Source organism: Spea bombifrons, chromosome 2 (genome assembly GCF_027358695.1).
Source record: "Spea bombifrons isolate aSpeBom1 chromosome 2, aSpeBom1.2.pri, whole genome shotgun sequence".
NCBI lineage: Eukaryota > Metazoa > Chordata > Amphibia > Anura > Pelobatidae > Spea > Spea bombifrons.
Window position 1 is genome coordinate 107,881,566 of NC_071088.1, and position 64,732 is coordinate 107,946,297.

At 38.6% G+C, this 64,732-nt stretch overlaps 1 protein-coding gene across 1 annotated transcript; it reads right to left on the bottom strand.

Annotated features, from left to right (window-relative positions):
* Positions 1-25,460: 25,460 nt before the first annotated feature.
* Positions 25,461-46,985, bottom strand: EPSTI1 (epithelial stromal interaction 1). Its single transcript, XM_053455470.1, has 10 exons — positions 46,765-46,985; positions 43,981-44,039; positions 40,224-40,307; positions 40,055-40,128; positions 38,033-38,116; positions 33,309-33,382; positions 30,505-30,592; positions 29,334-29,417; positions 26,521-26,594; positions 25,461-25,516 (listed from the first exon to the last, which is right to left on the bottom strand). Exons 1-10 carry the CDS (start codon positions 46,815-46,817, stop codon positions 25,468-25,470), a joined length of 723 nt encoding a protein of 240 aa, XP_053311445.1. The 5' UTR covers positions 46,818-46,985; the 3' UTR covers positions 25,461-25,467.
* Between the last annotated feature and the right edge of the window lie 17,747 nt (positions 46,986-64,732).

Genomic DNA, 64,732 nt, shown 5'->3' on the forward strand with positions numbered 1-64,732 from the left:
CGTCACAAATGATATATGTTTTTCCTTTTTTTTCAAATATGTATGTAACTGGTTTTTTTTGCGGGATTACAAAGGAGCCTAGCCCTCCTCAGAAACTTCCCATTTTTTCTCAGGTATATATCAGAAGCAGAGATGTAATGTTGTTTCTGTTTATTTTTTATTTTTCTTACTACACATTGTAATTTGAATTACCTCACATTTGGATGATGTTTTACATTTCGCTTCCCCTTTTCTTCATTCTGTATCCCAACTTTGCATTCATCCAATTCAATAAAAAATTATCATTTGAAAAAAAAAACCACAATGCATTATTCTGATCCAATTCATTGTACAGGGAACAAAAGAAATGGATAGATGAATATGACTTAATTTGCCCAAGGATTAAGTCAGATCCATTTATCCATATCTGCCATGACGCGGTGTGATAAAATATATTAAGTATATGAAAGGTCTGAATTAAAGTGTAAAGTAGGATATACTATATCTACGCTTTGAAGTAGCTATAAAGTTAATTTAACAGAATAAATATGTACTGTGGAGCTCAGGGAGGTTTCCTCTTCCTGGAAATACCTTCAGAAAGCACGGTAATTTAACATTAGTATTTTGTCCCTACTGCTCATTTGTGTATTAGGCTAATTCACAAAAACATCACAACAGCTTCTGTTAACCTAACTGTCATTGCCAATGTCACACTCCAACCCCATCAGTCTGTAACTGCTACTGATGAGTTAATATGGCGTCAGCACACTTATATAGCTAATGCTTGTCCCTTCCCCTGGTAAATGCTGATTGGCCAGAGTGAAAAAGTTGTTGGACCCATCAATCACAGCCATAACAGTCAATGAGACCATCCCCCATCTTTGGCTACTTCTACCTATCAGTCATTGATATGTACCGTCCTATACGCAGTCTCTCCCACTTTACTTCATGAAGAAGCGCACTTTCGTTTTTGTTAGTTTCATTACAGATCACCCTTGTTTTCCTTAATTCGTATGAACGCATAAAACAGACAATTTACGTAAAAATTTAAGTTTGTAGGAAACGGAATGCACAAGTCCATTGAATAGTCTGCCATCCAAATTACAGAATTTGTAATCAGAGGGCATGTAAACGTTCTACTTTTCTGGGATGGTGGACAACACAATTCAAACAGCATCCACATCAGCCTTGTCAGAAGACACAGCTACTCATATAGAGGAAGTTATAGTAAAATTATTGTAACATTCTGGATGCGAGTAGCTGTGCTTTTTTTGCATGGTTGGTGAATATTAAATGAGGCATGCGTGGGTTTTTATTTAACCAATTAATTTTTGTCTTAAAGCATGTCTTTCAATTTTAATGCTAAGAAAATATGGGTTACCATATATAGGCACTAATTGTGATGTGTGAGAGCTAACATATTGCTTGCTTTGCATGATTTGTTGTCATGCTTGTGTAGGTTCCCCCATGGTAGACCCGTGCCTGTGCATCAGCGCACACTGCATTGACAGTTCCTTTATTTATTCTATCTATTCTCGAAATGTAATTCTAAAGATTTTTACTGCAACATTGTTTCTTAAATTTATACACTGAACTACATGTTAAAGGGAAATATGTAAAATGCCTCTGATACATTCTGTTGTGATGTATGTGAACGCTGGCATCCTGCTGCCTGATTTTGGGTTAAGTGGTTTCACTTTACATAGGATCTGCATGATTGTAAATGTAAAACTGCTGTTTGCCTATACAAGTATGCATACAGATTCATGCTCACATGCACTTACACATTCATGTTAACACACAAACTTCTGCATACATTCTCATTCTAACATAAATTCATAAATTCTGTCGCGTCCCCTTACCTCGCACGCAGGTTTCTCTCATTATCCTCCCCATTAAGGCTGCTCTCCCTGCACACCATGGGCCCACAGCTTACATCTCTGGCACTCGGATACTGTGCAAGCAGCTTCGCTTTTACTGCAATTTTGGACTGGCCCAATGGAATTTTGGACTGGCCCAATGGAACACAGAATTCTGCCAGCCTGTTCTTGTTTTGCGTGTCTGCCAGTCTGGTAAATGTGCAGCTCTGCCAACTAGGATTGACTGTATGGTTCAGATTCAGTACTTTCTAAAGGATGGTGAGAAATTAAGGTGTAATCATTGGGCAAAAACTAGATTTATGCAAATTGACCAAAAATAATTTGGACAATTTTTTGTTTCATTTTTATCACATTGATTTTTGGACAAGGAATTTCCTTTTCTGCCGTCTCGGTCTGGACAAAGAGGCCTTTTTTCATTAGAAACCAAAATTTGTTGTCACATACCCTCATTCATATTACAATCTCTCATACTCTTTCACAGTGTCTCTCTATCTTCTTTGTGTCCCTGTCTTCTTTTCTACAGCTCTGGTTCCTGTCTTCCCTCTTCTTGTTCTAAGCTTCTCCTGTCTCCTGTGTTAAGGTCCTGAACTTTGAAGGCTAGTAGTTCAATTTAAGCTGCTGCTGTCTCTAACTTGATGTGTAATTTTATACTATAGACCAAAAAGATAGTTTTCCAATGTTAGAACATCTACTAAAGCCAGAGTGTTTACTGACTACAGAGATTCTGTGATCAGTAAACATTTATATGCAGATAGCCTCTTTAGCAAAAAGACAGCTTTACTTTAATGTACATTTGAAGGAATATAATAGAAGATGTATAGGATACAGTACATTTACATTTAAATGGATTAATATTGATTTATGTTTTTGTGGTTTCCTGCTAAACATGTTTATGGGTAGAGGTAAACCACATTAGTTTTTTTCACTTACCCTGTATATACAATGCAGGATGCACACGTGATTACACAAGATGTGCACCCAACAAAGGAAATGTGCACAGTTCTGTTCCCATTAGTAATGAGAACGTGTTTTTTCTTCTAATTGTTTTTTATTATACCTCTCATGTACTTGTCTTTAGGGCTCAAATCCCTGTCTTCATTTCCTCCCCTGATGTCCTTCTTTTCTAGGAGTTGTGTCATAGTCTTGAAAGTTAAAAAAAACCGTGTATAGAAGCTAAAGAAAATATGTTTACAGATTATGTTAATTAAATACATTGTTCCTTTTCTAAGAATTGTGTTACATAAGTATCGAAAGGTTGTGAAGTCACATAAAACTTTTAGCCCTACCACCTAGCCACATTCCTAACCCCTAAAATAAAAGTGTCCATCTCTGGCCCTTGGAAATGTTGGGAAATGCACTTTATTGTACTATCAAGAGCAGGCAGGAGAAGCATTGACACTGCCGCATGGGGGAAATGCATTGAGGGATGTGAATGCAGATGGCAAGCACCACTAACTTATAAGTCAGCGAGTATTCACTGGTTGTGTGAATAAGCAGTGTTTATTTGAAATTCTGCATGATTTCTGTCAAATGAAAAATGCTATATTCATGTTCCATGTTCCATAGAAAAGCTTTGACCTTTTACATTTAATGAATTAAATCAGAATCTGTCTCTTTATTTAAAAGGTGCATTGCCCAAATTGGTAAAGGTGTAAAAAAACACCATATCTAGAGACCTACACACATATGTTATTTAGTATAGTGAGCATAGGTTATTATCACCTGGCTTTCATCAGTATTCTTAAAAGCCAACTTCCTGCCATACAGTTCTACCTTTTATCACTTAAAGAATGCATGCTTCCTATTTTCTTAGAAAACTGCATGTATAACGTTTACAGTGTAGGGTATTTGTATGAAGAGTTTTCATATATATATATCAGTTCAACCAACTAAGTGGATGGACCTTCTTGCAGACCCAAATCTTTGTGCCTTTTCTCATTTTCTCCATTTCCTCCAAGGACACAATAGTGACCCCCAAGCCCTATGACACCTTACCATAACCCTTAAAAGTAATGTTGTGTTTTAGTTATTGGTCAGGTACACGTAAAGCTCATATAAGGAATATAGTTTCTTAGTTTTGCAACACATTTATAAGAGTTGTTTTAAATGCGTGCATAGACTGGGGCTCTTCACAGATAGCTCAGAGGAACCTCTGGAGTAACAGCTGGTTTCTGTGATTAGGTTGATTTTGTATAGATCAATAATCAATTAGCCTATTCAAGGCACCACCTTCTGTCCCTCCCATGAGAAGCATGGCTTCTGAATAAGGTAGGGCTGGACAAAGGCGTATTGTAGCCAAAGGAGGCACTATACATTGGGCTTTGAATTTCACATTAGCAGAGTGCCATGGGTTGCCCACAACACTAATTAGGCCCAATTAGCAGCTTAAGGAAATAGCTAAGTGAAAAACATGAAGCATCATATATCTTTAAAAATGGTGAAGTGGAAAAAGTAGGTTTTGAGAGTTCCAGGTAGTGACCATCAAGTCCTCATCGTACTTATTGGCCATTTCTGAGGCTATATAATGAAATTAAATTCTATCTATGCAGCTTTCCTGAAATGAGTAAACTCTGTCTTTAATTGTAAAAGAAAACAAAGAGAGATAAAAAGAAAAGGGAGAGACAGAAAGGAGCGATAAAGACAAAGATTAGGAGAGATAAAGAGAAAGAAAAAGAGAAGGGGGTAGATAAAGAGAAGGGGGGTACTGAGAAATTAGTGGTTTTTCAGTTGATAAATGTGCAATGGTGTGTTTCCATGTGGTGTGTTTTTATCTATACCTGTACTACATGGGGCGGAGAGGTGGAGCACAGGGAAGGAAAGGCCAAAGAACGCCGTCAACGCAAGGGGCGTGTCATGTGTATGATGTGCACACATGAAGGGGCCGTTTTATCCCTCCAACCCTATCATGCAGCCCTTGTATTTATAGTATATTTCTGAGCATACCATTTTTACATATCCCACAGAATCCATTGGCTTTACCAAATTCCCTGTTCCTTGAAAAAGAAAGAAAAAAAATACTACTAACTTCTCTTATAAAAATAAAATCAGCACCAATGTCAAAATGAGAGGGAGCATTATATCATCTTAAATCATGTCTTGTTTATTGGCTCTAGAAATAATGGAAAAATAATATCTTGTGAACATGCTGCACTTTAACCAGAGGAAGTCAATGCTTAATGCTTAAATCTATTGTAAACTACAAAGCATAAGTGCAACTACTTGTTGAATAGATTCACATGGATATATCCAGGAAATATAGATTTGAATGACATACATACATTGGAACTCCATTTAGATAATATTTTGTGCATGTTAAATTGTGAAATGACGGAAAGGGAATAGTTTATATTTTAGGAAGCATTCACCTATGTACTATTTAATGGTAAAACACTTTTGTGTTTGTCATGTGTTGTCAAGGGTCCCTTGTTTGAACTTTTATCCAATAAACTTTCTATATCTGCTGAACATGTAATGTGAGATGGTTGTTTCATTGCTAATTTGACAGCTTCAAATTAAATTATCAGCTGGATACCTGTGAGTGAGGGAGGACATTGAGGTGCAGGGAACTAGGCAGGCAAACACATCAAGCCACAAGACTGATTCACCTTTCCCACATTTGAAAAAAGAACTGATCCTCCAGAGTAAGAAAGGGCATTGAGGTGCAGGAGATTGGGCTTGGGCAGGCAGGCACTGGCAAATGAAAGGCACATGCAGCCCCTTATTTTCCCCAATATTACAGGAATTAAAATAATGAATCCCTCAGAATAAGGAAGGTGAGAGAGGAGCAGCAGCAGTAGGGCACTGGGCCTGGGCAGGCACTGGCAGATGCAGCCCCTTTGTGCAGAACTGCATTTCTCCAGTATGACAGAAATTGAAATGATTGATCCTTCAGAGTGAGGAAGGAGCTGGAGCAGTAGCATTGTTTGTGTATGGAAAGGTGTGTGTAAGAGCAATGCAGGTATTTGTGTGTTTGTCAGCTGGTGTGTGTGTATGTGTATATGTATGTGTATATGTACACACCCCTATAAAGGCAGGGGTGTGTAAGGGCAGTGTATGTGTATATATGTGTGTATGAGCAGTTGTGTGAAAAGGTAGTGTCGAAGGGGCACAATTTTCCATTCTTGCCTCAGGCACAAAAGAAGCTAACTACATCTCTGCTCACAACAACCAGGCAGCTCAAGAGCCTGCCACTCCGTCTCTTATTTGAAAACCATAAAGACAAGCTTTAGAGAGTGTTCTTCTCTTTTCAGGTCTGAAGCAGCATGAAGAGAGGAAAACCTTTGAAAGCTTGTCTTTTCAGTATTATGTTTATCAAATTAAAAGGTGTCATTGCATACTGCAATACTCTGGTATTTTGGTATCTTATTTATATGTATTTCTTTTTTCACTGGCATGATTTAACAATGGTGGAACTTATTAGTTTTGACTGTGGTATCTTATGTGCCCCGCCTATATATTGTTCCCAGACCCACCACTTAGTGGGACTGCCCTTTAAATGTTTGGGCAGCTATATTGACTAGTGGTGCTACATTTGTGAAGTGGATGGTTTGTCCAGCTATCTTGGACAGCTCATCCTTCAAAAATAACACATAAGACTTGTAAAGGGAGAGCACTACAGTCTTGATGAAGACAGGAGAGGTGGCAGCGAGGGCGAGGGCCTCTAGCAGCTGCCTGAAGGGCTCTTGCTCAATCATGGAGAAAGAAGCACCTCTGATAAGCTGATCAAGCAGTCGTGTCAGTTTATTTGACTGCTGCTTTGACATGCTGCTTAAATGGAAAGCCCCAAAGTGTTCTAGGGTAGGCTGGTGGACTGGATATCTTTGTCCCACCTGTCTCTGGGAACCGGTCACATACTTGGAAAAGGCTGAGGGCTCACCACGTCCGTTGCTCTGGCAGCTGCTGCAGTTGGCGGCTGTTGTGGGTTTTCTGTTGTCATCAATGCTGCCAGTTTCCCCCTGAAGCAAAGCTGCACTGTGATGTATATGTAGTTGATTCATTCCAGAATTGGTGAGATGTCATAACACCTTACCCCAGCTCACTACCTTATGACACAACTTGCACCATGCAGTGCGCCCATCTGCCACAACCTGAGAACACTTATATATCTAATGCTTCTCCCTTCTCCTTGCAAATGGTGATTGGCCAGAGTGAAATTAGTAAGGAAAAAACCCCAAAGGTTGTTGAGCCCATAAATCAAAGTCATAACCACCAATGATTTGTTGGCTGTTTCTACCCATCAGTCATTGATACGTACCCTCCCACACACAGTTGATTCCCACTTTATCTCATCAAGGAGCGCCAAAATGGGTTGTAATGGTACCAAAACTGCTTGCAATATTGATGGCTAAAGGTCACAAAACATGACGACTCAAATTGTTGAGCTCTTGCCATTTGTTTTTGGTTGTTTCATCGAGGGCTCACCTCGTTATTGGAGATTCGTAGGATATATAAATATTTATTCCATGCACTGACTAACAGTTTACTTACATTCTGAATATTTACACACACAAAGACTCTATTCCCCCCTTTCCCCTCATACCTCATCTCTCCCATGCTGACGAGCTGTCGCCTCTCTACTTCGTGCCAGGATGCCAGGACATCAAAGCTCCTCACACGTGCACAGAAACATACTTACACACACCAACATTTGTACACACATGCAATAAAATACTTACACATACTAACAACCTAAACCACACAAATAACAAACTAACCCATACTAACACACATACTTACAAATAGTAACACACACACATACCCAGACACATGGTAACATACCCACACACACAGTAACATACTTACACGCATATACTAACATACACATATAGTAAAACACACACACTAACATACTCACTTAACACTTATACACAACCAACCTACCTTTGTTGGCTCAGGAGGGGGTAGGTTCTGCTCCTTTAAGGTCCTTGCACGCTATGTCTGACCACTGGGAACTGACATAATATCAACTCTGCAGCCAAGCAAAGTGCCATCTAAAAGTTTTTGCAGTAGCAAATGTTTTGATTCCATTATGTCGAATCTCTGTAACTAATTTGGGCCTTTTAACATTTTTGGTTTCTGTGATTTTAATACAAATAATGTGCTAAAAATGAATGATTTATTTATGGATGGGAAATAGTGTCACTCAGGTATGTACGAGGGCTGCATGTGGGTACAAAAGCTCGACAATGAGATATAATTTATGGGGCTGGTGTCCAAATGTTTCCAGGGCTGCGTTTCATTCCCAGTCCGGCCCTGCAAATCGGCAGTACAAAAGACGGTATTTTTTTTTTGCAATGGGTTGGGGACTCTGGGAAGCAGGCCAAATATACAAATATATTTCCGGATGCTCCGTGCATATATAAAGACGTAGTAGGTATATTAAAATTACCATTTGTCAAGCGAATTATTCCCAATCCGATATTACTGGGGGCCTCACAGTACCTGTAGCCCAGGGGCCTACAATGTCTTAATTCGGCCCTGTCTGTACTACATGTACACCTAAATACCCTTTCTAGACAAAAAAAGTTTTTTCCTGTTCTTAAAAGTCTTGGAAGTACTTGCAATTATAACTTTCATAAGTACACCATTCCTGGGCTTGTAGCCTTTACTGTGAAGAACATAGTTATCTGTAAAAGAACAGCGGCTCCTCTAATCATAAGTGTTCTATTATTAACTGCTCTGTCCCTGGTGTGACGATTTCACCTAAAAATCTCAAATGTATTTGTAGATTGTTATGTAAACCTTAGGCATCCTTTTCTACAAATTCATAGCTGAAATTTCCCATTCCCCTTATTTAACGATGTAGCTTGTCTTTTGCACTTTTTTCCAGTTCAAGTACATGTTTTTTATGAATTGGTGCCCAAAACTGAGCTGCAAATTATGAGTTGTATAGCAAAAGATTGCACAATGCTAGTCCTCGAGGGCCCCAAAAATGTGTACGTTCTGTGCATCCCTGTCTGAACAACAACTAGTTAATGAATGTTTAATTAAGAAGCCTGTGCATAAAGGGAAAGTCTCATTGAAAAAATATACAAAATATAGTGCTATATACAGTAATGTAAATTAGCATTGGTACAGAACATGGTTTTATCTCATTTTGTTCCAAAGAACTTGGGCTGTTGGGTGGATTGTAGAGTTGTCAACGGTGACAGAGATGTCAGGAATTGTATATAGAGGGGTTGGCGGAATAACCATAAAGTTGAGCTTCAGGTAATTGGACACCATTCATGATGCAAGTCGAGAGAGGCAGTTGTTGAAGCACATTAGAAATAGGGTAATAGGTTAGGAGAGGAAATGTTAAATAGGATGTTGTCCACTAATAGGTGGTACTGGAATTGATGAATACTCTATTTCCTTCAACATAATATAATATTGTATCCAAAGTATTTGAGTATTTTACTCACAATTCATTGCATACTCATCAGTCTAGAATTTTTTACATTGTGCTTTGTATCCCTTTTTAAACAATGAGATCATATTAGCCTTTCTGTAGCACTGTGCTTGCTGAAGGGCTTGACAAAGTCTCTTGGTGAATGGAAACATTGGCAACTTCAAACACCTCCTTTTCACAACTCTTGGAGTACTGAGCCTTTATTTGAAGAGTATAGTCCAGTTTGACGACAAAAAAATGTATTAATTTAAATCTGCCCAATCTTTTATATTCCATCCTTTTATATTTAATAGTTGCATTATCTACTATAGTGCAAAAGAAAAAAAAGTAGGAGTATAGTAGGTATAGTAGAAATCAGCGAAAACCTTCCTACTTAAAATAGTACAGCATTAAAAAAAATATATATATATATACCGTATATATATATATATATATATATATATATAGATGAAACCTTTAAATGCGTAATAACAGGTTTTTTTTATTTATGTATAAGTGGTACAAGAAGCATTTTTATAAGGCTGTCCCTGAAAGATACAGTGGTTTCAATCTGTTCTGACCCTCACTGAAAAGTGTCACACAATATGTACTCAAGCATGCTGTTGTGATGCTCTTGGTGTTCTACTGACATCTAGAGAAACTATCAGTTATTGTTATGCTGTATTACTGGCTGACCTAGAAAAAGATAAAAGCATAACCATATAGATTCTAGTTTAACCTATAAAGAAGTGAATATATATATATATATATATATATATATATATATATATATATTTTATGTAATATTTTGGTTTCAGGGGTACAACGATAATATAAAGGGAAGAGGTAAGAACGCCACTAGCATAGCTGCAGACTCACCATAACTGCTCTTTGTATCTCTTGTTGAGTATATGTGCAAATTCTATAAAGAACATTGCATCCTGACATTTGACTGGACCATTGCAACACCGGCGCTGGTGCACTTGAGATCACTGTCCTGTTGCATGACCCAATTTCGGCCAAAAATTTAGTTGTGGGATAGATAGCTTCACATTTGACTCTACAATACAAAGGAGTTCATGGTTGACTGCAATGACTGCAAGGTTCCCAGGTCATGTGGCTGCAAAACAAGCCAAAATCATTACCCCTCCACTACTGTGCTTGACATTTGGTATAAGGTGTTTGTGCTCATATGCTGTCTTTGATTTTTGCCAAACGGGATGCTGTGTATTATGGCCAAACATCTCCACTTTGGTCTTGTCTGTCCAAAAGACATTGATTCAGAAGCCCTGTGGCTGCAGATGCAACTTTGCAAACCTAAGCTGTGCTCCCATGTTCTTTTTTTTTTTTGGAGAGAGGAAGCTTTCTTGTGGCAACCCTTCCAAACAAACCATACTTGTTCAATCTTTTTCTAATTGTACTGTCATGAACTTTAATATTTAACATGCTAACTAAGGCCTGTAGAGTCTGAGATGTAACTGAGCACAGCACGTCTGACCTTTGGGTGAATTTGCTGGGACATCCACTCCTGGGAAGATTGGCAATGGTCTTCAATGTTTTCCACTTTTGAATAATCTCACTTTATGGACTAATGAACTTTAAATTATTTGGAAATGACCTTCCTAGGTTGATGGGCAGCTACCATTGCTTCTACATTTTGGCTTTATTTGGCTCTATTTTTGTTGAATAACTCATTCAACAAATGTAATATGTCAGTGTAATATGTCATGTGTTGTTTATCTGAGGTTGTATTTACATAATTTCTAGACCTGCTAAGGAACAGATGCCCTGATATGTAAAACCATACATTCACAAAGGGTGTACTTTCTTTTTAACACGACCGTATAAAGGAAAATCAAGAAAAGTCGTTTCCGACAACTTCAGGAGTAACGCCTTCTCAACAAGTATCCAACCCTTTTCAGTTCTTTTTATAGCCCCAGCAAATTTCATCAATTTATGATGTGTTCTGCTTAATAACCAGCAGGTGGCACTGATACATGCTGTCTGAGATTTCTAGACATTTTCTAGTGCACAATAGAACATTTTCAATAGAAAATAAGATGATATACCTCAAAGCTGGGAACATGTGTTCTAGAATCATGATATGATCTGAGAGTTCTACAAGCAATTAGCTTGAATATAATGTCAGCTGGTACATTAACTGTTCTGGATTCTCTTGAAAGTAGAACAGACAAAATAATGGATCCAGTAATCTAACAATAACAGTTTGTAATCAATTCACAACTTAAAATGGAAGAGCAAAACAAACTGGACAAACAAGTTGCTGAATAGGAAGAACAATTATTTAGGGAGATTTTACTGCTGCCTTATAGTTACAATGTTTAAAGGGGAAATGTCGCCATCACAGCTTTTAGTATATCGAAATTAACTTCTTATAAACATCAACATATTGTGCTTTTGTTTTGCAGTCAGCATAATTGCTCTGATTCTGACATTACAGTCCCTTCTCTTCCCACCCTTACAAAGGTATTAAGAGTCAGAAGAGTAATAAAGTATAGATAAAACTTAATTGGTGGAATAATCAGGAACAACAGGATATTAAGATCATTGCCAATAGTAATATTTTGTGTACTGACGTACAAAATGTAATATTTTTGACAAGTTACACCTAATTACATAATATTGCACGTAATTACAAAATAGTGCATACATATTTAGAAGCTAAAGTATACTTTAGCCTCAGAGTCCACAATCAGGGCTATGGGGTGTTTGGGGCCCAAAAAAAGGGAAGCACGTCGGCTATTAATGTGTGTGAGCATGGATGTGTATGTATGAGACTGGATGTTTATGTATAAGGGTGTGAGTACTGGTATGTGTATGTGCAAGTGTATGGATGTGTACATTTTTATGTGTAAGTGCATGTTAGTGAGTATCTATGGATGTGTGTTGGCGTGAGTCTGTGCAAATGTGAGACTGTAAAAATGTGTGCAAGTGCATATGTGAGTTACGGGTAGAGACAAGGGAAAGATGGAGGATGTCAAATATAATAATAAAGTGTAATAAAGTGTTGCACTGTAAATAAATAAATAATAAAATTACATATACTTATTAAATGATGTTTCCAATAATACTCAAGGCAGCAAATTTGACCTCAAATAGAGCTCTGCAGGGGACCTGGATCTTCCTATCGGGCAGCTGGCGAACATCTGGGGCTTCTATAACTGAGCACAGCGTGACATGACCTTGCGGTGATCAGTCATAGAAGCCATGGCGGAAGTGCCGGGTAGCACCAGAGGTTGCCTACGAGCATTGCACAGACGGCCACTGGCTGCCCCCGCTAGAAAGCAGGGAGTCTGGAGAAATTGGAGTATTGTGTACAATACTGGAGAAAGCATCTCCTGAAGGATATCGATATGTTGGAGAAAGTTCCGAGAAGGGCTACTAAAATGGTTTATGGATTACAGGATAAAACTTACCAGGAAAGATAAAAGGATCTTAACATATATAGCCTGGAAGAAAGACATGACAGGAGGGGATATGATAGAAACATTTAAATACTTGATAATATAAGTGATGATAAAGGAAGAGAGTTTATTTAAAAGAAGAAATAGTGCCACAAGAAGAGGACATATTGTTAAGCTAGAGGGGCAAAGGTTAAAAAGTAACATCAAGAAATGCAAGAAAGCAGAAGTAGAAGATGCAAATACAGTTACGGTGTTTAAGCAAGCATGGGATAGGCATAAGGCTAAGCTAGATATAGGATAAGGCCAGGGACTAAGCAAAGTATTCAGAGGTTGGGCAGACTAAATTGGCCGAATGGTTCTTAATTCTTATCTGCCATCACTGTCTATATTTCCATGTTCTATGTTTCCAGTAGCAACATATACTGATCTAGGCCGACTAAGGCCTGAGGGAGCTGCAGCCCCTCTGGTGGAAAAACAAGAGCAGATTGTCCTATCAGGCAATCTCATTCCCTTGTGCACTGCTGCTCAATTGGTCGATTACAAAGGAGATCAAGTACATCTGGATGATTCAAGTAAGCACCACTATAAGAAGTTCTATACATAGTTAAATTAAGCATTGCACCTTTATGTTTAATTGACTGTATAGGGAGGGTGCAGGTAACTTATGTGGCACTATAACAATTGCCATAGATGTTGTCCTTGGCAGGGCTCCTTTAAAAATAGAAAGCTGTTTTTTGAATAATCAACTGTACTATCAACTGTTGCTCAAGAGGTCAAACATTTTTGTCATACTTAAAACTATAACTGTGAGAATTAGCATTCTAAATTAGGAACTATCCTGCATGGGAATATATACAGTGTGTGCTGTGACATCACTTCACTGCCTACATAATGAGGACAGATGTATATGTCACTTTGAGCACTGTTGAGCGTCCCCGCAACAAACCCAGATTCTCTTCAATATGCTTCCACTGACCAACATGGAGTTCAATTATAGCAATTATTCCATCTAAAAGAAAGTACTGTATATAGATAAAAAGTTATAGTGTTCTGGAACATAGATATATATTGTTCTTCAACCTAGAATCATCAGATGCATTGCTGGTTAGAAAACAAAATACCAGTTATATGTTCCATCTGTTTTCTGTTCAATACAGTATAGCTCAAAATGTGTATTTTATACACTGCAAATGTAGAAAACAAGATCAAAATGGAAGTATTTTCTAACCAATCATCTGTAGGTTATTTAAATTATAATAATTATATACATGAATTATTCCCTTGCATATGTAATTCCAATCTTACCTGGGGACTCCCTTTTACAGAGAGGGTCCAGAAATCAGATCAAATAACTGATTTTCTGGTTCAGTTGTTTTAATCTCCTGTGTTAAAACTTTCTGGTATGAATACAACTATGGTTTTTAGCTGTGCAATTTTAGTGAGGCATGGGGACATACTTTATCTTCTAAACAAGGATATCTGTATCTATTTTTTAAAATTTCTCTGTAGTCCTATATTTCCCAAGGTAAGGTAAATAAATACAACAACTAAATGGTATAGTTCTCCTTTAAAGTAAACTTGCGAAATACTCACACAATTATGTTGCTCTAAATTTATCACAGTCTTTGCTTAATAAAAAAAGGTAGCTGTTAATTTCTTCGGTGCTAAAAATCATGGTGCCAGACGCGCCATTTGTTTCACTTCTGCTATTTTTATGTTTCAACACAAGAACGAAATTAGTTCAAGCATCAATATATTTGGTGCTGGTAAACATTTTTCTCTTTAGCGCCCCTTTGGAATTCCCTCTCCATTAAACTTTTAAAAGCACTGTGTTTTTCTTTATTTTTCAGTAATAAAACACTTTAAACCTTATGTTTTAAGGGTACTCGCACTTTCATTTTAACAGTTTCTATTAGCAAAGTTTAGTTCTAGGATTTACAATTTACTAATGTTTCATAATTTAAAATGGACACTACCATAAAAATGTTTTATTATCCTATTTAACATTAAGCACATCTTAACCAGTGGTTGAGTTCTTAGCTTAAGTTAGATTTAACCTTTGTAAAAAAAATGTTATTTGTTTTCTTTCTGCATCCATCAAGCTTACTTCACTTTTATGTCAAGAAAACACAATCCATGTTTTTACGACATTATAATAGATATAATGGTTCTACACAGCAATATATTTACAATAGATTTAGGAGAGTTGGTGCTTTTTTGAGGCAATCTAAGACCAGACCAGGCACGTCAAAGTAAACATGAGCCAATCCAGAATTATGGATCATATACCTAAAGTGCTTGGGTTTGTCCATATGGATATATGAGGACCCAAATAAATATAGTGTGGGGGGGGCATTTAGCTTGTTGGACTCTGCATCAAACCACCCATTTCAGTGCTCACGTTATTGGTTGCCTTTTGATCATACATGGGGAAAGTGACATTTAGCTCCACCGACCCCCAGTTCTGCCCATTACGCTCCCTTCCCACTAATACCTAGCAATGCACCCAAACAGCTAGTCCTAGCTACCCCAACACAGCTGTCTGGTGCCTGTCCCCTACATTAAGAGGGAAGTTCATAGATATCACCCTATGTATGCAAAAGGAAGCTACAAAACTATATCACACTTGTCTAAACAAACATATGACTAGTAGTCGTAGGTAGTTCAGTAGAATAAAATAGACCCCCCCCTCCATAACAAAAGGATTTACTCCTTGATTACTCTGTTTCCTTGCATGACCACCAGAGACCTATAGAAAGCGGTCAGATTGAAAGGCATCCAACTTTGTATTGAGCAACTTTGCTGATTTGTGAATAGTTTTTTTTTTTAATGGACCGTTGCACTTAAACTGGGCTAGCTAACTTTGCCTAGAAACTTTTCTGAGAACTCAAATTTGAGTGAGAAATCCATGTGCACCTACGTAATTGTAAAATAAAATGGGCACTAAAAGGGAAACACCTTGTAAGTTCCTTACTTTTACTTAACAGGAAGTAGTAATGGTTGTCTTCTTACAAACTGTATATCATAGGAGCCATTCAACAACCTGACTAAATAAAAGTTGCAACAATGGTCATAAAAACACCACAGTAAGCAATTCAATGGTCTAAATAAACTACAAACAACTTTACATTTAGCAGCACCAAAGCACAGAAAATCCAATATTCAAACCATTGAAAACCCTTCCATGAAAGCTATTCAACAAGGTAGACACCATACAAGAAATGATAAAAACACACTGCACATGAACAGCCGAGCAAAAATAAACCACAGCGAGGACATTTAGCCACAACATACACTATAATAATGGCTATACCACCAATGAAGTGAAAGGAAAGATACAAAAGGACCTTGATTACAGCAGTTGACTAAGATTCTGGAATCAATGCCAACTTTTTCATTGGCCACTTAGAAGTGATTATACAGCTGGCAGAGTTTCCAGAATAAATGGTTTAGCCTTTCTCATAGCGCCTGTTTTGGTGGTTGTTTCTGGCTTACGTGAATTTTGATTGAGAACATTCATTGTTGTATGACTGCATTTAGTCAGGAACATTCATTCGACTAGGTCAAATGTGCCAAATGTTGACCCAGGAAGTGCAGGCATAAACCACACTGTCTGTCCCATGTTTGCCTTTCACCAGCGGACCAAAATCACAATTCTTCTTTGGATCACACTCAACTACACACCACTGTCTAACATAAATCACACTCAGCCGCATGTACCATTGTCAGTCTGATTCTTAAGATCCAAAGCTCCCGACATTCTAGTCTGGAAAAGTACACCCAGCTCTGTTGATCCCCCAAAGTCTCTCTGCCTCACTGTACTGTGCATCCAGATGTGACATTATCTCACAGACTGTGTGCCAGAAAGTAGAGAACACAGTGGAGGGGAAGACCTGCTGCACTGCAGGACCGGACCACTGCTTTGCCGAACAGAGCCACAAAACCAGGGCTGTCTTGTGTGAATTGCAGCTACCTGAAACATTGGGAATAGCCATCATAACTTCCTGTTTTCAGTATCATTACAGAGAGATAAACGGAGAGAAAGAAATACCGGTAGTGTTTAGGTACATGGGCATGGATGAAATAAAAACCTGAAAGAGTGATGGTATAAAACGGGTAAGAAAAGAAACAGGTATAAAGGGAAGGAAAATGAGGCAAAGGAAGAAAAAAAGGATTAAGTAAATGGGGAGAGACTGAGAAGCGTATGGGCGTGAAACTGAGGAATGAAGTAGAGGGTGTAATTACTTTATTGTAATCTAAGGCTTTTTCTTTTAAAAGATGATCACTTAGGGTACAAAACTTTCATTACTTTAAAACATATCTCTGGTGAATTAAAGTAATCAACTGCTAAAATGCTCACAAAGATTAACCTCTTTACCCAATTTATCTTTATGTAGTAGAACATTAATCTCAGATACACTCGGCCACATTGAACTGAATGTACCATGAGTTTATGAAAGAATAGCAATTGTATGTCAGTGTAACATACTGTACTTTTAGACATGATTTTAATGAATAGAAAGGTTGTTTTGTTGTCCTTCAACTAACTCTAGATTTCTTATCTCAACTGCTTGTAGCTGATTATATCTTATATTTCCTTTGCCCCCTCCTAACACAGATTTCACTGCAATGGATTCAATATACATGATAAAACTTTACATAATTAAAAACATTTGCGTCTAAAGTCAAATGTTCTGTTTACAAAAATGTTCAGTTTTCCAAATCTATTCTGAATTAAACTAGCTAGAATGTAGAATGTATAGCTAAATTAATGTATATATTTGCAGGTTTGAACATGAGCTCTGCTAAGGTTTTCTTTGATTATATATATATATATATATATATATATATATACATATATATATATATATTTCATGTCATTGCTGTCAACAAGTAAATTAGGGCTGCAACTAACGATTATTTTAATAATCGATTAGTTGGCCGATTATTTTTTCGATTAATCGATTAATCGGATAAAAAAAATGAATGTAAATTTTTCATTTATTTAAAATAATTTACTAAACAAATGATGTTAAATACAAACAGCAGAATAAAAAAAAACTTTGATAATACATTTCTTGTCTTTATTTCCCAACCAGCCCCCCAATATATGCACATTTGAGCCCAGGCTTGCTACGCTGCCTCCCAGACATGCCATGCTGCCCCCCCCCACATATGCCACTCCACGCTGCCTACCACAGCACTCCACGCTGCCTCCCACATATACCACACCACGCTGCCTCCCACATCTGCCACTCCACGCTGCCTCCCACATATACCACTCCACGCTGCCTCCCACATCTGCCACTCCACGCTGCCTCCCACATATGCCACGCCATGCTGCCTCCCACATCTGCCACTCCACTCTACCCCCAACATGCCACTGTGCCTGATACGCCTTATACACCCTATTAACATAACTGCCCCTAAATTAACCCTAAACACCCTATTAACATAACTGCCCCTAAATTAACCCTAAACACCCCACTAACCATAACTGCATATATATATATACACACATACACATATATATATATATATATATATATATATATATATATATATATATATATATATATATATATGTACATATACTTACAGTTAGATGAGTGTCACAGCCATGTGGTTCTGGCCTGGAGAAGGAAGGGGCGGGGCCAGTTGTCACAGTGATTACAGGGAGGGGGAGTAAGTAGGAGGTGCTGCTGTGAGACGGTGAGTCAGACTAAACGGATTATATAATGAGGGGGATTTTTCAGAGCGTTTGCTCTGAAAAAACCCTCATTTTATAATCGATAATAATCGATTCAACTAATCGATAATGAAATTCGTTGCCAACGAATTTCATTATCGATTATTATCGATTTTATCGATTAGTTGTTGCAGCCCTAAAGTAAATACATATAAGTCATGTAATAAGGACTTTAGTTATTGTTATTCTCTTTATTTTCCCTTAATATTTCAGTATCTTAAACGTAATCATACAAGTGTTGGCAGTGTGGAGCTAAAGGGTAAATAGCAACTGCAATTTCTGTAAAACAACATTTTTCAGCTTCTTGAATTGTAGAATTTGTATATTGCATTTGGGCAAGGATTCACAAATATTTTTTTTACTATGACATTCCTTTTGGGACTAAAATGCTAAAAAAAAAAAATTATATCAAATTAAATACACAGGGAACGTATGAACATTGTATTTCCATTTGCCCACTCATCAAATCATCAAGTATTCAGGACAACTTGGACTAGCATTTTCACAAAGACTCATGGTTCAAACAATACATTTTCCACATTTTACAAATGCTAGGAAGTGTTTTGGCAGGTAGAATGTTTTTTTGCATGCAAAGTAACTTTGCAAAATAATTATTTCCAATATACTGAAAAAATACACATGCTGTTTTACCACCTAAATATTCTAGATTCTGATTGAATGAGTGTTCTATCAATAAATGAGTATCTTGCCATGGAGGCTCTTCAATATTTTTAAAACTTTATAGAAAAATGCATAATGTTTTTAGCAAAATCATTTTTTCTGTAAAACCAACCATAAAGCTAGGAAATCATTCATATAAGCAATAACACCATAGGCAAGCCTCTGTTTTTTTTGGCTCCCACAAATTCCCCTCACACCTTACTATTCTTCTTGCTCCTTCACCATCTCAGTAACCCAATCTCAATAAGCAACATTCCTAAATCTCTATATTTTGTTGTATTACCCCTGTTTCACCATATATAGAAAAGACAGTAAGCGGGGGCAAGGAAAGCAGGGGCAGGAGGTGGGATATATACTGTATTGGCTAGATTATAGGCAGCGCCCGATTATAGGCCGCACCCTTAAAGCTTGGTGCTATTATAAAGAAACATTTTATTTTTAAAGAAAAAATACACAAGTGGAATAGTAAAACAGTATTTGATCTAATGAACAGGAATACATGTATTTTACCATTTTTTGGTATCTATTATACAGTTAGTCCGCATATGTTACATATAAACAGAAAACCAATAGCCATTTTAAGGTCTTAATCCACAATCCACTTTATTTATAGATATGCCACTCTGCCCCCCAGATATGCCACTCTGCTTCACTGATATGCTTTATGCCCCCCAGATATGACACTCTGACCCCCCCTACTTACCCTTACCAATGCATCCCCAGACTCCCTGGTGTCTAGCGGGACAGGCGGTGGACGTCTGCATGATGCGCATAGATAACCTCTGCTCACTGTCATAGAAGCCCCGACGGAAGTTCTGGCAGCAGCAGAGGTTGTTCGCCAGCTGACAGAGAGGAGGATCCCGATCTTCTGCAGCACTGTGGGGGATACTCCTCTCTGGCAGCTGGTGGACGTCTGCGCCATGCAGACAACCTCCCCTGCTGGCCGGTACTTCCGCTGGGGCTTCTATCATGGAGCACTGGAAGGTCATGTAACGCCGGTGCTCCGTCAGAAGCCCCGGCGGCAGTTGTCTGCATGGCACAGATGTCTACCAGCTGCCAGAGAGGAGGATCCAGTTCCACTGCAGTGCTTCGGGTGACCTGGATCCCAACCCTGCTGCTTGCCCGCACTGCATGTCCCGGGGTCGGGCGATATGAATTGCACATCCCTGCACTAAACCCCGATTATAGACCCCACCCAAGTGGGGGTGTGTGGCCTATAATCACTTGTGTACTTGTGTGTGTGAGAGAGCATGAATGTGTACTTGTATGTGTGAGCGAGCATGAATGCGTACTTGTGTGTGTGAGCGAGCATGAATGTGTACTTGTGTGTGAGAATATGGATGTGTAATTGTGTGTGTGTGTGAGCATGGATGTGTAATTGTGTAAGTGGAGTGAGATGGAGTGTGTGTTAGTGAGTATGAGTACGTATGTGTAATTTGTGTAAGTCTGTTTAAATATGTTGCATGTTGGAAGGGGGCAAGTGGCAATCATGACACAGGCTAGCTGTTGAAGTAAACTGTTTTCACGCCAGGGCCCAGTGGTTTCTAGTTATGCCCCTGAGCCCACTGATTACATGCATATTCTGCCTCAATTCTACATATTATATTATATTGGTCTTATCGTTGACAATTGTTCAATTATCTTTGATGTTGCTTGCGTCTTCATTAATTCTCACAGATACTTCTACATTCTGAAATAGAAAATAAATGTTACATAATTAAATAACATATTGTGTGTGTTTGTATACATACGTTATATATATATATATATATATACATACATACATACATACATACATACACGGACACCTGACCATTACACCAACAGGGACTTTTATGACACTGCATTGTAAATGCATTAATTTGTAATTGGTCCCCCCTTTGCAGCTATAACAGGCTTTCCACAAGATTTTGGAGTGTTTCTATGACAATTGTAGTCCACGCATCCATTAGAGCATTTGTGTAGGTCTGATTTTGTAAGAGAGGGCCTGGCTCGCAATCTCCATTCCAGTTCATCCCAAAGGTGTTTGATGGGGTTGAGGTCAGGGCTCTGTGTGGGCCAGTCAAGCTCTTCCACAGTAAACTCATTCAACCATGTTTTTATGGATTGTGCTTTGTGCGCTGGGGCACAGTTATGCTGGAATAGAAAAGGGCCTTCCTTAAACTGTTCCCACAAAGTTGGAAGCGTAGCATGGCCAAAATGTTGTGGTATGTTCCCTGTTGTTGCACAGTGAAATGAGCATGCCAGGGATTGGCATGATAAGTCTCCAAATGCCCTTAGTTAAAGACCAACTGGGTTGTCTTCTCAAAAAAATATACTTGAGGGTATTCGATCTAATAGGTTGAAACAGTCCCAAATGAGACATATGCTTCACAAAATAAAATGTGTAAAATTCATGTTTGGAAAAGGAAATGTATCATTGTGTGCCCCATAAATTCCAAAAAAAACATAAAAAACCTACACTGTAGTATTGTTCATACCTAGGTTTTTGGGTACAAAATACCATCAATAATTTTTTTTTATAACATACCATGCCATTCCTGCAGCACCTAAATATCCCCAGTAATCACAATTTTATGCTATTCTTTTTCTCAATTTAATTTGAAGAATCTTTTACTCATCTACAAAAGCGAATGAAAAAAACTGCTAAATAGTTTAGCCTCAATTTAGAAATACCCAATGGTTTTTTATGGGTTTTTTTGCTTTTTTTTGCAGTAAGGGCAAAATCCTGTTTCCATTTTCCAACTTGGAATTTTAACATCTGGTCATCCTTCCCCCATGTCATATTTGGAACATTTTGAAGCCGGTCAATCCAATTTACGCCATCAAACCATTTATTTTTGAAATTTTTGAGTGTTTCAAATAGTTGTATTTTATCTATTTCCATGCACTAATTTTACCACCAGCCTTTGTCAAAGTTTGTGGTGGTAATTTTTTTACTAACAGCCCTTGGTATAGGTCACTGGTATCACTGCAATCAGTTGCTGTTTTTTATCACTCATGCATAGATTTGCTGTGCTGCTTGGGGGCTAAAAGACTGCATTTGGGAGGCGCACAATTTTTTTCACTTCTCCTTTTTAACATCTGGTCAGCCTGCATCAATGTCCAATTTGGGATATATTTGAACCCCCACCAATTCAATTTACCATCAAACCATACATTTTTTTAAAACCTAGACACCCCATACGTAGTTGAATTGCTAGTATTTTAACTCATTTGCTAGGATTTTTGGGAAGATACAGCGCCAATTTTAGCTCATCAAATACTGGGCTCCATTGACTTGCATGGTCGAATGGCCAAAGTTATCTACAGACCTTCATGTTTAATTTTTAGTGGGTGCCATCATCTTACGAGAGGCAAAATCTCTCGTAATGATACTTATGGTTGCTCTCTGGAGTAGTCACAGTGTGTCCTGGGTGTCAGGTATCACCCAGACAGCAAGGCATGACTGTACTTTAACAGGCCTGGCTGGGGTTGAACTCAAAACTCTAGCATTTCAGTCAGGCCCTATAGCAAGTGGTCTGCTGGGGTTCTATACTTGCATCTCTGATTCTGCTGTGTTGTCACCTAGTTCCGTTATGGACTGAACTCTGCCTCCCTCAACTGGCCTTGTCAACAGGCTTTAAAGGTCAGCCTCACCTTCACCCAAAGATCTGGTCGTGTGTTTTTCCTGATGAATGTTCTGTAATTCTATGCCTGATTTACTGGAGTTTGACCTCTGCTTTGCTACACCGTTTATGAACCCTGTCTGCCAGCCCTGACCTCTTTATTAGGTTTTATTAGGCGTATATTTGTTGCCCCCATGCACACTCTCACTGCTCAAGTGATTTCTCCATCCTGTCACTCTGAGCAGTGTTATTTTGCAAGGTTGTGCACAATTCTCCTGCAACTGAGCTTCAACTCCTGGTAAGTCCTTACACTGGGCCGGAAATACCGTATTTGCTCGATTATAAGACAAGGTTTTTTTCAGAGCAAATGCTCTGAAAAATACCCCTCGTCTTCTAATCGGGGTCGTCTTCTAATCAGACCTCAAATAGAGGTCCGATTAGGAGACTAAGATCCAGATCCCCCGCACCGCTGCAGGGGACCTGGATCCTCCTGTCTCACCCCCCCCCCATCATACACACACTTACCGGTGCTTCCTGCTGTGTTGCCGGGGCAGCGGGTTGACGTCTACGCGATCCGCGTAGACAACGTCCGCTGCAGCCGGAAGGAGGTGTGGCTAGCAGCGGGGGTTGTCTGCATCCGTCGCGTAGAGCTTCCCCGACTGTCAGAGATCAGAGTTCCCCGTACCGGTGCCGCACCGGTGCGGGGAGCTCTGATCTCTGACAGCCGGGGAAAGTATACGCGACGGACGCATACAAACCCCCGCTGCCAACTCCACCTCCTTCCGGCTGCAACGGAAGGCGACGTCAACCCGCTGCCCCGGCTGGAAGCACCGGTAAGAGAGGGGTGAGAGAGGGGGAAGGGGGGTGAGAGAGGGGGGGGAGAGAGAGTGTGTGTGTGTGTGTTAGTTAAATGGGGGTATAGGGTGTGTGTGTGTTAAATGGGGGCATAGGGCATTTCTGGAGTGGCGTTAAGGGGGCATTTAATAGAGCACTCTGCCTCCTGAAATGCCTTATACCTCCCTATATGCCACTCTGCCCCATAATATGCATTTTAACCCCCTAAATGCCAGAATGGGATATAGGGGTATAAGGCATTTCTGGAGGCAGAGTAGCACATAGGGGGTCAAAAGGCATACCATGGGGCACAGTGGCATATAGAGGGTTAAAAGGCATATCATGGGCCACAGTGCCATATTGGAGTGGCAAGCCTGGGGCAGATGTGCGTAACTGGGGGACAGGTTGGAAAATACAAGAAATAAAAACAAAAAAAATCTTTTTCTCAATCATAGCTTTTATTTAAAAAAATAGTTTACATGAATTAACATTTACTGGTAAAACTTTTTTCCTTTGGGGTCGTCTTATATTCAGGCTTTTTCTTTTTTTCCTAAGTTAATATTCAGATTTTGGGGGGTCGTCTTATAATCGAGCAAATACGGTACATTCAGTGACACCGTTTAAGCTAAGGAGGTGATCGTTGATCGACTCCTACGCTCATATATGACGAACATTGACATCCTGGTGAGGTGCCACATGGGGCCCAACGGCAGTTTTCGGAGATGCTGAATGCCTCCACATTGAGGCATTACAGCAACACCGTTTATAAGAAAAAATGATCTTAGATAATAAGCCTGCATATTTTCCGTTTAAAATAAAGAAAATTAAAAGAATTTTACAATGAGCCATAAATTTATAAGACTAAAAAGTAATACATTTCTACATCCACAGCAATCTCAACATATTATTACATGTTATTACAACTATCGCTACACATTTACTTAAATATATTACTGTACAGACTGATATTTATCTTTGCTCTTATTGGAGGTGCAAGTGGTTTGCTTTCACCCGACACATATTGGTTTGATCTGGGGCTTATGCACACGAGGAACAGACCTTGGTTCCATGCGGTCACGTCCCAGAAGGCATGACTATGCTAATGGAGTGCCAGTTAGCAGAGGTTGCATAGGTGAATGGACAGGTGATCCTTCTGCTTTTGGTCATTCGATGGGTGTGTCACAGGTGAATGGCAATTACCTGCAGCCCTATATAATTCCATCACACCTCCAGTCAATGCTCATTTGTCTGACTGCCTTGCTCCAGTCTATTACCTTACCCTTGCTCTGTTGAAGACTTTGCTGTACGACTTTGATTCCTGGCTTGTCTTGTGTTGCTACTGATTGTCTCCTGCCTTGAACTCTGCTATGTCTTATGGTCCTGAACCTTCCCTGATGGTACCGACCCTTAGATTGTTTACAGATGTTGCGTGTTTGCATATTTACATACTTAGTACTTAGTATTTAGTACTTTGTGCCTTGAGCCGTTCTGTAATTCCAGGGTTTTCTGGCGACTGTCCCACTGTCAAAAACCCTGCCCATGTGTTCCAGAAAATCAAATCCTTAAATAATTGTACCATTTGGTTTTAAAATGGCTACAATCTGTATATAATATCATACACCTCTTAACTATAGCAGACAGACATTTAATCTATACAAAGGTCTTAGAACAGTGGTGATAACTCATACGAAATATGATTTGGGGTGATTCACCAGACAAACTTCAGGATCCAACCAAGTCTAACCTAATATTGTACCCCAGTTCAATGCAGAATGTATGCTTCTGAACAACCTAGGAGGAAGTCAGTGGGACTCAAACGGCGCTCAGAGAATTCATCAGGCACCTAGAGGGTTTGGGTAATTAACAATTTGTGAACCAAATCCATGAATAAAAATATGTTTGTGTTTAATGATAACGTAAAAGACAGGAACTCACCCATGCGTTAGCAGTGTTTTTTTCTTTCAAGTCTGTCCAGAAAAGCACTGTTCACCCTTTAAATATGAAAACATGTGAATATACACAGTTGGATGCCTGCTGAATTATAAACATACAGAAACTTTTTACAGGCACCAATATTTGGCTTGGGCGTTCAAACTGTTTGTGCTGACTGAGGGACAGGGACATGAGGGAAGACAGGAATCCCAGTGACCACAGAGCTTACTGACAGCAAAACCACGGTCTGCCATGCCCAAAGTCGCTGGTTCAAGCCCCATGGTTCCTGAAACTGTTCCTTTTTAAGTCATCAGTTGAGAGTCAGCAAAACTCGCTCCTGTTGAAGGGGATACCCCAAGCTGTCATTAGACAGTCGGATCACTCATGTATTGAAATCTACCAACCAATGCAGAAACCTTAGAACATGATATTTCTGCTGAGTTGTATCTGTGTTTTACAAGACTGTCCTAAGTTTGTCAAAGGGTTGGGTAATCTCTCTTCTATTGTTAATCGGCTTGTTCATGAAGCCTTTGTTAATGATGGGGGCTTAGAAGCCTGGCTCCGGATGTCAGGTGTCTCTCTCTGCCACAGGTTGCAACTGATATCCGCTTTTAAACTAAATCTACAAAAAAATTACATAGCACACGCTATAGGTAGCGTCAATAAATGAATTAAGTTATAGCAAAAACTCTTAAGGAACTATTAGTGTCTAGCACACTTGCACTTCTATTTCCTGAAAGGTACAACCAGGCCTGGACTGGCCATCAGTTAAATGCCAGTGTACCGGATGTTTATATGATACTCCTTACGCCAGAAACAAAGGTATATCCTGTATACTATAGTTACCAACCACAGTTTAAAATATTAAAATCCCTAATGCTTTCAAAATTAAAGCAAAATAAATGTGCCTTTAAAAGAGTCTCTCAAAGTAGTCATCGGGGCAACTAATTGGTTTTATAGATACTCCAGAGGACATAGAGTCGGATAACCAATGCAGTTTGAACCATTGGTGGCATTTAAAGACTGCTTTTTGTGTGCCATGTAAACTGCACCAGATATATACCTTCTCTGGTGATCTCTGTGAGATGCCATCCTTTCTTCTTCTTCCTGTCTTTGTTTAGATTCTTGGAATTCACTCTAGATTTAAAAAAATAAAAATAAATCCATCTTTACAAAGAAAGTAATCTTTCATGCACATTTTTCATTGGCTGTTTAGTTTTTATTGACTCCAGCACTGAAAATATATTAGGGGGAGGGTGATCATTACTAATAAAACAACAAAATAACAACCAAACAATGCTGTTGTGAATATAATGAGGAAAAGGGGCAGGAATGGGGGAATAGGTGGGTTAGGTGGCGATGGGTGGGTTAAATGGTTTTAGCAAAAAAAAAAACTTGAAAATCTCTAATTATACATTGTCTACCACAAATTCAAACAAACATATTCCGACCTTTAACAGTGTGCTGATTTTCTAATCTCTATATTAGCCATGTAAATATTCAGAAAACAAATCAAGAAAAACAGTGTAATAAACAATTTTAAGACAAAAATAAAACGTTCTAATAACTTTTACGCAGGAACAGGAAAAAAGCTTTTAGTCCAACACCTAAAGATCATGATCAAGTGACCAAGAAAAAGTAAATTAGACTTGAAAATAAATACTTTGACTGGTTCTAATTTTGTAATGTAGACACATGATCTGCATTATGTTACACTGGCCATATCATACTGAAAACTATTTAAAATTTTATTTTTTCATAGGAAGTTTCACTATATAAATATGGAGCAATGGGAAACAGCTGGTTTATCTTTCCACATTTCACATATGGCTTAATCCTTAAGCATTATATATACATTCAGTTAATACAACAGCGACATTGAACTATACCTATTGCAGATGAATATAAATGAAGATGATGGTTTTGGTGCATTTAGTAAAATAATACATTATTCAGTGCCCACCTAGCACAATGCACATTTCAAGATATAAATACATCATTTTTCTTTTTTAATTTGAATTACACACATTAGTTCTACACATCTACCTCACACCAACATAGGGAATTGAATGCCATCATTTTCCTGTAGCGCTTAAGAAACAGTATACCGAAATTTTATTTCAAGTTGGACAGATCAAATTAATACAAATTACCATCTGTGTAGTTCAGAAAATTTTGATGTGCCTATAACAGACGTTAAAATCTCAGAATATGAAAAAAGCGCAGAAAGAAATTATATAATTACTCTTTCAAAACAGAAGCTTACAGAAACCAAATGCCATTGTAGAAATAGCCAGAGGATTAACTGAAGTTGATGAAACACCAAGAAGTATAAGAGGTGATTTAACAAATCTGGAAGCAAGTCAGCGGGATGATTAGGGTAATGCATAAAAGAGAAATGGATTCAAGGCAGCATAAAAGATACATCACAGGAGAGGAAGATGATTGATGCAGTAGAGAAAAAAAAGAACACACCGGGAAGAGGCTTTATGCAATATTAAGTAGAAAAAAAAATCACAGCGTCTGTGGAACAACGATGGCAAATGTGAAAGGCTGACAGAAGTTAATGCAATAACAGCTCAGTGACAGATTTATAAATGCTGAGAAAAATAAAGGTTAGCTAACAAAACTAATCAATTTATTTCACCAAACAGAGATGGATTTACACTACAATGACAGTATACAAGTTGGAAAACCCGTGTATTATAGTTTCAATGAATCAAGGGGTTTTAACTTATGGGAGAGTATCACATTTTCTGAAAAAATGCCATCAGTTTTTTTAAAAACTATGAAAGGGTCAGTAATGGCTTATTTAGGGATTAGTGAAGCATTCGCCTTATTGATTGGTGTCTCTGAGCAAACCTGGCAATGTTTGGGTTTTTTTTGCTCATTCATTTACTCAGCAGCTGCCTGCTCATATTACAGGCATCTGCACATTTCTGTATGTGCAGTTATTGGGAACATGCTAACAATGTCATTTCCCTTTTAGTTCTATTTAGGCTGGAAGCCAGTAGTCTCCATAAATATTAGTAGTACTGCAGAAAGGGCTAATGGGCAGTGGGATCACTAGGTGGCCTACTGGGTGTTAAGCAATGAATCTCACATCCATAGCTGCGAATCTGGAGACCCTGGCGCTACAGCAGGGTTCTCCAAATTACAGCTTGCCGGCCACATCCAGCCGTCAGCAACGTGAGCTGCTGCCTGTAGGCCTTCTTACCTGGAGGCCTTCATACCTGGAGCCATTCTTGAGGCCAACCTTCAATTACATGAGAATGAGTATGTGCCAGGTGCCATTGCTAGTTATAAGTTTAATTTTATCAAGTTTTACTTTTCTGGGAGGGTTGTAGATAACTGAAATAACCTATTAACTAATAATAAAGGCTAATACAGCGAGGGGATTTAAACACATATAGGATGAGGGAATTTAAATAAATATAGGATGAGCATAAAGCTATCCTGAATCTAAGACAAGACAAAGAACTGGATAAGGCCATCAGGAAAATGGGCAGACAAGACTAGATGAGCTGTTTGTTTTACTTTCATTCATGTGTTGTTTCTTTACCTTCTTTATGTCCAGTAGCTGATGCACAGTTCTGTCACCAAGTGTAAGCCAGGGGACAATCAAATTGTTTTTCCCTTTTTTAACCACTGGAATCCCAAACAATGATCAGTGGCCCCCTAGTGGACATGATATGTATGTATACATAATTATTTTATTACAACCATGTGTAGAATTCTTAAACAAGGTCTTTGCACAGGGGGGGACTCTTTAAATCTTGTCGTTACATAACTACTGGTTACTATTCACCCCTGAGGAATACAGCATGTTAACACTTGCTAAATATTAAGATACTGTTTATCATTAAGATATCCCACCTTCCTACGCTGTTCTGCTTTCATTTCCTGTAGTCTTCTTTCCTCGTCTTGTTTTTGTTGTTGTTTGTAGGTCTCTCTCCTTGCCTGTAATAGACACTTTGATCATAAATTTAACAGGAAATCTATCATTGTTCACTGAAACACAGAAACATAGGCAAATATGTAAATCACTTTTTACAAATCACGGACCTGAAATGGCCGAGGCCCTTTTTATACCAAATCAGAGATGCCATTGAGGGTACAGTTAGTACAGCTTTAAGGGGCCCAGTCTTTGGGAGCCTGGATTCCTCATGGGGGCGCGCTCTGGCCCTATCTCTCGGTGCCTACATTTTTTGCTTGCTGTGCAGCAGTGCATAAGCCATGCCGGCAGAAGGAAGCATTAACTTGTATTTGCTGCTGCTGGTCCCTGCACTATACGCTGGGCCTACAAAAATAAAGAAATGTAGGCACTGAGGCATATACACACACGGATGGATAACTTGGGGGTAGGGAAGCAGAGGGGTATGTACAGGAAGGGCAGAGGACCTCCCATCATTGTAAACCCTTAATTAATTGTCAATGTAGATAAAGACTTCTGCCGGAAAAAGAGGGGTATGGATGCAAGAGGCAGAGGGGTATGGATGCAAGAGGCAGAGGGGCATGGAAACTGGGCAGGGGCACTGTGGAGACAAGAAAATAGAAATAGAGGACTGTGAAGGAGACGTGGTCTCAGAGAACATGGGAAGTGGTTGCGATGTTGAGGCACAGGCACATACATTATACTGGGCCCCAGAATTCCTGATGTAACAAACCTTAAGGTAACAATTAGTATGCCCCTTCCCGATGAATGTGAACTAAGATTTAAGAGTATATATTTTTTTTAAATTCACAATTTTATAATGAGGCTTGAGTAAACCTTTTTATAATAAAGCACACCTTCATGTGCTCTGCTAACTCTGGTGTACACGCATTACCACATCTTTTGTTTTAACATTTCCACGGTGGTTATAGAATATGAAATTCTCATGTAGCCTTATCGACATATTCTGACCTAAGCCGAAGCAGTCTCCTTCCACAAAAATGGACAACCAAGCCCCCTGCTGCACAATCGGCTCTTTACAAGATTGGTTATTCTGCTGCTTTGACAGATTTGATAAACACAGTTATCATCACCAGTCTGTGACACACTTACCCACGCATTTTGCTTGTCCCCAACACTATTGTCAGTTTGATAGTTGTCCACTGGCTGGGATATACGATTCAGAAATGCATTATTCCTTCTGCGCACAAAAAATGCAGAACAGCCTATTTGTTAATGTTTTGAACCAGTCAATATTTTTACCAAAACAGTCAAAAAGCCTAGCCTGGTGTACAGCAATAGAAAAAAAAAAAAACACCACAGCTCACTAAATGATACAACCAAGAGCATCAATCATTTCAATTGTCAATAGAGTCATTTTAATACCTATATACTGTAGCTTCAAGATTCTTTAGAATCAATCACATTTTTCTATTTCTATATGGATTCAGTGCAGATATTTTATTGGCTTTTCTTTGTCAAGGCATTCCCTTTCTCTTGACACACCATATGCTGCCCCGCTGGACATTCTAAGAGCTTAATGTTTGACATGCCTGCTAGAATGGTTAAACATTCTTAGAAATATTTCTTTAACTTTTTAAGTAAGAGATTTAGGAGGGACAGCACCTCTGTGGGATCCATGTCCTTCTATCCCTCTTTTCTACATACACACTAAGTTCATATGCACCTTACAACCATTTTGCATCATTATGTGTGTAGTAAGACATGTCAAGTACGCATAATTAAATGCTTAAATCTTCATCAATATTGCAAACTAAATATATTCATAATTGTTTAGATAAAAGTTTATTTTACAAAGCAAAAAGGTATCAGCACCGTGGAAATTTTGAAAACTTATTTTAATGTGCTAGTTTCATGGTATTTCCCCAATTATCTTCAGAGGTTAATGTCAGCAGAATTGCGTCAATCTTCATTGCAGGAAACCACATGAAGGGAACTCAATTTGTCAACTTTCAACTGGGTTGCAAAGTTAAATAGGCGGCGTTGTCAGGCACTTGCCTGGGCTCCAGGTCCGCATAATTGTGTCAATGCTTTTGGGGTAACAATCTCTAATCTTATCTCTGCAACATTGCAAGCTGAGTAACCGAATCCCCTTCATGTGGTTTTCACAATGACTGACTGACACAATTGTGCTGGCATGAAGCCCAAAGACGATTACTCAGTTTGTTTTACCTGTTAGGTGCGTTAATTAATTTGAGAGCAGTCTACAAATTTCTAGATATGGGTTTTGATTATGCACAAAATCTGACAAAAGTGTAATCAAACATTAATTTAAGAAGAGCTGATTTCCTACGTCCCCTATGAAATTAAGTGCAGATGTTCCCATTAGCTTTATTGTAGCATATGTTAACGGTTGCTGTCCAGTTTCTACACTTGAAGATTTGACTTTCAATGGATCATCAAATTGCAAACCATACATTAATAACAACTGTTAGAACCAATTTAAGGTCACTAAATACATCCCACTGTGTCCAGAAACAGCAGAAAATGTGTTTGCATATAAAGCTGTGTGCTTTACAATATGTTCTAAACAAAATATGGACCTTGATTTTTGTATTCCCGAGTTCATGACCTATATTTTTGTGAAAGCTTTGCTCGTCTTTGATCTCTATTAGAATATGCAATCTGTTTGCAATCTTTAAAGCAAAAAGCACACAGATTAATGTTCACAACTTGGAAAGCAACCTCACAGGCATTCAATAAATTGCTTTCATTATAACACTCTGGAGAGCCTCTTCAAATGCCTATAAAAGCCTAGTTTTCTGCCTGTTAGCTAAATAATTGACCTGCCTTCAGATAATCAAGAGGGAATGATTTCGCTAAATATCCTGTAACAGTAAAACAGTCAAATATGTGTTAATGTTTTGAAATAATGTCATGATGGAAGGTACATGTTCATGTTAACACCAGCCTCGAGGCTTGTGGAGTGGCTGTGACAAAGCGGCGCAGTCGCTTTAAGGTGAATGGCTGACAGCTGAATATGCGTGGCTGGATGCTACGTTTTATGGTCACATAGGGTGCGGCCTGGCATATCCAGTGGCTGGACACACGTTGCAGCCCCCGATCTGATATAACAGAGGCAGATCGGGTGAGTAATGTGGTGCTATCGGCCTGTGGCCCATCAGGCGTTTGCACGTGTGCCAGCCCAGAGCCTGTTCATGAACAATTAAATTGGGGGTATTTACTAAAACGAGTCCGATTTAGCTATCGCTACATTTGATAGGAGATAAATATTTTTTTTCAATTAACTAACCTTTATTTCAAGCAGGGCTTTCAAATGAGTTTCTACCAATGAGAAGGACACAAACTGGGATGCTTAGATATCATTAATAGAACGTAGAATATGTCAGTACAGAATATATTAACACAAGAAAGTGAGAGTGTAGATGTTTTCAACCTTGCTTTAAACTCCATTAACACTCAGTACTACTTTTACAAGGAACGGTTATTTAATAGAATAAAAAATGGAATGGAATAAAAATTTATATAAAACATACAATATTAAAAGTTAATTCTGAACATCCTAGTAATGTTACCATGATATCATATGGGGTTTCATCTGCATACAAGAGAAATCTTCCCTTCTTGCAAAATGTTTTTATTCTTGTTTTTCTCTATTTAATATACTGTATATTATTAATTCTAAAATATATCAAAAGAAAACTCGATCTGCCTTTGAAAAAAAAGACTACATAATTTGTGAGTAAACATGAAAAAGAGGGGAATCATAATTCAACAACCAAACGGTAAAAAAAAAAGCTCTGTTCACTAGGGTGTAAAAAACCCATAACCGTGAAAGTGTTAAAGCGATTTAAAAGACAGAGGGCTCTCCTCTCTTATTAATGTGCATATTTGTCAACAAAAGTGGTAATCATTAATAAATGCGCACAACTTACAAACACATGTCTTCTTGCCATTGTAGTTGCCTTGCCATGTATTCATCTCTCTTCTTTTGTTCTAGTTTTTCAGCCTGCATACATCAACAGTTAACACAATGATTCAGTGACAGTAAATTATACCGGAATAATACAATTAGTGTTGCAGTCAAGGTCATCAGTCATCAACCTTGCAAAATGTCAAGTGCCTATCACCTTTTCATACTCTTACTTTTATTATAACACCATTGGACATAGGAATTACTTCATGACAGACCAAGCCAAGTGACTTCATGCATGGAGAGGTAAATTTATGGAATTCCATCTGAACAACTAATCTATGCATTATGCAGGGCCAACCTAAACCTTAATTCAAGATAACAGGGGCTGGCCCTTCATAGTGCAAAACTGAAGTGCTCACCCAAACTCACCTAAAGTTTTAGCAATTAAATTCAGCACAGTGACTGCAGAGTACACTTTCTTAGCGGTATGTGCTTGGTTTTAATGCCCATACTCAACACAGACAATGAAGCCACAATGAAAAAGATATGTTAATACTGAATGGAATAATGACATGAACTTTGTATTGAGAATCTCATAAAGATGGCCTTTTTAAATTTATTTCCTGAGCGAGACCTGGCTTTATGTTCTGTGGTGTCGCTGGGCAAGGGAGGACTAGCAAGTGCTGGGGGAGTTCAGAGCTGGTGTTACCGGCCTCAAGCCTAGGAGAACTTGGGTCCGGTACAAGAAATCTCTAACTGTGTGCAGAAGACAGCACACGGTAAGGAGTTCCATTTATATTATATTTTATATATATAAGGTCACTTCTCCATTCTAATACTTTTGGATCCCTCTGCTGCTTTTGATACTGTTGATCACCACCTTCTCCTTGATTCAATTAATTCTACAGGCATTCAAAATACAGCTCTCTCCTGGATCTCCTCAGACAGGGGCGTAACTAGAAACCTCAGGGCCCCGGTGCGAGAATCTCCATTACACTGCTCCTCCATCCATTCCCTCATAAACAAATACTCCCCTACTCAATCTTTATGTTTTTCCCATGTCCTCCTCACTCTTCCTTTACCCATCTACAAGATTTCACTCGGGCTGCCCGATATCTCTGGAATCTACTTCCACCAAACCTTCAGCTTTCACCCTCCCTCCCAACATTCAACATCTCACTTCTTCAGAGAAGCTGCACCATTTTAGTTGCTGGAACTTCCCTTTCACTGATACAAACTCCACACTACCTCTCACCTTTCTCTGGTTTGTCCTCACCCCATACCCTCAAGATTGTAAGCTTGCGAGCAGGGCTCTCCCCACCTAATATATAGGTTTGTCTTAGTCTGTCAATTCTCGTCTTGTCACAACCTTTGTATATATGTATTGTAAGAAGTGCTACATAAATTGTTGGCGCTATTTAACCCCTTCGCGACCTTTGCCGGTTCAGGACCGTCATGACAAGAAGGTCACTAAATGACCTTTGACGGTCCTGAACCGTCAAAAAGTTAAATAAGCTTAGAAAGTGATCAAGGATCACTTTCTTCGCTTAAACGGCCTTGCTGCAATGCCTCGACGTCGAGGCATTCAGCAAGGCCGAGATCGGCATCGGGGGCCATGTCTGGCCCCTCCCCGGGGCGTCAACAGCCGCCATACATTGTATGGCGGCGGACGCCCGTTTTGAAAGCGTTTAGGAGGCGATCAACGATCGCCTCCTAAACTTAAATGGTGTCGCTGGAATGCCTCGATCAGGAGGCATCCAGCGACACCAAACACTTACCTTTAGGTGGGCTGTGACCGCTCCGGAGAGCGGTCACAGCCGCCGCTGCCGGTGATCTTCGCCATCAAGTAAGATGGCGGCGGCCGGGAAATAAAACAAGAGAGACGAAAAGTTCGCTAGAGGGTCTCCAGACCCTCTAGAGAACTGGCTCCACTTGCTGGTTGAATACAGGTACTGCATTCAACCATGCAAGTCAATGGAGCCCAGCTTTCTAATCACTATGTGATTAGTAAAATATTAAAAAAAAAAAATAAAAATGGAAAAAAAAAAAAAAATGTGCTAACATTTAAAAATAATTATGCAGTGATGTCACTAGATGAACCATCCAGTACCAGCAAAATGTGTAAAAAAAAAATATAAAAAAAGTATTAAAAAAATAAAAAAAAATAAAAAAATAAAGTTTATTATTTTGAGCAAGTGCTAAAATTTCTCAAAAATCTCAAAGAGTTAAAATAAAAGCACTTCAAATACCCAAGGGGTGTCTAATATATAAAAAAAATGGCTGATGGGGTAAATTGGAGTGGCCTAGCTCACAGATAGGGCATAGGTACAGACTGACCAAAATGGAGAAAAAAAGCGCACTTCCCAAATGTGGCATTTTAAATCTGAAACAACCCGACAAACCCATGCATGTTGGGTATCACTGCACTCAGGAGATGTTCCTGAACACATATTGGGGGGTTGTTTGACAGTGACATATACCAGAACCTGTATATCTATAACTAAAGTACAATTTGTGTGAAAAAAATTACTATTACAAAGTTTGACAAAGTGTAGTTCTATAATTGGTGCATGGAAAGGGTTAAAATAACAGCATTCGGAATACCCTGGGGTGTCTAGTTTTCCATAATATATGGTTTGAATGGGTTAAATTTAGTTAACCGGCTTCAAAGATATTCCAAAGAGGAGATGGAGGCAGAATGACCAAATGACCACCTGAATTACGCATGCCCCAAAAGTAGCCTTTTACCAGCCAAACAATCTGACAAACCCATGCATGTGGGGTATCGCTGTACTCAGGAGATGTTCCTGAACACACATTGGGGTGTTGTTAGACAGTGGCATATACCAGAACCTGTATATCTATAACTAAAGTACAATTTGTGTGGAAAAAAAAATAAAAAAAATTACTATTACAAAGTTTGACAAAGTGTAGTTGTATAATTGGTGCATGGAAAGGGTTAAAATTACAGCATTTGGAATACCCTGGGGTGTCTAGTTTTCAAAAATATATGGTTTGAATGGGTTAAATTGAGTTAACCGGCTTCAAAGATGTTCCAAAGAGGAGATGGAGGCAGACTGACCAGATTTGTTAAAAAAGATTTGGAAATCATAAAACGCTGCTTGTACTTATTGCCCTATAACGTACAAAAAACAGCAAAAAAACATAAAAACATTGGGTATCTCTAAACTCAGGACAAGTAGTAGAATCTATTTAGCTAGTTTTTTTACTTGCTTTTTTAGGTGAGTAAAATATTTTTCAAATAAAAGTCATAAAATGTCTTTTTTTTTCAATTTTTCACCATGTTTTTTTTATTTTTTTTATAGTAAATAAGATGATACGATCAAAATAATGGTATCTGAAGAAACCCCATCTTGTCCTGAAAAAAACAATATATAACTTATGTGGGTACACTAAATGGGTGAGGAGAAAATTACACCTGAACACAACCACCACAAAAGTGTCAAAACAGCCTCGGTCCCACAGGGTAGAAAACGAAAAATGAGCCCGGTCCTTAAGGGGTTAATAAAAATATTATTATTATATATTACTAATACTAATAATAACATTCAGTTTATTATACTAAACTCTGGCCAAACCTGTACATTACCCTACTGATAGTACCTGCGCCATCTAGTGTCCTGGGAGTAAAATAGCATCTAAACCGGTCTCAATATCTATAGGTAGATAACACTAAACAAGATACTTCTCACAATGTACTGGCGAGTGTTTATCGCCAGTATATTTTTACATGCTTTCTATTTTACTAACATCCCTGTCCTCTACACTGGCCTGAATTTATTTTCAGGTTTTATTTGCTATTTCCCAAATAAACATGGGCTGTTTCCTAAACATATAACCAGTGTCTGTAATATGTTTGTATAATAGGCTATCTATAAAACATAACGTTATGTGTAGGGGCCAGTAGATCATTGTAGCAGGTAGCTGACAGCAGGACTGGGATTACTCCACGAGCCCCATTATCACTAAACACAGTTTTTGTTCTGTTCTTTTGGTGGTAGTGCTGATCTTGTTTTATTCAGCAACACTGGTTGCATGATTTAAAAAAGGAGGTAAGTTATGACACAGAAAAGCTTTTAACAGCTTTTTAAAAGCATTTATATCAGTAAGACTGAGTAAGCTTTTTCCCATACAAAACAGGTATGTCTGTAACATCACAGTACCACCTGTGCTGTTTCAAATTTTTTTTTTTTTAGCCAGCTTGGTGTGGGAACTTCCCACAGTCAGTATGAGCACAGAAGAGATGCTCAGTTTTAGACTGTTATAATAATAATACATTTAACCTTATGTTTATTTTTCATAAAAGACTTCTAAAGTATTTTAGTGCTATTTCGCTCCTGTGTTTGACCTGGTTTGATTCCAGTTACCCTGAATTCTGACTCCCTGACCTGAGCTTGTGACACAAACTATTCCGTACTCTGTCTCCCTGGTCTCAGCCTGTTATATGGCTTGCCTATTTACCACCTCCCAGTGCTACCTGTGTGCACCCCTGATGTTTGTCCACAGTCTGGGAGATCATCACAAAGTCCCACGGCTGCTCAAACACAAAAGGCTCAACCTAAGGGGAGCTGGTTGGAGGGCTGACGGGCTTCCTCCCGTGGGGAGATACTGTCCTACCCTGCACCAGTGTCTCCTCTACTATGCTGTACGTGACTCACTATACAAACATACAGCAGACCAAGAAAGAACTCATTTCTCGTGATGTAGTTTTCAGATCTATACCTTTTGCCTTTGAATGTCTTTCATTTGCTGTATGTCTGCATCTTCTCTTTCCTTTTCTTTCCTTTTGCGTTCTTCTCTCTGAAGCTATGAAACAAACAATATATTTTATTCAGCCCCAATGGAAACACTACTTACAAGGCGCAAGTTAAATTAGATGTTTTTTTGAACTGTACCAATTGTAGTTTTAAATGCATTCCAATATAGCAAATACTTGTATTCACGGTATAGGATGGGTTAACAGGGCTACTTGTATTAAATCGGTTTTCTTAGAGCAGATCCTTCCATACATGCTATCTATCAACCTGTTCAGACCCCATCATAAAGTCAGTGAAAAAACATCCAAGCAGGGTGTCTTCTTGTTGTCATTATAATTTGCATATAAACACTGTAACCATTTTAATCGGATTAAAATTACATTAAAATTAATTTTGAATCCATAGCTTTTGGTGATAGGTGGGGTTATCACATTATCATATTTTCTGACATTACACATTTTTAACTAAACTGGGTATCTCTATAAATTCGAGTAGCTCAATGAGTTACCAGAACCTTGTTAGGTATTTGGAAAATATTAAATAGAACTTGGCGGTGGAAGGAAATTAATCTTTGGGATGGTGGGGTGAACAAGTATGAGTTAAGCTAGTTTTACATTAACCCTTTCACACACACCCACATCACGGTAGAGCTGGCAGACGAGCATTGCTTCAGTGACAGGCCGTATAGTTGTTAAATAAAGTTTTACTTTTGGCAATCTCCAATTATTTGTTTTCTCTAAAACACATGGACTCTGGAAGCAGCAAAAGATAAAATAGGCATGTTCCACAACTTTTACTTGTGACCAAGCTTCTCTCAATGCATTAATGTTTAATATAACATCTGTCCAGATTGAGTTATTAAAACCAGGTGACTAGTATATACAACAAACTGCAGTGTAAAAACCAACTAATGGAAAACTAGCCCAAAAAAGATCTCTTTAAAAGGGGTGGTAATGTCTACATGATGTCATATCCCAGCACTCAGCAGCAAGCGCCAGTCAACAGCAACAGAGAACGCTCAAGCAGAGGTCTGCAGAAAAATCGAGACAGTTGGCAGGTATGCATTGTGCATGCACAAGCAATTGGAAAGTGTGTTCTTGCAAGGTTTTCTCCCTGCAACTATAGTTCCTACATTAAATGCCATCCAGCTGTATAAGAGATGTAAAAACCTATAGTATAACAGATTCAGTTATTTAACTAAACTATAGAAGGGGTCTCACACCAATGTGAATAAATGAGTACCATCAATGTTTTTGTATATACCACACACTCCATTGTAGCACCTAACTTGTGAAATCCACATGTGTTCTGGGGAAAAAATGGCCAATGTTGCAACCTTAGCTGCAGCTGCCCATTACAATTTGGCCGTGCGTAATATCTCACCGTTTTGTTTACTGGTAGCCATCAATAGGTCTCCTAATTCTTGTTTACCCCAAAATCTTCAGCTTAGCAACATAGACTCCCCACCCACGCAATATGAGGTACTGCAGAGACCTGTCAACCGTTAAAGCACAGACTATTGGAAAGTTTAAGTTACCCTACTAAGTGAGCCATAACTGGACCCAAGGAAAGCCTAATAAATCTTCAGATTGATAGTTCTTGGATATTCATCTATGAACTATTTATCTCATATGCTCTATGATACCTTTACTTCAGGTCTAGGACCTTCTGCTTGGTGGGGCAGGTAAAGCCAAGTGGGCCCGGTAAAGCCAAGTCCCAAGGGAGAAAACCTTGCAAGAACACATTTTCCAATTGCTTGTGCATGCACAATGCATACCTGCCAAGTGCCAACTCTGTACAAGCATCCTTGCTTTTACTGGGAGGGGCATTACATGAACCTGCTGTGTTCCAGTATCTGTGAGTTGCCTGCCTTGCGCTGCAATGGACCTTTGTGAACAATTCCGGACCCCCCCCCCTGCCCAGCCTCTGGGTACAATATATATTTAAGCTTGGTAGCCATGCCAGACACCAGGAAAGGGAATGTTACCATTTTTTGGTACTTGGATTGTGACTGCACCAACTGTTGCCTCTGCCTTGCTTCTGCTTCTGGTATATAACCCCCTATAAAAGAAAAAGAATACAAATTAGACCAACTCCTTTGATTTTTATATATATATATATTTAAACTAGTTTAACTAGTAAATAGGTTTACTCACCCACTTGCGATGGTATAAGGTTTATGGGGCCTAGTCTCTGAGCCTCCTTCCAGTTATCCCAGTTTTCAACTTCTTGCCTAGCCACTGGGATATAAGCAAAACTATTAACATTTAACTGCAGAAAGATAGGAAACAGTTAATGGCTTTTATCTGCCACCAAATTGTATATTTCAATAAATATTTCTAATCCTATAATTTCCAGATGTTTTTCCAGATTCCAAACATTGCCTATATGCTATTCATGAATCCAAAATTATTGTCAGTGATTACGCGAGTAGTGAGTATGCTTGCATTATAATATAGTGTCATAAGAACCATTTATTTTCTACTCTGCTGATAAGCAAAACAATTTGCATACTGCTTCTACAACATTGAACTGCAGTGATGCATCAGAGAAAGCTGTTTCCACACGGTTTCTCCAGGTGGTTTATCCTGGGAGATGGAAATATTTTCTAAACTGTTTTACTCTCATATTCCATTCTCATGAATAATCCTTAAAAGTACCCTATAGGGTGCCATTTAACGTCCTTTCAGATGACTTAATTATTAAAACTAATGTGTGAACATTAGACAATGAAAAATTATGGGGGGGGGGACAATCCTGTACTGCAAATGATATTTATGCAAAAAATATTACAGTTGAATAAGCTGTTCCCTAGTAGGTGAGTACCAACAATTAAAAATGATATATCATCTGATTATTTTTCTTTTAGTACATATGGCATTTGGGCATATATTTAGATACAATGAAGGTGTATGATAATAATGATCCCAGAGCACAAAAGATTTGGCTTTGTACCTATTTGTTTACGTACATGCTACTTTAAATGTTACAGTACGTTTTGCCACTTTTTACGCAAAATCAGACGTGTCCTCATACCTGGCAACTCTCAAGGTTTGACCTGGCCTCCAGGGCACTCACCTCTTGCTTTGGGGCAGGTGAGCAGTGTTTAGCCATGCCCAATCCCCACGGAACTTCCCTTCTACTCTCAGCCCATTTAACGCTATCTGGGGCTAGCCACACAGCTCCACAAAGCTACTCCCTCACAAGAGGGAGATCTCCGACTAGCGTACCCTGAAAAATTCACTGGTATGCCTGTCATATTCCAGGAAAATAGTGTCACCCTGGCCAAATCTCATTTTCAGGATATATGTATGTCACATTTATTATTGTCACCAATATTATATAGAATATAATAAATATAAATAAAGGATAAATTAGCATAAAAAAATTGACTTTTGGAAACTTATTGTTGCTCCTTGCTAATGACAGATGTCATGATAAGATTATCAGTGTCATTCACTTCACCTGTCAGTGGTCATAATGTTATGGCTGATCAGTGTATAAGTGGTGTGAGAGGGAGCGTGTGTGTTAGAGCGTATTTGTTAGAATGAGTGTGTTAGCATGTATACTAGCATGTGTATATTTGTGTAAGTGTGTTTTCGCCTGAGTGTATGTTGCAAGGGGCACATAGAAGCTGTTTGGGGGCAATGATAGCACAGAGAGATTGTTTGGGGGTTGTGATGACCCTGATAAGCTGCTTGGGGCAAACATAGCACTCATAAGCTATTTGAGGGCTAAGGTGGCATTGTGGGACATGTTGCTTGGTGAAGTTTGGGAGGGTTTCCTGTAGTTTCTAGTTCTAGTTATATACCCAAGGGTGCTTAGGGAGCTAAGCCTAAATCCTGCCAGACCGCCATTTTTTATTCTTTCAGTTCAGGTATAGTGCCAATAGACTTGCGTAAGGCAGATGTGGCACCCATATTAAATCAAAATCTCAGCTGATCAACTAAAGGCCAGAGAGCTTGACATCCATAGTAGGGAAAACATCTTGGTTCAGAAAATAATTAGTAGAAGTCAGCATGGTCTTGTCAAACTAACTTCATAGCATTCTATGAAGAAGTCCGTCACTCCCAGAGTCCCTTTGCCCCCTCCTTCATTGTGCAACACCTCTATTTTGCTCCCTCTTGTAGTTAGGATATAGATCAAATAAACAACAGATGGAAACACAGCCTTGCGGGTATAGATCAACTGAAAATCACAAGCGAATTCAGCATTAAAGCTATAGATCAAATAAACAATGCATGCAAACCCAAAATTGCAGACATAGATCACAGGTCACCCCAAAGGCCAGCACTGGCACACAGATTGCATCCCTGTGTCAACTATGCCCCACACAGCCTCCCTGTGCCATCTTTTCTCCAAACATCTATGTAATATGGATGCTTTATTATCATTTTCAATCTGGAATTCCTAGAAAATAACTTTCAAGGTAATTGATTCTGCAGGCAATAGCCCTTGTTGTAGACATGCTGCCGGACAGCAATGGGTCATGAGGACAGTGGGTATTATACGAATTTTAAGGCAACAGGAACACACTTTCATAATAATACCAGCCTTGGTATCATGCATACATTATATTTTCACATTCCTCGCCCTTCTAGTAGTGTTTGTTTTCATGTGCCATGGTCTGAAGTGACAATATGGTCTTGGAAGCTGTGTATGGCAAAACCCGCATTATTGATCAAAATCTACAGTTCTTAATAATCTTTGCCCCATTTACACATCCATACTATCACACACACTCATTCACTCACTCATAGATATTTATTAATTCACTAGTGCAAACAACCTAGAGATAAGCAGAGGGCCCCTGTAGAAGTGTGAGACCGCCACAGAGAATTCAGTTGAGGTAAAGGGGTGGGGGTATATGAACGAGTGTGTGTGAATGAATGTGTGTAAATGAGTACTTGTGAATGAATTAGCCAGCAGCTTACCTGTGCAAACAACTTCTCTTTTACTGCCCAAGGAAGCCAGGAACACAGCACAGTCACATGATGTACAAGAGCACAATGCAGAAGTAAGCTGCTGGCACATGTGGAATCGATCGCAGGGGTCGCGTAGGCCCCCTAGGGGTCGCATGACCGGTCACAGTTAAAACCCCTGCAATCGTGGTTGCTACTGGCTTAAGGGACAGCTGCTAGGCCCCCCCAGACCAGTAAGGAGAGGGATCAACAAGGCCTACAGCAAAAAGGATACTAACCCCACTGTGAAGTATGGAGGTGGCTCACTGATGTTTTAGGGTTGTGTGAGCTTTAAAGGTATGAAAGCTGCGCATGGGGCGCTCTTGGACAATGACCCTAAGCATAACACCAAGTTGACCCTCCAGTGGTTACAGCAGAAAAAGGTGAAGGCTCTCGAGTGGCCATCACAGTCTCCTGACCTCAATATCATCAAGCCACTCTGGGGAGATCTCACACGTGCGGTTCATGCAAGACAACCAAAGACTTTGCGTAACCTGGAGGCATTTTGCCAGCTACTCCACCTGCAAGAATTTGGGGCCTCATAGACAACTATTACAAAAGACTGCACACTTTCATTGATGCTAATGGGGGCAATACACAGTATGAAGGGGTCATTTCTGTTGCCATGTTTTGCTTTATGATTTTTATTCTGCTATAACCTACAGTTGAATATGAATCCCATAAGAAAGAAATGAAATGTGTTATGCTTGCTTACTCATGTTTTCTTGGTTCACATATTACCAATTATCTAAGGGTATGTAAACTTTGGATCACAACTGTACATAGCCAAATATATATATATATATATATATATATATATATATATATATATATATATATATATATACACACATATTTATAACCACAAACACGGAACGTTGCTGGTGAAACTATGGCAACCATACTCTATCACTGCAATGTAATTTATGTATTTGTAGAATTGTTTTTTTACCTCGTTGAAGTTCCTCTCTCCTTGATTCATTTGGTGGTATCAGTATGTAGGAACCCATGCTGGAAAAAAACAACCACTTATTAATAGTATTGGCATTTTTATACATAATATGCATACCTGGGCGCTCACCCGGCAATCTCCGGGTCAAGACCCGAATCCTCCAGGCCGCGGGAGCAAGGTCTTGACACGCCCTGCTCCCCGCCCATTTTTTTCTTTAAATGGGAGTGTTTCCCGCTGCCGTCAGCAGGACCGCCCACTGACGCCAGTGTGCAGTCCTGGCCGCGTCCCGCAAGGGAACGCTCCGGGTAGCCGGAGCCCAGAAGTTCCCAGGTATGATAATATGTATCTACTCAGTTGACATAATGGAAATTACAATAAATAATAAATAGCATGAAATAAATTGCAAATTGTACAATTCAAAAGATAAAAGTCTGTTTTTAAAAAAAATAGTGTTTTATAGTTTAATGAGTACAATTTTCTCTTTGTGTGGCACATTTGCTTGTAAGATGCTCAATAAACAGCATTAATATTATTTATTAATCTGCATAGCACCATCTTATTCCCTAGTGCTGTACAACAGTTAAACAGGACAAAAATAGTTAATTGCATAACAATTTGGAGACTATAATAGCAAAGATCTCCCAGTATGCACATAACATTACAAACTTATGTAATCTACAATATAAAGATGGCTGCTCTTAGCAGTATATAGTACAGAATTAAAACAAACACTGTTTACACAAAATGAACTATTTAAATAAAGTAACACTTCATTTTTGAAACCCCTTCCTCCTTGTTTGGTATGATTGATCTTCTTTTCAAATATTTATGTATTATACCTTCACATAAAGCGCCAAGTTGCCAACATATTATTCTCAATGAACACACTATACACAATGATTAATATAGGATTACTGTGTATAATTCTAAAATAAAAACACTTTAACCACAGCCTCTGTTCTCTGAACTACCTGTTCAGTTTACAGCAAATAAAGGTCATAGTGCTCCCTCCACCTTTAAGATTCTAACAAGTATAAAGTTGACAAATCTTGTGTAGACTTAGACATAAACATAATAGTAACCCAAACAGGGCAGGCCTTCCCACCATATAGTACCTCTGGCAAGAATCCATTTTTTTGTTCCTTCCCATGCCATGACTTTATATACATTTTGAATGCCAATGTAGGCATAGGTCTCTTGTGCATGTCCCCCATACATTGCCATGGCTTCCGTTTCGCCTTTGCCAGTTACTAGTCTGATTTCTACACAATGGGGCATTTTGTTTGGATGACTTTTGGCACCCGCCTGGTCCAGGCACCCCAGACAGCTGCCTGGCACTAAGCTTTAAATGCAAGACTTGCACAGCACACATAAGCCCCTGGCCTTTTAGACCTTTGTATGGATTTACTTTAATAATTACCGTTACTTTAAAATGCTCCAGGTATCTTCTGGCTAGTGTTTGTGGACTTTTTATAATTAAATGACCCTTTCACGGTATTTGCACATTTCTGAAAAATTGTAAAACCTAACACGTTTAGGTGTAGGAAATCTTTACCAAATGAAAAATCACTGTCAAGTTGCTCTAGAGGTGCACAATACCCTCTACACGGTGCCCAGATCCAGGGGGCGCAACAGGGCAATTGCATCCCTCCTAGGAAGACGGTGGTGTGTCTGAATCCCAGATATATCCCTTTATCTTTCTAGTTTCAAGGAAGAGGCCGGTTCAGCGGAGTTATGTAACAATGCTGTGGTAGCAGAAAGGCAGCTCACACGGAGTGCTATCTGATGAGGTATCATGCAGTGTAAGTGAAGCATAATGTGTGTGTGTGTATTTGTTAGTGTGTGTCTGTGTCAGGGTATGTTAGTGCGTGTGGTAGTGTCGGGTATGTGGTAGTGTGAGTGTCTAGTGTGCATATGTGGTAGTGTGAGTGTCTAGTGTGTGTGTGTGGGGGGATAATAGTGTGAGTGTCTGGTCTGTGTAGATGTGTCTGGTGTGAGTGGTAATGTGTCTAGTGTATGTGGTAGTGTGGGTGTCTAGTGTGAGTGCATTTGTGTCAGGTGTGTGTGGTAATGTGAGTGTGTTTGAGTCTGGTGTAAGTGTGTGTGGTAGTGTGAGTGAGTGTGTTTGAGTCTGGTGTGAGTGTGTGGTAGTGTGAGTGTGTTTGAGTCTGGTGTAAGTGTGTGTGGTAGTGTGAGTGAGTGTGTTTGAGTCTGGTGTGAGTGTGTGGTAGTGTGAGTGTCTGGTGCAAGTGGTTGTGTGAGTGTCTGATGTGTCTAATCTAATGTATGTGGTAGTGTGAGTAGTATTGTGAGTGTCTGGTGCGTTTGTGTGATTGTGGTAGTGCAAGTGTGGTAGTGTGAGTGTTCCTCCCAGGGTGAGGCTCAGGATTCCCCACCCCGAGTAAGTTCTGTCCAATATGGAAGTGCAATTGTTTTTAAACTAAATTAAAAAAATACATAACAAAAATCACAACATTGATCTTCCATTCGCTTATTGTTGGGTTTATGTAACTATAAGACATTGTAACCAATCACAGAATCCTCATCAAGTTACTGCAGCTGAGATAAGCTCTGTGTAAGAACAATCAGGAATCAGAGGAAACGAAAGTGAAAATAGTAAAGCCAGCAAAGGGGAATTCACTAAAGACTGCTGTGGAACATTTCACGCCAATGTGTTTAACTGTTTCACTACCACAGAGGGACCTGCTGACGCAAGGCATTCTAAATAACTAAACGCTACCCAAGCCTCATTCAGATACAGTAAGATATGCAGATATTACTTACTGTTGTGGCTCCCGGGAGGCCTGTGGGGAGGGCTGCTGGGGACTTGGATTCATTGCACCCTCAGTGTCTGAAAAGTTACTCTGCTGCCCCGTCACAATCTTCCTTCTATCTGAATAACTTTTACAGCCACTGCAGTATTTTCTAAACTGTTCCTAATAGTCCCCTCCAAGGTGTCTGCTCACAGGTATCACCCTCCTGCTGCGGTGACAGTGAAGAACTAAGCAAGGTTCAGGTTTGCCTCTGGTATGCGTTTTCCACCGCACCTTCCAGGGTGGATCCTGTGATGAAAAAAGTCACATGACAAAAAAGAAACTTTACAAGACCTCGGAAAAGGAAATAAATCAAATACACACACTTTATATTTACTTTACAAAAACAGTAGACTGCTTTGTTGCTGCTTAGGATGTAGCATACGAGCTCTGGTATATTATTGTATATATTATTGCTGAGGACATACCATATATTAGGACACTCCAAAATGAATATCATTACTTGCTTACATTTCACAAAGAATTAGTTCATCCATGTACCATCTACAATTCAGTTTCGGTATAATAGAAATTGGTGATGTTCAGAAAGCTTCGCCATTGATTACTCAGTCACAGAGCTATGTATAAGCCCCAGAGCTACAGATGTTCAGCGTCGGTATACCGTCAGCATTCAAAGGAAAATGACCTCCTCCTGCTTACTCAGCTGCTAATACATCCACCATCAAGGAGCATAAAGGAAGAAAGAATGCCCACAATAGTGAAAGATTGTAAAATCAGTTCCTTATTCTCATCAATAGCACAATACTCACATGTGGCGCTCTGTTTTGCAAATCACAGCAACAGATATGATTGTATTCTAAAGTGTTATAATGTTACCACCAGCCGTGCGGATAACTCTATATCTATATGCATACTGGGGAACGTCAGTATTCAAAGTAAGTGGCGGCTACCAGCAGCCCAAGTGACCAATCAGCTGCAATAATTCACTAGTGTCTCAACTAGATGCGCAAGTAAGCCAAATATATATATTTTTTATTATTTTTTTCATTTAACACAATGCAAAGTGAGTGAACATTAGAAAAATTTAAATCGAATCAATATTTGGTGTAATCAACCTTTGCCTTGAAAACAGCACCAATTCTTCCTGGTAGAGTTGCACACAGTTTTTGAAGGAACGCGACAGGTCGGTTGTTTCAAACATCTTGGCGAACTAACCACAGTTCTTCTGTGGATTTAGGCAGCCTCAGTTGCCTCTCTCTCTTCATGTAGTTTCAGACAGATTCAACAATGTTGATATCAGGGCTCTGTGAGGGTCATACAATCACTTTCAGGACTACTTTTTGTTCTTCACGCTGAAGATAGTTTTTGATGACTTTGGCTGTATGTTTAGGGTCATTGTCATGCCACAGAATACATTTAGGGCTAATCAATCTGGAGGTATTGTATGATGGATATGTATTTGCCTGTACTTCTCAGCATTGAGGAGACCTTCTTCTGACCAAATCCCCAACTCCATTTGCAGAAATGCAGCCCCAAACTGGCAAGGAACCTCCAATATGTTTTACTGTTGCATGGAAACATTAACCTTGTACCTCTTTCCTGAATTTTTAAAAAAATATTTTAATACATAATTATTACAACATGATCATATGAACATATTACACACATGTAGTATCTACGTGCTCAGGGGAAGTGGGAGATTACTTTTTGTGTTTTCTTTCATGTTCCAGGTATGACAGCTTGCAGCACCGATCCCAAAATGTGACTGAAAGGTGAAAAGGTAGAACAAAAACCTCAAACTCCTGTGTTAGTATGAAATATATATTTCTACGGTGTAGAAGTTGAAAAATGAGGAATTCTGCTATATTTCAAATGAGAGGGGTTTTACAGACTACCAATCAAGACTTTTTTTGTTCTTTCACATATCCACTCAGGAGAATAAGCATGGTGAAACTGCAAAGTGGATGTGAAAAATGCTTTCTTTCTTTTTTTCTTTGTAACACCAACTTTGAAAGGTGTTGGTGTGGAATCAGCTGTATGGGACAAAGTGATCTGTCACAATTCAAAGTTTAAAAACCAAAATGCCCTTGTTCCAGTTTTGAAAAAAGCAAAACCAAAGACCCAAAGGTGTACAGTGCCAGCTAACTGGTCGGGAAATCAGCTGGCTGACATACTGATAAAAAATAATGATTCCAACTGTCATGCAGAGATCAAGGGTTGTGAAGTCAGTCATCGTAGTGCTACAATTAAAAGCTGATGATGAGTGTTCTGGAGGAAAGAATATTCTGGTGTCTTGAGAATGGATTGCAGGGGAGAGACATGAAGCAGGAAGGCCAATAAACAAGGATTTGAGTTCAATGGTTGGAATTGAGGAGTATATGGACTAGGAATGAGTTTCCCATTAGGGTTTTTATATATGTGGTTATGGGTTGTTTGATTTATTTTTAGATGTGTTTGTAAACTGTGTTTGATACTGTTTAGAGGTATTTGTGAAAATCTACGGTCTAAGGATCAAAACCAAATTACATTGTGACATTTTCTTTGGTGTATTGTGACATTTTGCTGTATGTGTGATGTGCGAAGCCAGAGAATCCATGCTAAGGGGCTTGCGGTATCAAAATTCAGCCTGGTGTATTATCCTTCAAAGTTTAGTTGCCATTACCTAATACTTTATTTATACGTTTTCTTGTTGAAGCTCTCAGGAATACTGAACAAATTCAGATTTTCAAAGGGTCTGACATTAGCAATTAATCAGCTGTGAAGTACATGTTTATAAATTAGCTGTCTAAAGGACAGAAATTTCATCCCTGTACACCACTGTACTGTTTCCATGGCAACTCATATCTTGAAGAAATTAAGTAAAAACTAATGATAATGTGGGAGCCAGATGTATCTGCATTGACCTTGTCACAAATATGGTTGTACGTGTTAATATAAATCAGTAACATTATATGTTGTGGATGTGGTATAGACGTGCGCCAAGATGGAAAATAGAGACTGATAGAAAAAGGCAGAAAAAAGCAGCTATGATCACCAGAAAGTTATTCCCACTACTCTCAGGAGAAATACAGAAATGGAGTACTATTGGTGAAAGTGCTTAAAAGGAAAGGAAGGTGATACTGCTATACAGTACAATACAATACACAAGAGGCAGGTAGATGCAATAAAAGGGCAATTTAATACAATAATAAATATACAAGACCAAATGGGTGGAGCCCTAGTGCGACACAGGAGCCCTGACACATCAAACCATTTAAAAGTTTAAAAGTTAAACCCTTTTCCCATCATGATATTTAAATTATATAGCTTATCTATCTCAGCTAGTGAGTAATATTAAAATTAAAATATGAATACTTAAGATACAATGAGTTACATAAATTATTCCTAAAATAAATTAGCAGTATAAATATAAATACAAATACAAATAATACATTTGGAATATTAATAAATACATTTCAATCAATTTCAGGATGATTAAGTCACCTACTTCTAAAAACCATTGTTTCTCCTTTTCCTTCCAGTGATTTGATTTGCCATTTTACAACTCAAGCTCAAAGTAAGTATCCTTGTGAATTGGTCCTTGACTAACTCTCCTCTAAAGCTCACAAATAAGGCAAATATGTGAGAGCAAACATTAAGGAGCTCTTCCCAGTTGGGAAATAGAGCTAGTGACGCCTGATAAATAGGAGTCAAGTCAAACAGGGGCTACTTATAGAATTACACATTCATTAAATGTTTTAACTTGAAACAGTGTCCATAATTACGATAATAGATGTTCATTGTAAAACATTTTTGAAAGGTTTAGGATACTTTGGGAAATATATATATAGATATATATAGATATATATATATATATATAGATATATAGATATATATATAGATATATATATATCTATATATATCTATATATATATATATATATATCTATATATATATATATATATTGATTTTTTTTAATTTTTTTTGCATTCCTCGTGCATTAAAGTATACAACGTTGTTTACAGGGACTGTCCACAATTTCTAAAGCCACCTTGAGAGTGAAAATAAAGAAAAACTTGTGATGTCTTCTTGAATGCCAAGCACCATCTGCTTGTAAAGTAAAGTTGTTATTGCAATGATTGCAGAATACACCAAGTGATGGATGAGTCTACTGTGACTGCTATTACTGAATTCTGGATATATTTTCTATAATTCTTCTGTGACATATAGTGACCTTTAACCAAACTGAAAATTCATTCTCTCTTAGCTGCATTCCAAAATGGTTTCATTTCTCCTTACATTCATCAAATGATCACTGATGCTGCTATGGCTTCTTGTCTTTTCAGAAACAATATTGATTTTTTAAAACCACTAGTATCTTCTAGAAAATTGAAACTAAAATGATTTAAATACTGTATATTTTTTTATTAATTGCTGACATTTCATTTTACTTTTATATTTATCTTATATTGCCTTGTGATCACACGTCAATTAACTTGTTAGCGGTTAACTGTTTGAGTGCATGACGTGCTCTACACAGTTCTAAAAGTACTCAAATCTTCACATTTTATTAACCTTTATTTATTAAGCACTAATATTCCATAACACTGTGTTTTCACATCTATTGTTTCGCCTTGTCCTGTTTTGTTAGTGTTTGATTTTCAGACAATGTACTGTGTATGGTTTAACATGGTTCGTAGAATATATGTTGTTAATAGTGTGTGTTGATTTTTGGAGTTAGTATGCAAGTGTGTGTTGGTGTTCTTGAGTAAGTGTATGCTGTTAGCATGTGTGCATGTTATTTAAGCGTTTTCTCTCACAGCAATTACTGAATGTTGTCACCAGAGGAGAAAACCTGGGAACTTTTGGGCTCTGGCTACCAGGAGCCTACCCTTTGCAGGACTCGCCCAGGACTACCTGCCTTCGTCAGTGGGCATTCCCGCCGACACAATGGGCAGGGAGTGCGGCGTGCCAGGACCTCGCTCACACAACCCGGAGGATTTGGGTATCAACCAGAGAAGCAGGGAAACCCGCAGAGTTCCAAGGTATGCAAAGGAGGAGCCCCGCACCCCACTAAGGATGGCTACTTGCCAATCCCCAGCATTACAACCAGTGACTGATCAATAACTACAATAAAAATGATGTAACATACCTATTAATTGGTATATTAAAAAATGGATACTTATTTTTCTTGTGACGACAAGATGTAATATAGTCTTTCTATGCTTTAGTAGTTTTGGGTATCTATATCATATCTTATAATCGCTATAGACACAGAGATTCTTAAAAATATTGGATTAAATATAAAGTATGACAAAATAATCATTTGGGATAGCTATTGCATCAAAGGTATAGGTTTTCTAGATTTTTCTAAACTGCAACTCCCATAATGCATTTCAAGTAAACTGGTGCTACTACTTTAACACCAGACAAAAACATATTGTTTGGCTGTACCTGTTGTAAGTTTATCACTGATTTTCCCACTAATATGTAATGAAACCACAAGCATTGTGTGTCAAGAAGAAATGTGCTAATGATTAGTCTAAACCTTGGTGTGCATGCAGCCATTAGTGGCCCTTAAACTACAGGATGAACTGGTTTTGGAGTATAGAGTTTGAGGGAAACATGCTACCCACAGTGGCAATTCATTCATTAGGTCAAATTAAATTACAATGTCCTAGAGTATGTGAGACAAGACTACAAGCATGTTAACACTTACATGAAACAGAGGTTAATTGAAGTTGCGTACTCTGTCACTGATTTGTTCAAAGAATAATGATTCCAGTAGAGAAAGTGTACTTAGAGATAACAAAAGGTGAATAAAAAAAGTAGTAGCTTTGTAAAGCTAATTTAGTCCCCCATTATCATTTGTCCAAAGCAATCTAATGGGTTCTCTGTAGGTAGTAGGAATAACAGAAATGTATTTAAAAGGATTTCTGACAAATCACAACTCTTGTTGAACTACTCCAGTTTCTTTATCAAGATATCATCCAATAACTCATGGTAGAAACTATAAATTGGTTTACAATTCTGAAGTAGACCTCTTAGGACATGCACTAGTCTTGTCATATACAGTTGCAAGAAAAAGTAAATGAACTCTTTGGAATGATGTGTTTTTCTGCATTAATTATTCATAAAATGGTATCTGATCATCTCAGTCACATGTATTGACAAACACAATGTGCTTAAGCTCATAACACACAAACAATGATAATCTTTCATGTCTTTCTGTAAGGACTCAAATGGAGCCTCCTGTTAACTGTTCACTTTGTCGGTCCACTTTTCTTGTGACGGGGCAGTCTCTGGAGGGGATCCCTCACAGCTGCACCTCTGCAGGGTCTTCTGGGGTAGCAGACTCTCGCAACATACCTGCTACAAAGCATTACGCTTTGTTGAACACACCCATTAAAACAATCACACAGTGCTGGTGGAAAATGTAAGTTAGCCCTTGGATTTAATAACTAGCGGAACCTCCTTTGGAAGCAGTAACCTCAAACAAGTGCTACTTTGCGGATGTTCAAGAGGAACATTAGACCATTGTTCCTTCGCGAATTGCTTGAGCTCAGCCATATTCTTTGGCTCTTTCGAGGTAATTCCACACCATCTCAAATGTGTCTGCACTCTGACTGGGCCGCTCCAAAGGGCAGATTTTCTTTTTTTGAAACCATTCTGTAGTAGATTTACTTTGATGTTTAGGGTCCTTGTCCTGTTCATCACCTAACTTCTACTGAACTTCAGCCACCCTGACATTTTTCTGTATGATACCTTCATAGTTTCATCAGTCCATTCTTCTTTATAGAACTGCTTAAGCGCAGCCATATTCCTAGGAGAAATTCTGTAGATTTATTTTGATGTTTAGGGTCATTGTCCTGCTACATCACCCAGCTTCTACTGAGCTGCAGCTGGTGGACAACCATCCTGACATTATCCTGTATCATACCTTGATAAAATGCTGCTCCCTTCTCCATTGAGATTATGTCTTCATGTTGGTATGCGGTGCCCTTTTTACATCGTACGTAGTGCTGCATGTTCTTTCTAAACAATTCAACCTTAGTTTCATCAGTCCACAAAACATTCTCCGAAGGTGCTCCGTGGTGTGGACTGATGAATATGTAAACTCTTTGAGATTATTTTATAACGCTTTCCAGCTTTATGCAAATCAACAATTCTTGATTGTAGGTCTCGTGAGATTTATTTTTGTGAGACATGGTTCACATCAGCAGATCCTCCTGGAGGATAGCAAACTCGGAAAGTTAGAGGTCTCATTGACCAGACTCCAGGTTTGCCAACGCCTGACTATAATTAGCTTTTGTTGAAGTGCTTATTCTAGGGGTTCACATACTTTTTCCATCCAACAATGCACATTTTAAATAATGTTTACAATATGGACAAGAACAATACAATGATTTGTGTGTTATTTGATAAAAATGTGTTTTTCATATCATATTTTAAGACAAAGTCAGTCATTTGCAAGGGTTCACTTACTTTTTCTTGCCACTGTACAGGAGAGTGTTTCTACGGAGTGTTTTTGCCTGGGACATAAATATTGTAGAATTGTAATGCAGGAAAAATAGCCATGTGAGAAAAGGTGGACACTGAAGCAATTATCAAAATGCACGATATTGATGAATACTAAGAGACTGAACTCATTCAATAAACATTTTCATAAGATTTTGGCACAATAATTTCCTCAGTAGTATTTTTCCATACTTGTGTCGAAGATAAATGTGAGGTGTGCCGTTTAACTTTTCTTTAATAATAGGGCAGAGATGTGCTTCAGATGTTAGAGAGCAAAGCCTTCATATCAACAATATTTCTTTCCATTTCCGTAACGGTCTTAAGGGATATTTAAATGCGTGCAAAGCTTACTGTGTCTGACATTTAAAGTCTCTAGTGCATAAAACTAACTCTTGGTAACACAGCATGTGCCCAATTCTAGAGGAAATGTCAGAACAGGCTGTCTCATCCTCTTGTTATAAATGATATGGATGCCTCGTACCTGCAGGAATTAGGATAATGAACCAGAACGCTCACTGAACATATATTGTAGCTAAAATGTGCATCAGAAAGTTTTGCAAGAGAAGCTGCAACAGAGCTCTGTGAACCAAATAATTAAGAGATCCAGCGCTAATGAAATCCAAGCATTTAAATACAGTTCTAAAAGATGGCTTGTTTCTGCAGGGTATAGTCCTATGTTTACATGGAAATTCAATACAAAAAAATAGCAGGGTAGGTATTGTTTTACCCAGCAATATTAACCCTTTGTAGAATTGTATTTAGGAAAACAACCATGTAATTATTTGCCCTGTGATGCCTCAAAGGTAAAATAAATAAAATAATCACCAGAAATGACTCACTCTGAGTATACATTAAAATACAAATGTAGAGGTATGCTCTAGTTGTGAAGAACTGCATGTCATGGTTGAATATTCCACAAAACTAAAAGTCTCTTTCTGTTTTAAATGCCCATTATTATATTACATTTGTTTATAGAGCGCCAGCAGATTCTGTAGCTCTATTACATTAGTGGCGTGAAAATTAACAGTAAGATTAAATTTGACAAAATACAATGTGACAATAAGATTAACACACGTTAATATATACTGTCACAGAGTGAGAAGAGGGCCATCCTGATGAAAGTTTACAATCTATTAGATCGCTCAGCAATGCTTTACAGGCCACAGATCAATTAGTCTCCAGGTTTGTGAAGAAAATGCTGCCTCCTAGACGATTTACATAGTTACATAGGCTGAAAAAAAGACATGCGTCCATCAAGTTCAGCCTTTCCTATATCTGTTAATTTGTTGCTGTTGATCCAAAAGAAGGCATGTAACTATGTAACTATGTACAACCACATTCAACTGCAGGTACCCAACTTGTGGCCACACAAGTTGCCAAATCAACCGTGTGAGAGACAGTACAAGTAAGCAGCCTGGAACCAGCTCACAGGCCACCTGCCCAGTTTGCCAGTGTCATGGGAACAGGGGTCTTTAGCCAGGATCCCTGGTCACCGTGGTGTGTCCTTCTGTGGTGGGCCCTACAAAGCTCCCAGTCAACAGTACTCAATCTTCAGGAGTAGACTTGTTCTCAGCTTTTCCCACCCAAATAAAGCAGACAGACAACGACTAGTAAGGAGTGTAGCTAAACAAACACCAAGGGATATGCAATAGACAAACAGAAAGATGATTAAACAATGAGGGGAGGACAACCAATTAAATAAGTGCCTACCATCTCTGTGTTATTCAATGGCTATTGGCACCCTGGATGCTCATAAACTGTACAGACTGCACTTTATTCTAGACGACCATTCCTGTTCTATATTGAGGATTACAACCATCAGGAGCACCCACACCATGACATCTTTCATAAATTACTTTTTCTGTTTACAAAGCCAATACACCTTCTTGCTACAAGAAGCATTGTAAACCGTTCCATGATTCTTAATGAGCCAATATAGTCTATCACAAAAATATAGCGGTTTACATGTGATATTGCTCGGAACCTTGCATGACAGAGGTGAATGCTTCATAAGCTTGACGGCTAATTGATTTACCTATGTTTAAGTTCAAATCCTGTGTGAAAATCAGCACTGTGTATATGCTTTGGTTAAAAATGCCTATCCCCTATCTATTATCTATTATTTGTGTAAGGGTGTATAGTCAAACCCTTACATTTCATTAGTAATTACAATGCTGTGGAAAGACTGAAATTATCTATTGATTAAAAGCTGTTCTTTTGGAAACCCCTGGTAGCTGATAAAATCTGTTAAATTTATTTTCAAATGTCTGTATAATAAGTATTTAATCAGCCTATGAATAAGAAATTACAAGATAATTACTTGTTTGCACATCTACAGAGGAGGTCTGCATAGAACTGGAATGCAAACTACACTGTAAAAATATATAATTTGGAGCTTTATATATGTCAGCAACTTCAGAAAACAACTATTATTTAATTACACAATTTCAGTACACCACTTCATCCATATACATTTTGATCTTAAGTAAAAAAGTGTGTTTCTAAATGTTAATATCCATATGATCCAAATTAGGTGAAACAAATTGTACAATAAAATGCAAGGAAAGAGATATTATAGATTCTTGTATATATGTAGGGGATTTTAGTTGAGACGGTGACTTTATGCCTGCATGAATAAATAGTTCTAGAGCAAAGTTTATTTTTCTCCCAATGACATGCTTTAGTGGGAACCATACATGTTCAATGTAAGAAAACCAAGAAAAATTATGGTAGGTCACATTAATATTAGTGTAATTGTTGAAAAGCTTGATATAATGAGAAGGACAAAGCATAAAATAAACATGCCAACAAGTTAAAGATCTGAAAGTGGAAGGTTGGTATATTAAAAACTAGAATTTGAAAAATATATGAAGTTTAATCAATTTAATACATATGCTGCCTGATAATAACGCTACCAACGTTTTTTACAATAAACTGACAGAATTGAAAAAAGCCATATTCAAACTTATTGCAGATCACAATTCTTTTAAAACCTCTTAATGGTTTTTTTGAGTTAAGCTTAGAAATTAAAATCAACTATTTTTGTTCTGCTATATATGTAATAGCTTCACTGAAGACCTGCACAGAAGTCCACACCTAAAGGTGCTTGTGCAGGTTGAGACCAAGAAATGTCTTTGTCAAAGTCTTCCTGGGATGACAGTAGGATTCCAATCAAGGCCAGACTGAGGAAAACTAGGTTTCAGGCCATCTGCTAACATATGTGTACACGTACCTGCACATTCAATTTGTATACTCACAAAGTGTACACAGGGCAAGACCCAATCTTGGTGCAACAGGTGGATGAACATTTGAAAGCGTATTCCATAAATGCATTCAAAATAGAATATGAAAAAGTCATATATTCCCATCAAAGGTTTTACACATTTCCCAGATACTCTAAGAGGACTGTAGTTGCCCCAAGAAGCAGAGTTCTATAGGTTTTTCTATAGATGCTTTCCATTTAATAAGACCATACTTGCATTCTATAGAATGTGGCCACTAATTACTTTATGAGTATTCTACAAAAATCAAGAATATGGACTAAAGAACAGAGGAAAGCTCATTTTACAATCTTATGTGTGGGATGCATCATCTGTGTGCGGGGGATGTGGGTTATGCACATGAGCTTGGCATATGTGTGTGGGGAGTATGAAATCAGTAGAGGTGGGTGAAACGTTTTAAATGGTGAAAATGCTACTTTCTGCTACCAGATACTTCCTCAGATGGCAAAATTTATTTTCCCACAATGGTTTCCACATCTTCTTTCCTCATGTGTGTCATGACTTTTACACCACAATGCATGCAATGTTTTAGGTAGACAGTTATCACATGCCTTAGGACATCAGTGAACATCGTCAATGTATTTGTATTATGTATTAGTATCGCCTCCAAGTTAGAATGCCCAGCATTTCATAGATTAACTGCTTTTGCATGTTTTTTTCTTTAATATACATTATGTTACGTATAAAAAAAGTTTTTCTGTAACAATTCATATTTTAGTGTTGTCTGTAGTAGGAGTCTGAGACAAAACACCATTAAAACAGACCTCCGCTGTATGTACAAAACAAGCAGATACTGTGACAATTGTAAAAACAGAATCTGGCAAGCAATGACTTGTCAAACAACTTGTAACCGTGAGGCAGGCAGTGTGCAGGAAATAAGTAGCTACTTGTTAATGAATTTGAGGAGCATGGTTTTCTTCCCTTGAATTGAAGACTATCATTTTTGACACAGGTAATGAGTTGTATCAAATTAGCAGTAAACAGAAGGCTTTTTTTTCCCTATAACATAATTAAAGTTTTTTTCTATATATAAATGAGAACATTGAAAGTGCATACTGCTTCCGAAGTACTAATCTATTTTAGTTCATTTGAAAAAATAGCCCATCACAGAAATTAAAGACAGTAATGCTAGCAGGTGCTTCCTATCTGTTTACATGCTCTCATTACACCTTTCGGCAATAAAGCCTTAATGTATGAGCCTCGATCCCACATCGTTAAGCACTTGATCTTTACTTACATTCACAGTATGGCCTCCTGATACAAAAGATTATAACAGTCATCTTGTTAGAATCACTATATGTCAAGGCAGACTAATGAAGCTGAGCAAAATGCAAACGAAAACTGCAAACATGTGACTATCTCATTTAGTATGTTAATTGTACAGTTATAGGGAAGAAAATTACACTGAGCGTTGCTGTTCCCGTAGTGACCATCAGAACAACGGCCGATCTCTTGCAAAAGTGGCTGCCTGAGCATTATGAGTCTCATAGTTCACATTTACTGATCTGAGGCCATCTACCTCTGTATCAGAAGGTCAATAACGTTCCCACTAACCTTGTCCTTTTGGTTAGGTAATAATCAAATCTTGATTAATATGTAATCTGCAAAGTCTCCCTATTTAACAGGAACTGTCCCACTTTAGGCCCGAAATATACCTATCTTTCTTTCCTTCCCTGATGTCCTTTTTATTCAAAATGTTTGGGGGTAAAACACATAACAATGTCCTACAACCTGAAAAGCCACAGTGTATATACACAGGAGAAAATTATTTTCTCTATAATATTGTCTGTGCTCTTTCTCTAGTCTGAGGTAAAGTATCCTAGTTTGACGAGCCCTATCTAATTTTTATGGCCCTATTGCTCACCAAGGTGAATCCGTTAGACTGCTTTGCATTTTAACTCAATGAGATTCTCAAGCAATTGAAAGCCTTCTCTTGACACCATTAATGAGCCGTCTGTGTGGCAGGAGGGGCTGCCCTTATGTTTGGTCAAAAGCTACAAATATTCACAGCACATAAAATATACAAAATAGGGGAGCCCCTCAACCTAAAAAACATACACATTCAGATTCCCGGGCTGCTGCTGAAAATATTGCCCACACAAGTCAAGTGCCTATCTGCCATTTGGGATCTGAAGTATGTATCCGTTGCCTTGGATTTAAGTTGCTCTGTATTCTCTCCTTTCATCCTTGTCCGTTTGATATGTAACCTGTAACCAGCTTTATGGCTGTGTTAATTCAGTTCATGGCAGCAGGTAGGTTCCATGCTTTATGTTCTCTGCGTTGGCGCTTGTTCTTGCATTTATGTGTTATCAGTCGAGGTCAAGATTAATGCTTAGACTTGTCAGTATAAGTAAAAACCTTGATGAGCTGACAAGCTTAATATATTAGGCCATTAGCTGGAACTAAGCTTCTACTGGTTTATCATCAGTGCTACATCCTTGTGCTAGCCCTGATTATTAGGTTCATGGACAGATTATTGTAGCATGTCTTTCCCATACCTGCATCCAGCATACATACATTGCATCACCCTAACATTTGCTACTGTCACAGGTACCTGACATGTAGCCACAAAACCTGAGTAGCCTACCCATGGCCATGTACCCAAGTGCATTCGTCTTCGGGCGAACATGAAAACGAACACAAACAGTGCGTTTTTATGTTGGTCCCGAAGAAACGAAGATAACGGTGGTAAAACTTACAGGAAGACGAAGACACACAACAGGAAGAATCTTTGTGTCCGTCTACTAATCTCAATTGGTTGATGCCAGAGAAGGACCCTGCAGGCGACCAATAGGCTCAATCGCACTGCCTTTTTAACTCCTGACGGCGAACCTACGGATTTCTGCTCCAGTTAACCCCTGCGATGCTGCGGACACCACTGGTCTCCCTGCTATAACAGTTAAAGGTCTGTACAAGCGACTTTATTGGCCAAGATTGGTTGGTGGCTCATCCAATGTACTTCATTGGTTGATGACAGAGGAGGCCCCTGCAGGCGACCAATAGAGCTGCTGTGTAGTCCATACCGCACTAACCCCTTCTAAAAAAAAAAAAAAACAAAAAAAAAAACAGAAAAAAATAGGGAAAAAAACTAACAGGAAGAATGCACACAAATATTCGCCCGAACCGAAGACAGGAACGGGTGAATATTCATGGAATACGAAGTTTTCCAACCAGGAAGACGAACACGAAGAGTTGGCCAGCGCCCAAGTCTAATATTAATTTACAACCTCCTATGGTCCTCGTACCTTCATTGTTTTCTAATGAACCGTCTTATATACATAATGCAATAAGGTATGTATGTAAAAGATCCATATTTTTATATACAGATCTCCACTATTGCTAAAAAAATCTTTGTAGTTTTAGGAGACACTAAGAGCAAAAGCTATGTATCTTCTAGTTTAATATTCTGTGAGTTTTTGAAGGGAAAACATGGGGAACCAGAAACTGTAAACAAATAATCCAGGTTCATGGCTATTTATTGTTTTATGAACTGCTACACAACATAAATCAAACATGCTTATGTAGACATCACATGTGGTGTGGTAACTTAAACCAGGTAAATTACCAAGTGAGATTTGACTCACACCTGTCATTATTTCCAGTATTTTAGTGATTGTAGTGAACATATACTAAAACATTCTCATAGGAGAGCTTCATGATGTATGTTTCTGACACAGATTTATACAGTCTGTTATATAGATATATTGTTTATTTCGTATCAGGCTCATGATGGTGGCCCCCTAGTTTTTTGTCTGCTTTATAATATGTTCATTTTTTCACCATGTAACATCCCGCTGAAAGTGTTGGCACATTATAAGTTAAAGTTAATAATAGTATTAGCAATCTGCTGCTACCTTGAAGAATTGATGTCTCTCAATAGGGTAGTTGCAGCTTTTTGAATCGCTATTCACTATGGGAAAATTTCCATCTAGTTATCATTTGTGATAGTCACTGCAATAAGGTTTTCCCAGGTTGGTAGTTTTTTCTATAAGGTGATTACTTCTTTAAGGCATAAAACTTAGCGAAAGACTCTCTAGCATGCAATAAGTCTATTTCGGCGCTCAAAGACGGACGAATAAAATGTTTTACTGTATTTACACAGCAGAAAGTTATAAAAGGACATATGGATTATAATCTCTATACAGCTAAATAAAAAAAATGTTTATCATTTACACAAAACCCAGTAAGTTAGTTCTGCACAGAAAAGGTGTCCTTCTAATGAGCCTTAATTTTAAGCCAATGACTAGATTGAAAAAGAAAAGAGAAAAACGGACACAAATTTCTCCACTTTGGAACAAAAGTAGAAATGAATTACTATGTGCCAGGCATTAAACAGGGTATGTTAAGTTTACTTCTTACCCTGTTAGTGCCAAGATCGGGAGTGTTCAAGTAATTCACACTATGCCAAATTACTCCGGGGACCTAGTAGACTTGCGGATTCCGATTCATACGAATTGCAAATGTATCGAATGTTGGTAAATTCAGCAATTCCTAAAAAGTCATGAAATTAGGCCAGACCCCCCCCATTGCACAAAAATGAAGCAAAAAGCTCTAAATTTTTGCTTCAAATACGTGGGCTCACATTCACTCTCGTTCACTCTCTCACGCTCTCTAAATGCTTCCCTACCATCTCTGTCAACCACTTCCCCATCATCTATCTTTCATCTTCTATCTTCAACCACATATCCTCGGCCAGGAACTTTCCCCAAAATGGGACTTTTGGCAACGTCCTCTCCCCGATCCTCCAATATAAACAGTAGAAAATTATTTTCTCTATAATATTGTCTTTGATCTTGTTCTAAATGCCTAATCACAGAGGCAAAGTACTTTGTTTGGCGAGCCCCATCTAATTTTTCATAGCTATATTGCATACCAAGGAGCTGAATTAGTTAGACTGCACTACATTTTAACCCACTGAGATTCTCTAACAATGTAATGCCTTCTCTGAACACCATTAATATGGCATCCGTGTTGCAGGAGGGGCTGCCTTAAAGTTTGGTCAGAAACCTGCAAGTATTCACAGCACATAAGATACACAAAATACGGCAGCTTCCAACCTAAAAAGCATAAAAGACCTAAACATTCAGATTCCTGGGTTGTTACTGAGAATCAGCGGAGAGGACGTCACCGAATGCACCATTGTTTTGCCCCAACTTGAACTCAGGAGCAATAGGGTGACAGTATCGGTGACAATATTTCCCCTGATTGAAGGATCGGCTTGCGGAAGTGGTCGGCAGAGAAGAGAAACATTTAGAGAGTGCAAGAGAGGGAGTGAACGAGAATGAGAGTGGAAGAGAGTGAATGTGGGCACCGGGCAACACAATTCACTCCTGAATTAAAAATGCCTCTGAATTTCCAGCAGAACCCAATTGGTAAAAAAAAAAATTGTTGCCCTAAAACAAATGGGCCAAAAACAAACCAAAACATGTGAATAGTTGTTGCCACATTTGCACATGTATAGTACTTAGGAATGACTACAGGGGCACAACTCACAGAAACAACCAATTCATTTATATAGAATTGGCCAAGAAGATTAGTTTTGGCCCCTAGAGAATGGACCTTAATATGTAACATTTGAAGATGTAACTGTAACACAGTTTTATGTACACACAGTCAACGGCTTTTTAAGTTAGGTGCACACATTGATACACAGCCATCCGAGCCAAACTCAAAAGTACACATATGTAACATATTTCTTCATGCATTGCTTGTGAGCTTGGTACATCGGACCAAAATATCCTATATGAAGCCGGGCATATACGGTATTTGCATAGATAGTAGATAGACAATCCCCTGTGTAGAGAAAGCAGAATAATTAGTTCGTTTTGGGTGGATTTTGTATATTATACCCGAAAATGCAATTTACCTGCCAACACAGAGATGTGTTCAATGTCACTAAAAGGCTTTGAGGTTTTTGTTGATTTAAATGTTGCTCAAAGTGACTTGGGTGGCTGGCCATTTCTCATCTGTCACCTGAGAGTACTGGCATTTCATGTTATTAGCAAGTTGTCTGTTAAAATGTACTAGTTGGAACTTCAAAGTTTTCAAGAATTAAAAAGGCATACAAAACCCTCCATTATTTTACTTAAAATCTGAGCTAATAGCTGCTGGTCAGTGTTTAAAAAAAAATATTATTATTATTAATAATAATAATGCAACTGCTTGTGAATGTAAAATTCACAAATCCGCCATATAAATTATCAAGTTCATACTAAGCAGGCTGAGGCTAAGTTGCCTGCCCCCTTTCTTTTCCTTCCCAATCCGTTTAGGGTTGAAGCTTGATAAATTTCCTATGGGGGCATGGTGATGAAATATGTACGGGCTCACAAGGCATTGTTTTAATGGGTTTAAGGACAACCCATTGTCCTTAAGGGGTTAAAGAAAACGTCTAAATTAAAAATAAACCTCACAAAACCCACTACCTCCAAATAACAGAAATGGGATGGGAGGTTAAGACAAGGCCCATCGAAAGAACCCGTCGCATCCCAGGATACCTAGGATAAGATTTTTACCAATTAACTTCCAATGCCATCAACCATTTAACTCATCTTACAGGGTGTGAAATGGTTAATAGGTTAGTTTGTCAGCTGGCTTTCAGTGTGGTTGGCTGGCAGTACATTTCAGAAGTTGTTGAATTCTGGGTATGGGCCTAGAGCTGCGTATGTATGTGTGTATATATTTTTTTCCACATACATGGTTGTTTGATGTTCTTTTGTTAGAAAACGCAAGTTCTATCTTATTTGGCTCCTCACTCGATGAATACAGGGACCGTATCACAATATGTTTCTTGCACATGCTATGTAGAACTCTCATTCTAGTCAATAGAATCTGAGTTTCCTTTGAAATCAGTAGGAGTCACATCTATGCTACCTAAACAGTGATACTTTGCTGGCATGCATGCGATTGGTTCTCTTAACTTCAATGTGAGTGCTAATGAGCACGTGCAACAACCTTACTACCAATTTTCCTGATTTAAGTAGATTTTGTAAGTCGACCACGGAATTTGCATGCAGTAAAATGCACTGAAGCCCATGCAAAATGCACACTCCGAGAAGCATTAAAAATATGATGCCGGTGGGCGGTCCCACTGATGTCAGTAGGGAAATGCACCTTTTAAAAAGGGAAATGGGCAGGGAGTGGGGCGTGTCAGGACCCCACTACCTCTACCTAGAGGATTCGGGTTTCAACCCTGAGTATCGG

What these genes read in the sequence shown, in the direction of transcription:
- EPSTI1 (XM_053455470.1), bottom strand. Translation starts at nt 46,817, where the DNA reads ATGAATCCAAGTCCCCAGCAGCCCTCCCCACAGGCCTCCCGGGAGCCA. An exon ending in TGGCAAGAAGACATGTGTTT is followed by an intron (nt 30,593 to 33,308) that starts GTAAGTTGTGCG and finishes TTTTGTGCGCAG; the next exon opens with AAGGAATAATGCATTTCTGA. An exon ending in CACAGAGATCACCAGAGAAG is followed by an intron (nt 25,517 to 26,520) that starts GTATATATCTGG and finishes TCATATTTAAAG; the next exon opens with GGTGAACAGTGCTTTTCTGG.